The sequence below is a fragment of the Caretta caretta genome, chromosome 8 (assembly GCF_965140235.1).
Source record: "Caretta caretta isolate rCarCar2 chromosome 8, rCarCar1.hap1, whole genome shotgun sequence".
NCBI lineage: Eukaryota > Metazoa > Chordata > Testudines > Cheloniidae > Caretta > Caretta caretta.
The window spans coordinates 37,545,692-37,616,474 of NC_134213.1; the positions used below are offsets into that span (position 1 = coordinate 37,545,692).

The 70,783-nt window shown below is 48.3% G+C and overlaps 2 protein-coding genes across 8 annotated transcripts; one reads left to right on the forward strand and one right to left on the reverse strand.

The window, feature by feature from the left end:
- Positions 1-270: 270 nt before the first annotated feature.
- On the reverse strand, positions 271-16,178 carry LOC125640950 (histidine--tRNA ligase, cytoplasmic). 7 transcript variants are annotated; one of them, XM_075131407.1, is made up of 13 exons: positions 15,672-16,178; positions 14,367-14,456; positions 13,678-13,797; positions 13,203-13,298; positions 12,045-12,170; positions 10,195-10,302; positions 9,855-9,953; positions 9,103-9,196; positions 8,618-8,745; positions 8,294-8,536; positions 6,640-6,756; positions 5,754-5,900; positions 271-1,929 (listed from the first exon to the last, which is right to left on the reverse strand). In XM_075131407.1, exons 1-13 carry the CDS (start codon positions 15,780-15,782, stop codon positions 1,402-1,404), a joined length of 2,007 nt encoding a protein of 668 aa, XP_074987508.1. In that variant the 5' UTR covers positions 15,783-16,178; the 3' UTR covers positions 271-1,401. The 7 variants fall into 7 exon arrangements, with proteins under 7 accessions (XP_074987508.1, XP_074987507.1, XP_074987510.1 ...); XM_075131406.1 differs by having other exon boundaries at positions 8,618-8,748; XM_048860147.2 differs by lacking the exon at positions 271-1,929 and adding an exon at positions 4,238-5,273 and having other exon boundaries at positions 15,672-16,126.
- Positions 16,179-16,303: 125 nt separating this feature from the next.
- Positions 16,304-43,154, forward strand: ZMAT2 (zinc finger matrin-type 2). Its single transcript, XM_048860174.2, has 6 exons — positions 16,304-16,454; positions 28,272-28,365; positions 29,567-29,690; positions 30,855-30,928; positions 39,498-39,643; positions 41,483-43,154. Exons 1-6 carry the CDS (start codon positions 16,437-16,439, stop codon positions 41,624-41,626), a joined length of 600 nt encoding a protein of 199 aa, XP_048716131.1. The 5' UTR covers positions 16,304-16,436; the 3' UTR covers positions 41,627-43,154.
- The last annotated feature ends 27,629 nt before the right edge of the window (positions 43,155-70,783 follow it).

The following is a 70,783-nucleotide window of genomic DNA, read 5'->3' on the forward strand; positions in this document are numbered from 1 at the left end:
GGGCAGTGGAGAGCCCTGCAGCTCCCAGCCATGGCAGGGGAACCCCACTGCTTCCAGTCACTGGCGGTACCTTGCATGCCCCAGCTGCTGCAGGCAGCTCCTAGCCCCTGTGCAGCTACCCCACTTCAGGTGGTGTGGGGATCCACAGATCCCCATTTTGTCAGGTATATGTTTAGGAAAAGTCAGGGACAGGTCACGGCTTCCCGTGAATTTTTCTTTTTTGCCCGTGACCTGTGACTTACTAAAAATATCCATGACAAAATCTTAGCCTTCATAGAATCATAGAATATCAGGGTTGGAAGGGACCTCAGGAGGTCATCTAGTCCAACCCCCTGCTCAAAGCAGGACCAATCCCCAATTAAATCATCCCAGCCAGGGCTTTGTCAAGCCTGACCTTAAAAACTTCTAAGGAAGGAGATTTCACCACCTCCCTAGGTAACGCATTCTAGTGTTTCCACCACCCTCCTAGTGAAAAAGTTTTTCCTAATATCCAACCTAAATCTCCCCCACTGCAACTTGAGACCATTACTCCTCGTTCTGTCATCTGCTACCACAGAGAACAGTCTAGAGCCATCCTCTTTAGAATCCCCTTTCAGGTAGTTGAAAGCAGCTATCAAATCCCCCCTCATTCTTCTCTTCTGCAGACTAAACATCCCCAGTTCCCTCAGCCTCTCCTCATAAGTCATGTGTTCCAGTCCCCTAATCATTTTTGTTGCCCTCCGCTGGACTCTTTCCAATTTTTCCACATCCTTCTTGTAGTGTGGGGCCCAAAACTGGACATAGTACTCCAGATGAGGCCTCACCAGTGTCGAATAGAGGGGAACGGTCACGTCCCTCGATCTGCTGGCAATGCCCCTACTTATACAGCCCAAAATGCCATTGGCCTTCTTCGCATCAAGGGCACACTGTTGACTCACATCCAGCTTCTTGTCCACTGTCACCCCTAGGTCCTTTTCTGCAGAACTGCTGCCGAGCCATTCGGTCCCTAGTGTGTGGTGCATTGGATTCTTCCGTCCTAAGTGCAGGACTCTGCACTTGTCCTTGTTGAACCTCATCAGATTTCTTTTGGCCCAATCCTCCAATTTGTCTAGGTCCCTCTGTATCCTATCCCTACCCTCCAGCGTATCTACCTCTCCTCCCAGTTTAGTGTCATCTGCAAACTTGCTGAGGGTGCAATCCACACCATCCTCCAGATCATTTATGAAGATATTGAACAAAACCGGCCCCAGGACCGACCCTTGGGGCACTCCACTTGATACGGGCTTGCTATTAGACATGGAGCCATTGATCACTACCCGTTGAGCCCAACAATCTAGCCAGCTTTCTATCCACCTTATAGTCCATTCATCCAGCCCATACTTCTTTAACTTGCTGGCAAGAATACTGTGAGAGACAGCTTTGCTAAAGTCTAAAAGCTTTGCTAAAGTCAAGGAACCACACGTCCACTGCTTTCCCTTCATCCACAGAACCAGTTATCTCGTCATAGAAGGCAATTAGATTAGTCAGGCATGACTTGCCCTTGGTGAATGCATGCTGACTGTTCCTGATCACTTTCCCCTCCTCTAAGTGCTTCAGAATTGATTCCTTGAGGACCTGCTCCATGATTTTTCCAGGGACTGAGGTGAGGCTGACTGGCCTGTAGTTCCCAGGATCCTCCTTCTTCCCTTTTTTAAAGATGGGCACTACGTTAGCCTTTTTCCAGTCGTCCAGGACTTCCCCCGATCGCCAAGAGTTTTCAAAGATAATGGCCAATGGCTCTGCAATCACATCCGCCAACTCCTTCAGCACTCTCAGATGCAACGCATCCGGTCCCATGGACTTGTGCTTGTCCAGCTTTTCTAAATAGTCCAAAACGACTTCTTTCTCCACAGAGGGCTGGTCACCTCCTCCCCATGCTGTGCTGCCCAGTGCAGCAGTCTGGGAGCTGACCTTGTTCGTGAAGACAGAGTCAAAAAAAGCATTGAGTACATTAGCTTTTTCCACATCCTCTGTCACTAGGTTGCCTCCCTCATTCAGTAACGGGCCCACACTTTCCTTGACTTTCTTCTTGTTGCTAACATACCTGAAAAAACCCTTCTTGTTACTCTTAACATCTCTTGCTAGTTGCAACTCCAGGTGTGATTTGGCCTTCCTGATTTCACTCCTGCATGCCCGAGCCATATTTTTATACTCATCCCTGGTCATTTGTCCAGTCTTCCACTTCTTGTAAGCTTCTTTTTTGTATTTAAGATAATCAAGGATTTCACGTTAAGCCAAGCTGGTCGCCTGCCATATTTACTATTCTTTCTACACATCGGGATGGTTTGTCCCTGTAGCCTTACTTATTTGTAAGTGGAGCAAGTTTATCTAAGTACTTATATGTACCCTATGCCCCCCGCCCCCGCCAGTGTAGTATCAGAGTCCATAGAAAACCTACTATTGTATTTTTACACTTCGCTTTCAGAGTAGAAATGTGCTTTAAACTTAGCTTTTATGTAGAAAAGTTATATAAAAACTAAAAATTTAACAAATAACTAAGCAGCTTACATTAGTCATGCATTACGAAAGCCTTGTCTGTCTTTATTTGGTTTTCTATACTTGGCTTAGAAAAGCCCATGGCAAAAATATTAGAAAAAGAAGGCAATTTTCTGTAGGAAAACCTCTCATTTAATGAATTTCAATGGAGCAGAGGTATATTCTTATTCCAGACCTCCCCCACTTGTCTCTAGTTATGCGTTTTGGATGCTGCCCCCATGGCCATTTTAGACATTACATACATAAGAGGCATATTTGTGTGCATAATTTTGAAACTTTGGTGCTGAGAAACTGGCTGCCTGGAGCTGGACTCTCTGCGCAAAGCTGACAGCCTCGTTTTTCAGCATTGGGTAGCTAAGCTCCCAGCCTGGGCTGTCAGCATTCCACGCTGCCCCCGACTTAACGACACACACCACTAGCAGAAGGGGGGTAGTGGGGACATGAAAAACAGCAGTAATTACTGTGGTGGCTGTAAGTCGACATAACTTTGGTCAATTTAATTGTGTAGCAGAGTCAAGGCCTTTATTAACCCTCCACTGGGGTTACCAGGCCTTGCTTTCACAGATCAAAACACTGAGCAGAATGCAAGAACAGGAGGACACCCCTGCAGACTGCTGTGTATGTGTAAAACTAGACTTCTCAGGGTCGTCATCACATAGATGGTTAGACAAGAGGTATGAAATGTGTGTGTAGATTTTTTAGTTGCTTTAATCCTTTTCACTGAATGCTTTGTTCCCATAGCTAAATAAACAATACTTTTGGCTTTAAGAAGGCTGTTTTGGGTCATGGAATGAGCTCCTGGTTGTAAGCTCTCAGCAGGAAGAACTGCAGGTATCCAAACCCAGTTGGACATGCAGTGTAAGAACTGCTAGTGCCCATGGCCCAGTTTGAGAGTGGAGAGTCACATGATTCCACCTTGAGAGATGTGCAGGTACAAACCCCGATACTTGAGAAGGGGTGTCCTCAGAGATCAGAGGTGGGACAGAGCCTCAGGGAGCCCTGAGCCATAACAGGCCTTGTCTATGCAATAACTTTGTTTCTGTGATCTAGAGGTGTCAAATTTTACAGTTATACCAGTATAAAACCGATCTGGGCACTCTTTTTTCAGTAGAGTGCCCTTATGTCTCCTGGGAAGGGGGTTAAGATAAAATCACTCTTACAGTGGAATAATAATGTCCACAAGGGGTGGGCGAGATGGAAATTATACTTGTATAGCTGCTAAGACTTTCCCCAGGTAGACAAGCTCCTCAGGGTGAAAGTGCTAAATGGTCTTTTCTCTCCTCCACAAGTGCTTGGAGACCTCTGACTGCTAGAAGCTGGGACTGGATGATGGGATTGCTCACTGAAAAAAAATATTGTTCTGTTCTGCTCACTCCCTCGGAAGCATCTGGCACCAGCCACTGTCACAAGATGGGATACTGGGCTAGACAGACCATTGGTCTGACCCTGTAGGGCCATTCTTAGATAAGGGCCATACATACAAACACCAGAACTTGGAACAGCCCATTATTCCAGTGACTGCTGTGCTCTACAGCTCACCGTTTCACACATTTGAAAATAGTCTTTCCTTTCAAAAAAAACTATTCTACCCTAGCAAGCTGGGGAAGCTACCCTTTATAAGTGACAAAAAGAAAATCCCAGTTGGGAACTCACAAAAGTAGCTACAACTCAGGTGTAGCACATTGCTGACTTCAGCTAGACTTATAAACAGCCGTCAAACAACTTCAGCAACCCACAGTATTTTATTTACATAATTTATCCACGTTTGCATGGAAACCAAAGTCTCAGCTCATCCACAGCCTCATTCACTTTAGACAAAACCACGGGAGAAGAGACTAGATCACTAAAACCTGGATCAATGGGGTCATTTCCTGGGAGGAGGGTTGTAGCTACTGTGCAGCACTATGCCAACAGCCCAGCCACAAAATGGGAATGTCATGTCTAATCTCCTGACGACATGTAGGGATACTGAAGAGCATCCTTGAAGCATAGTTCATGTGTGTCCTGGACAGCAGTGATACTCCCATCCCATTGAGCAGGGAAAGAGAAATTTCCTAGTTCAGCTCCATAACGGGGGGTGGGGGAAGGGAGCCCCACAGATGGGGACTGACCTTCCAGCGATTCAGAGCTGCCCTGCACAGGCGAAGGGCAGATAGATTCTAAGGACAAGTTTCCATGGAGGTTCTGGATATGTGAGGATGCTCACAAGGCTACCCTCAGCAAGCCTGAACATAGCAAATTGCTGAGTCAACTTGCAAAGGCATCTGGGCATTGGGCAGGACCCAGCAAGTGTGAATTCCTTCAAGATAGCGAATTAACTCTGCGCTAAGGCCTAGGTCATTGCAAGAGAATCTGCCTTACTGCAAATGTAGGAGCTCTGCTTTGACCAATGAGCTTGCTACCATAATACAGACACATTAAAACAGACCCACTCTTCATGCTACTTAACCTGAGAGGTGAACAGTTGGTAATCTGCCCTATGCCTTTAAAACCATGTCCACTCCCTACAAATGGAGATGCTGTACCAAGTCATAAGATTGATGGGGCAAGATTAATCTCAGTGCAGCAGGATGTACTTCAGCCCGATCAGCACTACCCAAATCCTCACAGAATCATGGCCTAGCAGCGCATCCCATGGCTGGAAACAATCCACATGGCAGGAAACAGGTCCAGTGAGTCAAGCTGTTGTGCACAGAAGGGCTCTAGGACTCCACCCTTTTTCTGATTTCCTCAGCAAGCTTCTCCCTAGGGATATCGACCTGCACAACAAACAGGAAGGAACTGGTCCCAGCAATAAAACTGTCTCATGGGAAGTGACCTGAGCTCCCAACAATATCAGGATGCCCACTTACCTGTCTTCTGCCATCCCTCAAACCCTCCTCTCTGTGAACTCCCACTGGAAGCGCCACCCCATAAAAGTCCATCCCCTGACCACCAAGGAGAGACTTGTGGAAGGAGTGAGGATTAGGGATTTCCTGTTCCACACCCCTGAGGGACAGGATTAGACTGCTCAGCAGAGAGCTTTAGTGATCTGTAACTCTGAGGAAGGTTCGCTGTGGACTTAGACTAGTTTGTAAAGAGGATTCAATCTGTACTGGAGCCTGGTTAACTCTAGCGATCTGCAAGCTCGCAAAGAGGCCCTAATAGCCAGGGAGAATGTTGTCTAGAACCTTTCAATGGGTTTTGGAGGCAGCCTTTGAACCCCTTAGCCTATCCCCAATATCAAAGGACATCCTCACCTCTTCCCTGCTAGCTATGACTCGTAGCTTGACAATTCCATTCTTCAGCTCCTGCTCTCCTACAATGGCTGCGAGAGGGATTCCCATGTCTTCACAATATTGCAGCTGGTTCAGCAGCTTGGGGTTCTTCTTATACAGCATCTCTGCCTAGAGGGGCAGGCAATGTGGTTGTGTTCAAGAGGTTACATAGAATATGAAGTGACAGACCCTACCCAGTTCTAACTCATTGCTAGGACGGGCTGGAAATTTGCCGATGGTTTTCTGGTGGAGAATGCAGATTAGTTGAAATCTAAACATTTTGTGGAGGTGGTTTGATTTCGACTAAGCTCCAGTGGAACCCAGGCAAGTTTTGAAACTCATCTGCTAGGCAGGTTTTCCTACCAGCTGGCCTGCCTCGTGGGCTACCAGTTCTTCTGCAGCCTACCTAGCAAGCTGACAGGGCCAAGACCCTGAGAGCACCAGCTCCCAAACTCTGAGGCTCCTGGCTCAGCTGGAACTCCCAGTTCCCCTTCAGCCTGCTGGGTGGAATTTCATCTGGAAATGATCAAAATTGTGATTTTTTTGGGATTCTGTTTTTGTGGGTTTTGAAATTTCTGGGTTTTGTTCCAAATTGGAACTAAACCAAATTTTGAAATTCCAAATGCCTCCATGAAACAGAATTACCATTCTCGTCAGAGCTCTAGCCATTAGCACAGAGTCCCCTGGGGCAGATGGTTCCAACAGGCTCAGTACCAGCAGCTGCCTTTCTCCGTCAGAGCGAAACAACGAAGAGGTTGGCAAGTTTGGTCTTGCTGTGCCACCTCTCCCCAGAGACGCTCTCTCTCCCCCCATTCTAAGGGCTGGCTTTGAGAAGCACAACTAGGCCAGTCCAATTGCCAAGTCTTACCTTGATCCCAGAATCCCAGAGTTCAGAGATGAGTTTCAATCTTACATCAAGGAAGTTCTTCTGCGGGGTTGCCACCAGCACCTGCGTCTCAGTCGTCCGGATCTTCTCCTTAGAAACCTGGGAGCAGGAACAGAGTTGTGAATGAAACATATGGAAACATCCTATTGCTCATGAAGACATGCTGCAAGGCACGTGACAGTTGCTCCTCACCCACCCCTTGTACCTATTACTGGAGAATGCTACCATATTCCTAACACAGCCTATATAGGGGAGGATTACATGAAAAACAACAACAAAAACCCACCAAACTGTGTTCAAAGAATGTTATTTTGCAATGTCAAACTTGTGCAACCTTAATTTATCTCCCTTGGGCACATGCATCATGACTCTGGATTTCATTATGTACTATTTTTTCCACAGGATCCCTGCCTCATTCTGAACACACACTGGACTTGTCCTGGGAATGAGGCAGCTGTTCAATAATTTTTTTGAGCCTCACCAGACAATGAGTTGCCTCTGTCTTATTTACCACACATCACCCCAACACTAAACTAAATAAAGAATTACTGATTTCCTCATGGGTTTTTCCGCCATCTATCATAATAGTATGACGTTCACAACCATTAAGTTAATTATCTTCATAATGCCCTGGGAGACAAGTATTTTACAGATGGAAAATGTTAAGGAAAAGTTAGCACATGTGACTCCATTTTGGTTTGGGGCCCACCATTGTTTAAATGCCAGCACATCATACACCAGGAGGAGTGATCCTTAGATACTGAATCCCTGTGAAAATCCTCCTCATCTCCAGCCTACCTTGACTCCCAGTATCTGGTTTTTGTCAATCTCTAACTCCCTGTCTCTTGGCCTTGATGTGAGGCCTCCCATCCTGATAATAAAAGTTACTGATGCATGGCTTTAGGACCATGCTGTGTAATTAACATACTGGTTTAGCACGAGGAATGCACCAAGCAGGGATAGGTGGTAGATAAGAAAAGGGTTTGTTTATTGGCTAAGGTTTCCGATGCACGAGGGCAACATGCTTTGCTAAAAAGTATATAACCTTTGTATAATCTGTATTCAGGGTCCCCTCCTGGCTAGCAGGGGGGCACCACGCTCGAGCGTAATAAACTTGGTGTTTTTTGGGAACTCTGCAGTTGTGGACTTTGTTTATGTGCCTCAGCCTAGATTCGAACTGTGCGTGTCCTACCAGGTTAATTCGTAGCATTTGTGTGCATGTTCTACCAGGTGTAATTTGTAGCATTTGTGTGAGTGTCCTACCGGCCAAAATGAGGATGCCAATTTACAGACAGGGAAATTGACAGAAAAGCAACTTGGTCCAAGCTTCAGCTAAGGAGTGGAAGAGCCCGGAATAGAACTCAAGACCTCCTATGTCCCAGCCCTACCTTAGTGAAAATTCTAATTCAAGGGATATGCCGAGGAAATATGTAGCAGAGGACTCAGGTCTCCTGCATTTCAGTCAACCACAAGCCCATCCTTTCTTTACTACAGTCCCATGCCTCATCCACTACAGATCTTCCAATTTCTGCAACAAACGTGTCAGGTATCCTACAGAAAGTGGCCTCCTTACCTGCACCCCCTGGCTGGTCCCCACAGTGGTGGGCCATTCTGCATACTTCTGAGTGGCACTCACCTCCACTTTCTGCTCCATGATGGAGAAGATCCGCTCGATTCCGATGCTGACTCCCACACAGGGCACCTTCCGCCCCTTGGGATCGAACATCCCCACCAGCCCATCATAGCGGCCACCTCCAGCCACACTGCCCACGCTGACTGGCTCCTCCTTGTGGTCGTTCCGAGGCTGCAGCAGGATGGCCTCGTAGATCACACCAGTGTAATAATCCAGACCCCGTGCCAGGCTCAAGTCGAAGGAGATCTGTGAAACAGGAGGGGAATCCCATTACCAGGCACAACAAATGACCCAGTCAGGCCTGCTCTGTGTTCCTCCATCACTCACCTTATCTGCAATGCCAAACAGGGTCAGGTACTCAAACAGCAGCTTCATGTCTCCCAGCCCCTCCCGGGCCAACTTGTTCTGGGACAGCTTAGTGTCCTGGAGCAGCTGCTCAATCAGACCCAGCCCACCTGCTGAAATGAGACACACCTGAAATATACCAGGGAGGGAGACATTGTGTGGCCAAGCTCCTATGGACTCACTCCACCCAGCCTGGGTTACACCCACCTCCTCACTTCTTCAGCCTTGTGCATCTCTATCTTCCTCCCAGGGGATACCGACCTTGCATCCCACCCGGGACACCCAGGCTGCAAGTCAGCTCGGCCTGGGCAAGAGCAACTAAACAACTGGGGAACCCTGACACGCCCCATGCAGAGACCAAGGAAGCTGGAATAGCTGCTGGGAAGGTGAAGTGACCCACATGGACTCTCAGCTGGCCTGGGTGAGGCTGGACAGGGAACCAGGTCTCACAGCTCCACAGAACTCACCATGCAGTTGAATGTATTCCCCGATACGATCCACAGCCTCGGGTGAGAGACCTTTCTCTCCAACCATCTCGCTCTTCACATCCTCCCATGTTGCCTGGGGTGGAGGAGATGAGAACATTAATCACAGCTTTCCTGGCTGAATCTGCTGCTCCTGGGAATGCAAAACCCCTTCCCCAGCTTTCCCCTCCACACCAATACTACCCCATGGGTTCAGAACACACACTGAGGAAACTGCAGGAAAGGGGAGACCACTGCCTGGCGGCTAATCCAGTTAGGGATCTCCCATTTCTAGCCTTCCCAGAATAATTAACAATAGACTTCACTCTCATTTGGTGCCTTCAGTCTAACCTCTCAAAGCTATTAATGAGTTAGGCCCAGATCCTCAAAAGGTATTTGAGAGTTAGGGGCTTACTTATTTCACTGGAAGTTAGCAGACCTTTGAGGATCTGAGCCCTAATCCCTCCAAATCCCTGGAGAGGCAGGAAGTCTTATCCCCATTTTACAGACGGGAAAGCACAGGCACAGAGAGCGGATGCGACTTGCTCAAGGACAGAATCCAAACTTCTTGGCACTTGGGAGAGCCAAAGAGAATGTCAGCTCTGAAAGTCCTGCTTCAGATACGTGTTTCCATCCTACATATTTGGAGATGGATCACAGTCCTCCCACCAGAGCATGCACAGCTGAGAGCTAGGGCAGTGCTAGACAGCAGTCAGTGTCTGCCAGCCAGGGCAGGGAAATCCGCAGAGCATTACCTTGTTCAGTTTGTCCACAGTAGAGCAAGTGCTATGGAACAGGCTGTCTGGAATGCCACATACTGCAAAAACTCCATGCAAAATGCGCCGGTCATTGACCTGGGGGTGGGAAGCAGAGTCACTCTGAATCGGAACCCAATGGAGCCTCCCAGTAAGATTGAATCACTTCCACTTGGTTTCTATATGGCTCCAGAGGTCTGTGAAGCAGCTGTAGTCAAAATCTGAAGGAAGGGATTTCTCGTACGCAGGGCACACTAGAGTAGGGGATGGGTGGGAGGGCAGGCTCATTCTGGCCTGGGAAGACATGTAACTTTATTAAACCAGTGGGCTATGGTTTTACCTTAATGAGGAAGTCTCCGAGCTGCAACATGCTCAGGATCTCATGCACGATCTTCAGACACTCAGCATCAGGAATCATAGGGTCAAATTGGCCAGCGATGTCAAAGTCCTGGGATACAGGAAGAGGCAGTGGGAATCCAGGCAGTGTAACCCAGCTGGGACACCGCAGAGGCAGTCATAGAATATCAGGTTGGAAGGGACCTCAGGAGGTCATCTAGTCCAATCCTCTGCTCAAAGCAGGACCAATCCCCAACCAAATCATCCCAGCCAGGGCTTTGTCAAGCCTGACCTTAAAAACTTCTAAGGAAGGAGATTCCACCACCTCCCTAGGTAAATCAGGGTCCCCAGACACACAGCTCCCTGTGCTGCACCCCATTCCCTGTACCCAAAGGGGAGCCCAGGCACGTAATGCAGAGGCCTGTACTCTAAACTGTTCAAGGTAACAGAAATCCAACTCAGCCTGTTACAGAAAGCCATTGTTTATGAAAGTTAGCACAAGTTGGAGGCAACCAGATTAAGATAAACTGGACTGTTTAAGTTAAACCACTGTGCTTAGGGAACTGCAAAGCTCCTGGTAAAGAGAGGGATGGAATGGGACATGTCGACTGTAAGTTGTGAGCTTTACCATCATGGTTGCCACCTCCACCATCTCCTGGGATCCACCAGGACACCATTGGGCCTTCATAAACCTGATGCTGAGACAGGGCCTGATCAGACTGGGCCAGAGAGGGAACTGATGACATCATTGTCTCCACCCGGAACGTGAGATTTGCATTCATGCTGTCGCACTCCCTCATATGTCATTTTCCTTCCTCACCTTATTTCTTCTCTCTCCTCTCCCTTTCCTTTTTCTGTCTAAAGAGTCTGATTTAGCCTGCCAAGACAACACCATCTTTTGCAACACTGCTTTGAGCCTGTGACCAAAGAAGCAAGCTAAAAGCAATGCCTTCAACAGCCCAATGCGGGTACAAGTTTGCCAGGACTCTGAGCATACTGGGTCTGATTTTCACCAGCAGTGAGGTTGTAAATGAGAGTCAGCACCCAGGAGAGAAGCAGCATTTTCTACCTTTGCACTTCTGTTTTCTCTCCTTGGGTGTTTGTCTTCTTTTCTCTTAAAGAAACAGGAGTGGACTTCAACAACAGTTCCAGCCCATCTTAACTAACTTTTTCTCTTTTCCCCCAAAAGGACAGTTAGTAACATATTTAATTGAACCTAAAAGTCTGTCAAATAGGGGGTTTCCCCTGTTCAAACTCTTCAGCTAAAGGGAATAAGGCAGTGGCTCTCAAACTTTATTACTGGTGACCGCTTTCATATAACAAGTCGCTGAGTGCGACCCCCCTTATAAATTAAAAACTTACAACTTTTTTATATATTTAACACCATTATAAATGCAGGAGGCAAAGCCGGGTTTGGGGTGGAGGTTGACAGCTTGCGCCCCCCATGTAATAACCTCACGACCCACAGTTTGAGAACCCCTGGAATAAGGGATATTGTTAAGTCTGACTTAATACTTTGCATTTCAAATGCATTAACTGTTTTTCCATCTTTTCCTGTATTTTTAATAAAAGGTTAAAAAGACTGTTATGGTGGTTGTTACAATGGGAGTCACAAAACCTTGGACCACACTTAACTGTTTGATATTGTAACAGTAAAAAGGGTTTCACTGCATCTTATCCATGAGACACTCCCCTTTTCAGCACAACAGGCCCCAGACACACATGGAGCCCTCTTCCTCCCTGTCCCCTTCCCCATGCTTTGTGGGGAGCCAGAACCCAAGACCCCACGCAAGGAACCCTGGGCCCAGAAACAGCTCCTGCTGCATGGAGAACACTCAGGCTCCTGGTACTCACACACTGGTAGAACTCCCTGTAGCGGCCCTTCGTCATGGCCGGATTATCCCGTCTGTAAACTTTGGCAATGTGGTAGCGCTTAATGTTGGTGATTTTGTTCATTGCCAAATAACGAGCAAAGGGCACCTGAGCACAAAGGGTTAAGGATGGAACCTAGAGATAATCTCCTGTGGCCTGGAGAGTTCAGGGCCAGTCATTCAGCCCCATTATCACTCTACAGGCAGCTGCTGGGCCAGTACAACACAACCCCACAGCAAAGCCTATGCTAAAGGTCACCTGCAAACTGTGGCCACCTGTCCTAATGGACAGTAAAATCTCAGTCCCTATGAGTGCACCTTCTTAGTAATCACACCATGTTAACAGCTAGAACAAACAGCCTCATTGGTGGGTCATTTGAACAGATGTTGCAGTCTTTTGCTGCTATGATACAAACTGGGATTACATACATAATATAGTGACAGATTAAGGGCCAGAGATAAGGGAGCAAAAATGCTTTCAGGTGAAATTTTGACAGAGCTGCAGTCAGTAAAGCACGGTCCTGGATGGATAACCCATTTGGCAACAGTAACAAAGGCAACGGCTCTTTCACTGAGAATAGGGAGGTTGTGTGAAGAATCAGAAAGGAGGCTAGCCAAGATGAGCACAGGCAGATGGGGAAGGCAGTAGAGAGAGGAGATTCAGTGTCCAGGGAGTACACTGGATGGAGCAAGCCCATGGGCGGTTTCTATGTACAGACCCTGAGGTCACCCAGGACCTAGTTTTGAGGATGGGGTGATTTAGTCACCATTCTGTGTGTCTAGTGGTGAGTAGTAATTCTTCAGGTGCTGGAGTTGGAAAGGCTGGGACTTGAGCTTATCCTAGAGACGGGAGCTAGGTGGCAGGGATGGAAGTTTGGATGAGGATGAGTTGAGATAGAGGTGTCCATGGGCAATGGCATGGAGGCAGTTACAGGTAGGCTTAGAAACAAGGGAAACACTGGAGAGGAATGGGATGAATGTATACAAAGTGGCATTAGCATGCATGTTCCTCCCCAGTTAGGAGGAGGTGACAGAGACTTCAGTATGTCCTCACCTCCACCCCATGTACTCCTGCCTAAGAAACACCAGCAACCCCTGGATGAGATGGTGCTTCCCAAGGCCCGGGACTCTAGCAGGATACAGTCAGGTCGTAGCGAAGAGACAGCAGCTCTCCACCCTGGTCTTTCAGGTCATAGATGAGCTTTGAGTCCTCCCCGTATTTCCCCGTCAGAGTTTCCTACAGAAAAGCAAGACAACTGTGTCAGGCAAGAGAGGACGAGCTCCAGAAGCAGAAAGCAGGAGCAAGAAGCTCCTAGAAAGAAAGCAGGGAGAATCCTTGAGCCTGATTTTAGAGGTGATCAGTTGGATCTAACTCCGGTCAGATGATCTAACCCCCCCCTCCAGCTTTACCACAGACGCTATTCACAGCTGAGTTCTTAGTCAGGGCAGCTGCCCTTCAGGTCACAATGAAAGCAGCTACTGCCATTTAAAATGCACCCAATAATTACAAGGGGCATAAAGCCACAAACCTATGGATCACATCTGACTCAGGGATCAGTGCCTCCAGCAGCACAACTTCCTCCTCCCAGATGTCACATCACAGACCCTACCCTCACCTTCAGCTCAAACACAGGGGTGTCGATGACCTCAGCCCCATGGCGCTTGAAGCAGCTGATGATGGTGTTGAAGACTTTCTCCCGGATGGCTGTTTGCTTGGGGCTGTAGTCCCTGGTGCCCTGAGAGCCCAAACCAAAGGGAAGTGGGTGAGAAATGTTAAAAGTGAAGAATTATAACCACCAACCTGCAACAGTAAAACCATCCAATATCTAAACTGTTCCCAGCTTCTGCGGCTGCTCAAAGCTCTGAGCCCAAAAGTTTGGCGCTATAACAAAGGTCAGCTAGGCCTAGAATAATGGAAGTTGATGATTCATTAGACCTACTGCTGTTTGAAACACTAGGGAAGTTTTAGTGCACAGGGTCCACATGAACAGTTGGCTTGCTGGAGCATTGTAGATTTATGCCCCCATTTGCTATGCACTAATTCCTCGTTTAGATATGCCCTTAGGCATAAGAGTCAATTGGGAAGAGGCAATAGAATGGGAAATGGAGAAAGAGCCATAGGCTTGAGAGGCTGGAGCTGAGGAAAAACTGTGCACCCTACCACAAAGTGCAGGATAACAAGCAGGAAAGGGGCAGTTTGTTTCAGTGGTGAAAGCACCTAAGTCATATGCCAGTAGAGATGGGGTAACCAGGAGAGGAAGCAACCCATGAGAGACCCAACTCCCTGAAGGAGGTGGGGAGTTACCTTGGGGGTTTTCAGAATGAAGTTTTTTTTCCCCTCATCAGTTCCCAGCTGTGGCTTTGGCTGCTGGAGCTTTACCACACCCTCTGCCACCTGGGGATAGAGAAAAGGCTTTTGATTAACAGAGTAAGACACTGACCCCTGAGTGTCTGTCTGATGTCAATTCAACTGGTGGACCTACAAGGCTTGCAGGAGGTTTCCTTAGTTTCTAACAACTCCACTATAAGGAGGTGGGAGTTACCTTTGGGGTTTTGAGAATGAAGTTCTTTTCCCCTTATCAGTTCCCAATCTGATTTCCTTCCCCAGACCCAAAGAAGAGCTCTCTGTAACTTGAACGCTTGTACCCTCCAACAACTGAGGTTGATCCAATAAAATATATTATCTCACCCACCTTGTGTCTCCAATATCCTGGAACCAACACGGCTACAACAATACTGCAAATAACAGCTCCACTGTAATTCAAGTCCTTGCTTGTCCTAGTTTTTCTTGCATTTGACATTTTAAGTTAGCAGGACAGCCAATGGATTCTTAGCAGCCCCCATTAGAATGCACAGGAATCTGGGAGCCATTGACACCCACTGACTACAGAGTAGAAAATATAGTTAGTTGTTTTAGCTAGATAAACTAGAAGGCTCCCAAATCTGGATTATCATCACTTTCTATCCAGCCTGAATAATCCCTGCCAGAACTCCTGGGGGACTCCAAACTTTGCCCACCAGAGGGCTGCACTGGCAATTTGCCTGGGATCTGCTGCCTTCATCTAACCCAGTCCTTTAATCGGGATCAAGATAGAGCATCACACACTGGAACCTCTAGTCTGTGCACTCAGGTCACACCCTGGTAATAACTGTTGGTGCTCACATAGCACTTAACACCTTGAAAATCAGTTGGACACATTAATTCCCTCGGCATAGAGTTCTGTGGCACTTTATAGACTAACAGACATATTGGAGCATGAGCTTTCGTGGGTGAATACCCAATTCGTCGGATGCCTGTCATTAATTACCTCATTAACATTCACGACACCCCAGGAGATGCTTTCGCCATCAATAAAGATGGCAATAGGAGCGACACGGAGAGCGTGTCCAGCTACCCAGAACCACACAGCGTCAATATCAGAACTTGGGTTAGGGTCCAAGTGCCAGCCCCTGTTTCTCTACAGCTTCGCGGGCTCTGCCAGGCTTAGGCTCCAACCTCCCACGTCTCCTCCCGGGAATCAGAGCCCGCCTGAAAGACAAAGCCTTGTCCGCTGGGAGCGGACGGACTCTCGGGGCTGGAGCAGGACCCGCCACCCGGAGCGAGACTCACCTGGTTTTGGGGGTGGGCAGCAAAGGCCCGCAGGGCGTAGGACGGTGCCAGGTGCTGGCCCCCCAAGGGCACCCGGCAGCCCCCCGCGGCGAGGGGGCGCAGCCAGTTCATGACTCAGGAGGTAGCTGGATCTTGGCTGGAACTCGCCCCGGCCCTGCGCTGGGTGTGGGGAGACCCGAAGCTACGCAGCCGGGAGCGGGGAAACGGGGGCAAGACACGCGTAAGGGGTTGGCGCAGGCACCTCAGCTCCCCGGCCCCAGCGATCTCCGCAGGGCCACAGGCTGACAGGGAGCCCCCGGGGGAGACAAGAGCTGCCCTGGAGCCAGGGACGCTTTTCTGCACGGACACCCTGCCCCGGAGGACTCAGCCTCACTGCCGCCATAGAGTAGAGAGTGACTACGGATAGAAAGTTCATCCTCTCTAACCATAGAGCCTCAGAACCTCTAGTGCGTTTCCGCAGAACTAGAGCGTCCCGGAGCCAACCGGACAGAGCTGTTCCGGGTCAGCACCGGGGAAGACTATCTGAGGAGACTTTCTAGAGAGGCACAAAAATAAGTTCAAAAGTTACTCATGCTCCAAGCACCCAGCCTGCGCAACCTTGAACATCCGCTTCCGCCAGTCACTTGCCGTCTCATCTCAAAGAACGATATTACGCTCTAGCTACCGCGGCCGCCACTCTATGGTACTCGGGAGGACTGGCTCACTTTACGATTCTTGCTGCCAGAGCACGGCCCTTTCTGGTTCCTTATTCACTTCACATTCAACATGGCGTCGGGCAGCGGGGTAGGTGTTAAGAAGGGGGCGCGAGGGGAAGCCCAGGGCTGTTCTCTCTCCCGGCCGGGGCGGAGACCCCCACTCCGAGCCTGGAGGCGCTTGCCGGGATGCTCTGTGCCGCCGCCCGCCTGGGGCCGCTTCCGGGCCCTGGCTCGGGGCTAGGCTCTGTCTTAACTGGCGCTTGCTCACTCCCCTCCCCGTGCGCTCGGGACAGCCTGAACTCGTGGCCGGTCTCTTGAGGCAGGTTCTCGCCCTCCGTCGTGTTTCGGAGCCGCGCTCCCTCTGGCTCAGCCTCTTCTCTGGCTGGAGGGTTGTTCCCCTCTCCGGTCGCGCTGTGCTTTGTCTCTCCCAGCGTCCGCCGCTAGCTTTTGGACAGGATTCGTATTTGGTGGGAGCCTGCTTTAGCTCTTCCCATTCCGTGGCAGGGATGTTAGTTGCAGTGTAGTGTGGGGATTTTGATCTAGTTTTTCCAGATACATTAATTCAGTGGCTCTCAACTGTCTGGACGACTGTACCCCTTTCAGGAGTCTGATTTGTCTTGTGTACACCCAAGTTTCCCCTCACTTAAACTACTTGCTTACAAAATTAGACATACAAATACAAAAGTGTCACAGCTCACTGTTACTGAAAAATAGCTGACTTTCTCATTTTTACCATAGAGTTATAAAAAGAATCAATTGGATTATAAATTTGTACTTACATTTCAGTTTATAGTATATCGAGCAGCATAAACAAGCTATTTTCTGTATGCAATTTTAGTTTGTACTGACTTTGCTAGTGCTTTTTATGTGGCCTATTGTAAAACTAGGCAAATATCTAAATGAGTTGATGTACCCCCTTGTTGAGAACCACTGCATTAATTAGTGTTCTGGGTTTTGATGTAGTGTCCTCATCACTGTTTGTTTCAGTTATTCTGGGAGAAGTTTCCTCCATTGGTTGGAGGTTAATATTGGGAGATCTGGGACTGCTGTTAATCCATTCATAAGTGCTTATTCAGATTTAGATTTTGCTCCTTCACTATTTTGCAGTAGGATTGTTGCTGTTTTGGCTGAGATGGAGCTAGGAGTGCAGTGGTTGGGTTTTTTTGGATATGCTAATGAGGGTGAGGTTCATCTCACTTTTGGTCTGTGACTCCTATTCTGCTGTACATATAGAATTTTGTTTGCAGGACGGTAGGTGGAAGGTTTCTATTTAGGCTAGGTCACCACTACAGACTGTAGTCACTGTAAGGTTTCGCGTGTAGCTGCTCTATGCTGACAGGAGACAGCTCTCCCATCTGCTTAATTAAGCCACCCCCAATGAGTGATGGGAGAGAGCCTCTCCTGCCAACATAGCACTGTCTACGCTGGTGTTTTTGTTGGTGAAACTTACGTCAGTCGGTTGGGTGTGTTTTTTCACACTCCTGATGGACAAAAGTTTTACCGACTAAAGTGCTAGTCTAGACATAGCCTTGGGGCTTGTGCCATTATGTATGCTTTTTCTGACAAAGTTGGACCCCAGACTTGCTCCCTTAATCAGTAGTAGAATGGGAGGCGAGTGTATCTGTCTAGTGGTTTCTTTGTGGCATAGTAGATCCTGCAGGGGTTTCTCTAATTCTTTTATAACTAGTTTGAAATCCCCTCAACCACTTATTATGTGACTTAAGTATATGTAATTTAAGACGTCTTAAATTGCTGTTTTATTATAAATACTTTATTTGTTTTGTGGCTTTTCCTGAAAGATCATAACTCTTATTTTATCAATGTTAAACTTTTATGTTAATATGTTGAGATCATAGACTCATGGAAGGTTAGGGTTGGAAGAGATCTCAGGAGGTCATCTAGTCCAACCCCCTGCTTGAAGCAGGCCAACACCAAGTTTCTTTCCCTGACCAGGAAACAAATCCCTACTGTGGCAGTGAGAGTGCCAAATCCTAAGCACTAGACTACCAGATATGTTTCTAGGAGGTGTAAATGCTTCTGCAGATCTATGTGGATGACAGCATGCTTAGATCATTCATGTGCATGAGTGTAGGTTTTATCAGTTGTTTAGTGGGAGTCTGGGTTTTGAGAATTGCTGTAGTAGACACCTGACAGGTTATAGTCTATGTAGAAGATGGTAGTGCTGAGGGGCAGAGGGACAGATTTGTGGTAACTGCTTCCTTCTTCCAACTTGAACTTACAAAAAGATACCTAGGGAGAATTCACCATTCTCTTCCCCCTCCTCTCAGAAACAAAATGAAACAAAAACCTGACCTGAGCAGAAGACAGACACTGTTCTCTGTCCCACTTGAAACCCTGCTCTTCTGAGCCACAAGTAGAAGGGGGTGGAGTTCCCCCATAAAAATGCACTTGGGCAAATATATTTATTATCCCCTGTAGAAGAGACTTTATTTTCACTAAACTTCAAGCAAAGAAGCTTGGAGATATCTTATCCCCAAGCCCAGAGATAGACTTATGCTTTCTGAAAACCCCTCAGTGCTGGGGAACCTTTCCCTGCATATTCAGGGAGAGCTCTTAGATTCTGAGCTACTTGAGGGGCTTTTGGGGGACATGAGTCTCTCTCTCTCTCTGCACTTGGGGATAGGATTTCCAAATCTCTCATGTTGCTGCTGTCTTCCCTTGTTCCAGCCCTGTGTTTCTCTGGCCTCTTTTTTTTTTTTTTTTCCTTTTAGCCCCTCTGTCCTCTGATCTGTGAAAAAAGTGACAGCTTCCAGATTGGCTTTTGTGTTACTGTGTATACAGTAACGATTTTTGTTGTTCATTGCCCATCTGCTAAGTGGAGAAGCCTCACTCCCCTAGACCATATTCTTCCTGGTGCCTCAAACTGCTACCAGTTCTTTTATCCCAACACTCAGTTTAAGGGCTTGTCTACACTGGCAACTTACAGTGCTGCAACTTTCTCGTTCAGGGGTGTGAAAAAACACCCCTCTGAGTGCAGCAAGTTTCAGTGCTGTAAAGCACCAGTGTAGACAGTGCACCAGTGCTGGGAGCTACATCCCTTGTGGAAAGAAAAGGAGTACTAGAGACTCTCTAAGGTGCCACAAGTACTCCTTTTGTGGCACCTTAGAGTCTCTAGTACTCCTTTTCTTTTTGCGAATACAGACTAACACGACTGCTACTCTGAAACCCCTTGTGGAGGTAGTTTTTTTTAGAGCGCTGGGAGACCTCTCTCTCAGCACTCTGCCGCGACCACACAAGCCATGTTAAAGCACTGCTGTGGCAGCGCTTTAGCGTTGCCAATGTAGACTAGCCGTACGTTGCTGAATCCATGCTATGTGGTTGTGAGGAGGCCATTCTGACTGCATAAAAACCCCTCAGGGCTTCATGTTGAAACTGAATGAAAGGAGCATTGGGGTCACATGGATAAGGTTGAGATAAAAGTTAAGGCATTCATTAAAACCACTTGCTAACTAGAGATCAAGACTGTTGTTTTAACAAACAAAGGTAATGCCAAAGAATCAGCTGTTAGCACCACCGGGGCGCGTATATATTTTTTTCTGCTTCCTTGGCGAAGCTTTCCATTGCTTTGAGTCACATAGTGGAAAAAATGAGCAAAACAACTGGAATATTCAAGGGGCAGAATGGTCTAATGGTTGGTGCGGGAGACAGTCAGGCCCTGAATTCTATTCCTGGCCATAGGAGGATGTGATGGTCATTCGTTAGAGCAGGACTAGAATCAGGACTCTTGGGTTTCGTTTTCAGCTTTGTCTCTGTTTTGCTAGGTCACATTCACAGCCATTCAACTTGTCTGTGCCCTACAATTAACATGGGGCCTCGGGTACTTTTCAGTCCTTAGCAGATGTCATCTACAGGGGAAATATCATCTGTAACCTATAAGCAATTGTTAATATAAAGATTTAGGGGCTTGCGGCAACCTCCATCCCCTGTTAGATCAATCTGAAAAAGTTCCTTTAGAATCACTAGGTAAGCCCTTGTTACAGGTCATTCAGAAGTTGGATCTAATTCATTTCACTGTGTCTGGCCTGGGGATGCTGGTAAAATATCTTCAAAAGACTACATACTTTTTATTATAAAAAGAGAGTGAAGCAGCAACGAGGTTGCCTTCTCTTAAGGCTTCAACTGACTTTGATTCGTGATAATACTGTTTTTATGTGGAAGAATCTAGAGTCTGGAAAATACCCCAAAACATAATATTTTGCACTTTGTGAATTTCCCTTTTTTTCTTACATGGGGAGGCTGCTAATAATCTTAGTTCTGACATGTTTTACAATGCTTAAGAAGCTCTGGGAATAAATGAGAAAAGTTTTCTACCCCTTTCCAAGACATTTTTATTCCTATCACTGGATGTTCATTCCATTTTAAGGATTGCCAGGAGGGGGAAGTTTTGAATGATTGTATTGTTGCTATAATTTCAAATGTTTGTTATTTTTTATTTTTTTAATCATGATTGGAGTCTTCATTTGGTTAAGTAAGGAAAAGGTGTCATGTATTGAGGGTATATAGTGTTTCTTTTTGTTCCCCAGCTGCGAGCAGAGAAACCACTATTCACATAAATGTTTTTCTTTTTATCAGAGTGAAATTAAAAGCATGCATGCAAAATAAAATTAGAGAACAACATATATTTGATCCTAATCATCTGTTGAAGTTGTGGGGGTACACTTTTCTACAAAATGAAGTGTCTAAGCATTTACGAACCTCTTCCTTAGTCAGTGTTCCTAACTTATAACCATCTGGGTGTTGGGTCTGGTAAAGAACCTCATCTTTTGGAGCAAATGGAATATATAACTGCACACACAGAGAGTAGATACATGAGATGGAATACTTACTGATTAGAATATCCTATGTTGGCAAATATAATAGCATATTAAAATTAATTGGCTACTTAAAATGAAATTGTCTCACTCTTGGCTATAATCCTGCATGTGTTTCCTGCCAAAAATACAGTGAACTTGAGTTAAGATTGCATCGTCTACCAATACAAATTGTAAAAAGCAAGAAAATAAGCAGTTGTGATTTTTAAAGCTCCATCTACACTTTGCTTATCTGTTCACCATCTCAACTTGAACTGTCTCCACTCTTATCCTGAGCTGCAATTCTTTCTCTTTTCCACTTTACCCCCAACCTTATATCAATAACAGGCTGGGCTATAGTGAAAGGGAGCATGAAATGGTAGCATTCATGATTCTAAAGAATTGTAGGAGGGAAAACAGCAGAATAAAGATAATGGATTTCAAGAAGGCAGACTTTAGCAAACTCAGGAAGTTGGTAGGTAAGATCCCATGGGAAGCAAGTCTAAGGGGAAAAACAGTCTGAGAGAGTTGGTAGTTTTTCAGAGGTGACATTAAGGGCACAAGAGCAACTATCCCACTGCGCAGGAAAGATAGGAACTATGGCAAGAGACCATGCTTGCTTGACCAGGAAATCTTCAATGATCTGAAACTCAAAAAAAAAAAAAAAAAAAAAAAAAAAATCTAAACAAACTACACAAGCATGCAGGGCTGTGTTCCTTGTAAGCTGTGTGGTTGGGTGGTCGCCCAGAAGAGATTCAAGTGCCGCGCAGTTGATTAGCAGAGCCATGCACATCCAGCCAGCAATGTGTTCAGGTGCCCCTCCCCCTCCCCCCGCTTCTTTTCAGCCATGTTGCTCCTGCAGCTGCTCCCAGTACCCTTCTGCTGGCTGTGCAGAGTGGAGAAAGGAGGGTGCTAATGTCAGGGTGTCCCCCAGCCCCTGTACCGTATCTCCACAGAGCAGGGTGGAGGGGACAGGGCTCAAGGTGAGTGAGTGCCTTAAAGAGAGAGTCCATGGTCTCTCAGACTTCCCCAGCAGCCAGCACACAGACTCTCTCTGTCTCTCACGTGCACACACACTCTGTCTATTCCCCTGCACATGTACCCCATCTCTGCAGAGCTGGGGAAGGGGGCCATGGTTCAGGAGGAGGAGAGCTTTCAGTGAGTGCCTTAAAGAGACAGCAGATGGGCATCTCTCAGAAACTTCCCTAGCAGCTGTATCTCTCTCTGTGTCACACATCTCCCAACTCTGTTGTTGTTTTTACTTCTTGGTACTTCCTGTAATGCACATATATTCTCTCTCATCCGATGAAGTGAGCTGTAGCTCATGAAAGTTTATGCTCAAATAAATTTGTTAGTCTCTAAGGTGCCATAAGTACTCCTTTTCTTTTTGCATATATTCTCTGTAATATTATTCTTTCAAAATGTGTTTTAGTTTTTTGACTGGTCTATGCATTTCATAATTTTTATTTCTGGCTGGAGTAATTATCCCTATTGGTAACTTTTTAAAAATATATATTATATCTAGGTTTTTTGTTTCTACTGGTAGCGCACATTCACACATTACCTTGGTGCACGTAACAAAATTTATTCCACACATGGGTGGAAAAAATTAGAGGGATCATTGATGTAAGGACAAAATTAGAAAGGCCAAGGCACAAAATGAGTTTAAACTAGCTAAAGTCACAAAGGGTAACAAGAAAACATTCTACAAATACATTAGAAGCAAGAGGAAGATCAAGGACTGGTTAGGCCTGTTCCTCAGTGAGGGGGGAAAAGATAATATCAGAAAATCTGGAAATAGTAGAAGTGCTAACTGATTTTTTTGTTTGTTTTTCACCAAAAAGGTTAGTCATGATTGGACGTCTAACATAGTGAATGCCAGTGAAAATGAGGTAGGATTTGAGGCCAAAATAGGGAAAGAACAAGTTAAAAATTACTTAGATAAGTTAGATGTCTTCAAGTGGCAGGGCCTGATGAAATACATCCAAGAGCAATGTTTCTCAGATGTGGCCATCAGGGGCTTTTCTTGCTGCCACAGCCTTCTGGGCTGTGATGGGTGGGTGGGGCTCCCCTTCCCTGTTGCTTCTGGATGCATTGCCTTGATGTTGGTTGCTGGGGCTACCAGCAGGGATTGGGTCCTGCCCCCCTCTGGAGTCACCTGGGGCACAATGCTGGAGGACCAGGCAGCCAGTGAGTTCCCCGCATTCTCAGGGGTGGTGGGGCTCAGGCTTTGGGCTTCAGCCCTCGGGTGGCAGGCTCTGGACATGGGGCTTCAGGCTTCGGCTTCGGGCTCCTGCCCTGGGCTCTGGCTGCGTGATGACAGGCCCCAGACTCTGGCCACACGGCTTTGGGCTCCATCCCTGGACCCTATCCTCCAGCCACAAGGCTTCAGGCTCTTGCAGCAGGGCTTCAAGTTCCAGCCCCCTGCTACCTCCCCCAACCCCCATCTCCCCTGGTTCCCCCTGCCTTCCCAGGGCTTAATTTGTCCCCAAGCTTGCCAGGGCTGAGTAGGACTGCTGTGAAAAGTGATACTTGTATATTTGTTAATATCACTTCACAACAGACTTACTAGCTAGCAATAAATATCTACACATCCAAATCATTGTAATTTGTTCATATTTATTTGGTTTTCCTAAAGCTAATTAGTATTTTATGGAAAAAGTGTGAGTGCGGCCACCAGCAAGAGTTGGTGGCCGTATTCTGAGGCCACCAAAATATTTGTCCTGAGAACTCCTGTTAGAATACTCAAGGAGCTGACTGAGGAGATGTCTGAACCATTAGCGATTATCTTCAAAAACTCATGGAAGACTGGAGAGATTCCAGAGGACTGGAAGAGGGCAAATATAGAGCCAATCTTAAAAAAAGGGGGAATAAGGACAATGCAGGGAATTACAGACCAGTCAGCTTAACTTTAGTACCCAGAAAGTTAATGGAGCAAATAATCAAGCAATCAATTTGCAAACACCTAGAATATAATGAGGTGATAAGTAACAATCAACATGGATTTGTCGAGACCAAATTGTGTCAAACCAACCTAATAGCTTTCTTTGACAGGGTAACAAGCCTTATGGATAGGGAGAAGTGGTAGATGTGGTATATCTTGACTTTAGTAAGGCTTTTGATACGGTCTCACATGACCTTCTCATAAATAAACTAGGGATATACAGCCTAATGGAGCTACTCTAGGATGGGTGCATAACTGATTGGAAAACCATTCCCAGAGAGTAGTTATCAGTGGTTCACAGTCAAGCTGGAAGGACATAGCAAGTGGGGTCCCGCAGGGATCAGTTCTGGATCCGGTTCTGTTCAACATCTTCATCAGTGATTTAGATAATGGCATAGAGAGTACACTTAGAACATTTGCGAACGATACCAAGCTGGGAGGGGTCACAAGTGCTTTGGAGGATAGAATTACTATTCAAAATGATCTGGACAAACTAGAGAAATGGTTTGAAGTAAATAGGCAGAGCCCTGTACGGACACAAATTTATGTCCGTGGAACCACAGGGCTCTCCCAGGTACCGCAGCGGCGAAAGGAGCAGAATATGGGGCCGCCGCTCCCAGGAGCCAGCGCCCCCTGCCGACAGTTCCTCCTGCATGGCTGTACCATCCCCCGCCCTGCCCCTGTTCCTTCCACGTAGCTGTCTGTATCTCCTGTCTGGGGATGTGCACGCTGTTTGAACACAGGAGCGCGACCAGGGACAGCTACCGGTGAGCCTGGTTCCAGCCCCAGTGGGTGGGGTTGGGGTCAGTACAGCCATGCCAGCGGAACTGCCGGTGCGGGGCGCTGGCTCTTGGGAGCAGCAGCCCCATGTTCTGCTCCTTTCGCTGCCATGTTTCCTGGGATAGCCCTGCGGTTCCATGGATACCGATTTATATCCATGGGTATACATTTGTATCTGCGCAGCACTCTATAAATACGATGAAATTCAGTAAGGACAAATGCAAAGTATTTCACTTAGGAAGGAACAATCATTTGCATGCATACAAAATGGGAAATGACTCCCTAAGAGAAGGTATTGTGGAAAGGGATCTGGGAGTTATAGTGAATCATAAGCTAAATATGATTCAACAGTGTAACACTGTTGCAAATAAAGCAAACATTCTGGGATGTATTGGCAGGAGTGTTGTAAGTAAGACATGAGAAGTAATTCTTCTGCTCTACTTTGCGCAGATAAGGTCTCAGCTGGAGTATTGTGTCCAGTTCTGGGCGCCACATTTCAGGAAAGATGTGGACAAATTGGAGAGAGTCCAGAGGAGAACAACAAAAATGATTAAAGGTCTGGAAAACATGACCTATGAGGGAAGACTGAAGAAATTGGGTTTGTTTAGTGTGGAGAGAGGGAAACAGGATAACAGTTTTCAGGTACATAAAAGGTTGTTACAAGAAGGAGAGAGAAAAATTGTTGTTTAACCTCTGAGGACAGGGCAAGAAGCAATGGGCTTAAATTGCAGCAAGGGAGGTTTAGGTTGGACATTAGGAAAAATCTTGATAACTGTCACGATAGTTAAGCGCTGGAACAAATTGCCTAAGGAAGTTGTGGAACCTCCATCATTTGAGGTTTTTAAGAGCAGGTTAGATAAACAACTGTCGGGAATGGTCTAGTTATTACATAGTTCTGCCTTGAGTGCAGGGGACTGAACTAGATGACCTCAAGATCTCTTCCAGTCCTACACTTCTATGATTTTATGGTAGGAGAGGGAGATTAGCTACTTGAGATGCCTCAGGCATGGGGAAAGCACCACTCCAGTTGGCTGCTGCCTTTAGTGAACCGTCTGTGGTTTGCTAGAGGGACATATATGATCAGATCAGTCTGAATGGGGCTCTTCTTTGTGTTTTAACAATTGTGGATAGGGCATAGGTGGGGGAGAGGCTCAGAGACTGGCAGAAAGGCTGAGCAGAACAGTTATCTGAAAAATAATTGTGGCAACGTGGAGACTGAATTGAATCACAAGTGCATATCTTGTCACAACCTTAATTTTGGCATCACCACTGATGCCTAGATAAAATTTGCACATCATGTGTGCAGAGGTCATATCCATGTGATGAATTATTTTCCATAATTAATCCTGTATCCTTGAACATTTGACAGTGTCACTGCCCATCTTCCCTGGCACTCACTTGAGCGTTCTTAGTTTTTGATCAAAAGACATTTAAAAAAAAAAAATTCTGTTCCAGAAATGTGTTTTCTCTTCCTGTTCCCCTCCTCTCCCCCATTTGTCAGAGACGCTGGAATAGGAGAGTTATGGTTTTGGACCTGAGACAGCTTTTCTGCAAATAAAAAAAGTAATGATTTTAAAGTCTGATATGTGACTAGGGCCCTACCAAATTCAAGGTCCATTTTGATCAATTTCATAGTCATGGGATTTTAAAAATAGTAAATTTCATGATTTCAGCTATTTAAATCTGAAATGTCACTGTGTTGTAATTGTAGGGGTCCTGACCCCAAAAGGAGCTGTGTGTGTGTGTGGGTCACAGGTTATTGTAGTGGGGGTTGCAGTACTGCTACCCTTACTTCTGTGTTGCTGCTGGTGATGGTACTGTCTTCAGAGCCGGAGAGCAGCGGCTGCTGGCTGGGAACCCAGCTCTGAAGGCAGAGCCACCGCCACCAGCAGCAGCGCAGAAATAAAGATGGCATGGTATGGTATTGCCACCTTTACTTTTGCACTGTAGCCTGCAGAGCTGGGCCCTCAGTCTGCAGCCGCCACTCTCTGGCTGCCTAGCTCTGAAGGCAGCAGCGCAGAAGTAAAGGTGGCATGGAATGGTGTTGCCACCCTGACTTCTGTGCTGCTGCTGGTGGGGTGCTGCCTTCAGAGCTGGGTCCCTGGCCAATAGCCGCTGCTCTCTGGTCACCCAGCTTTGAAGGCAGAACAGAAGCAAGTGTGGCAATACCATGACCCCTCTAAAATAACCTTGCAACCCCTCTGCAACTCCCTTGTGGGTCAGGACCCCCAATTTGAGAAACATTGGTCTCCCCCGTGAAATCTGCATAGCATAGGGTAAAAGCACCCAAAGACCAGATTTCAAGGTCCATGACATGTTTTTCATGGCCATGAATTTGGTAGTGCCCTAGTGATGACCTTGCAGGGCTGGAATCAAGAGCCTTATCCCGTTGGAAAGGGGAGGTCCCTAATTTCCCATTGAAACCCAACACTCACTTCTAGTCGTGGAAGGACCAGGGATACAACTGTAAATGTGAAATGTTTATGCATAGAAGATCTATTCTAGGTTATTCTTAAGAGGCCATAGCTCACCAGAAATATGTGCAGTTGGTCTCCTGGTATTTTTGGAATCTGGCCTTTGCAATTGCAGGGATACAAAAATTTCAGTGCCCAATTAATTTTTTTTTTTAAGTGCTTAGTTTTTCTACAACTTGTATTCTGTGTATGCCATACTTAGTTGGAATATTCTGTATAAGTCACTTTGGCTTTGTTTCTTGTGAATAGGGCGTCCATCTCATAATCATGTTGATTAAACCTCTGTACCACACCATCATGTACTCTATGTGTACAGGTATAGACATATGTGCACACACACCTTTGTATGCATTTATCTCTCAAGAAGAAAAGGAGCCACAAGTACTCCTTTTCTTTTTGCGAATACAGACTAACACGGCTGTTACTCTGAAACTTATCTCTCAAGAGTATCTCAATCTTAGGTTTATCAGCATGATCTTTTGTGGATTCAGATTTAATTGACTTTGGTGAGAGCGATGTCACTTTTTCTGTATTATTGGGCTTTGTCACTTGGTGTTTATAAATATTTGTTTCCATAATTTTTAAAACCCCCTTATTTGTCTCATAAATGGAAAATGGGGATTATTATCTCAAGAGCTCCCTAAGCTTTCATTTTTGCAGAGCCATGAAATCCTCTGCTAAAAGGTGCTGTACGACTGCAAAGCGTTATTTTCCTACACCAGCCCGCCTGCTCCTGGCTGTGGGTAAAGAGGAAGTCATTGGAGTGTGCACTTTTAGTGCACTTACTTGTTGCCATGGCCCAACAAGCCACACAATTCCAGCTTTGTCCAGGATCAGTCTTTTCTTGCTGCTAGTGGAGTTGTGCAGTGTAGCCTCACATTTTGTTTCCCTTGCAGACTAAAAACCTGGATTTCCGTCGGAAGTGGGATAAAGATGAATATGAGAAACTTGCAGAGAAACGGCTCACGGAAGAGAGAGAGAAGAAAGATGGTGAGTAGTGCACTGACTCCAGGCAGACTGTTTTTCTTGCAGCAGGGGTGTTCAAACTTTTTGGCCCAAAGACCACATCTGGGTATGGAAATTGTATGGCGGGCCATGAATGCTCACAAACTTGGGGGTTGGGGTGCAGGTGGAGTGAAGGCTCCGGAAGGGGGTGCGGGCTCTGTGGTGGGTCCAGAAATGAGTTCAGTGTGTGGGAAGGGGCTCCGGGCTGGGATGCGGGTCTGGGGATGAAGGAGTGAGGGGGTACAGGAGGGTGGGACCAAGGGGTTCGGAGGGCAGGAGGGGGATCAGGGCGTTGGGGCGCGGGAGGGGGTCGGCATTCAGGCTCTGGGTGGTGCTTATCTCAAGCAGCTCCCAGAAGCAGTGGCATGTCCCCTCTCCGGCTCCTACACAGAAGCGTGGCCAGGCAGTTCTGCATGCTGCTCCATCCGCAGGCACTGCCCCGGCAGCTCCCATTGCCGTGGTTCCTGGGCAATGGGAACTGCGGGGCTGGTGCTGGGGGAGGCAGTGTGCAGAGCCCCTTGGTTGCCCCTACGTGTTAGAGCTGGAGGGGGGACATGCTGCTGCTTCCAGGAGCTCTGTGGAGCCACGGTATGCATGGAGCAGGGCAAGACCCCTCTCCCTGACTGGAGACCCAGAGCGGGGCAAGTCCTGGACCCTACTCCCTGGCAGGTGCTCAAGGGCCAGATTAAAATGTCTGAAGGGCTGCAGTGTGCCCACCTGTGTCTTACAGTGACTCATCCAGCCCCTTTGAGTGTGAGAGGGAAATCAGCTGGAAGCAAATAACAGGAATTCAGGGCCAGTTTGTCCTCTGTTCCTTTTCCTTTGTTTGTCATAGAATATGTTTTTGAAGGGAAGAAAAAAAAAAAAGGCCAGGAACCTTATTCCTTTCCTGTTCTATTCCATATAGAGATGGAGGAATGATCAACATCTGGAAATGGGAAGAGCTCAGATTGTGGCCCAACTGGTTGACTGGGAATTCTTTAGCAATCTTATTAATTATAAACTATCACTTACTCTAATGTTCCCTACAATGCAGGGAAGAATTACTCTTTTAAAAATGGAATCCCAGCATGAACCAGATGGCCCAATGGTTCTCTATGGCCTTCTCCACTGTGAGCAACTTGTGATCCATTGTTTTAGGTTCCCAAACCTTTCTGAAGAAGTTCTGTTGTGTGTTTGTTTTTAGGCAAACCAGTTCAGCCTGTCAAGAGGGAACTTCTGCGGCACCGAGACTATAAAGTGGATCTGGAATCCAAGCTGGGGAAAACCATTGTCATCACCAAAACTACCCCTCAGTCAGAGATGGGAGGGTAAAGCACCTTTATTTTTTTTCCAGGCTCTCATGCGTTCAGATGTTAACAAAGAAAAAGTCTCAGGATAGTCTTACGTGCAACTAGGGTCATGGCAAAGCAAGGAACCCTTATAGAGTGCCAGTTTTTGTACGTTCTCAGCAGCACAGGAGGAAGACTTTTTAGTTACAGCAACTTCGACCAGCGTCTATATTGTGTTAAATCTGGAAATTAACTTTCTGGAATTATGGCCAGAAGTGCAGCAGTACAAGCTTCTTCCTCCCTTACCACTCCACATCAGTGTTTCTCAGCCACACTCTGGGAACAACCTCTAGGCAATCTATAGCCTGGTCAGTTCTTGGCTAAGACTGGCAATAAGAGGCAAGTTGCATATTAAGATGCTTTGTGATCTAGATACTTCTCCACTAGAAATGGGGCTGAGAGCTGTTTGCGTTACAGAAATCCCCAAAGGTCTCTGCTGTAGTCAGGACTCTTGGTTACTATTGACAGGCGTTATAAGCTAGTGAAAGTCTCCTTAACCCATCCCCAGTATTCTGAGCCATCAAGTCTCTGGAACAAGGAGCTTTAAAGATCGCCTAGAGTAGTAATAAGCATTTCAGTAGCCTGTTGTCAGAGGAAGGTAGCAAAAGGTACCAAGAGAAATGTATGGATGGGAGAGAAGGGGTTTCCTGTTAGAAAGGGGCTGACTGAAAGCAAAAATAAGCCATCATACAGCTACAAAGATGGGTCAGTTTCTCTTCCAGCTCTTCTCTCACCCCACCTCCCCAAATGTGGGAAGTAGGACGTGGGAGCAATTCCTTCAGACTTTATAGGGTGGTGATTCTACTAGCTCACATTGTTTCTTGGACTCTCTATGATGTAGATAACTTCCCTTTCACCTGGGGGAGGAGCTATTATCCCAGAATCAGGCTTATCAGAGTCCAGACAATACAGTTCAATGCTCCTGTGTAATGCTGGACTCCTACTTACCATATTTCTGAATGCTTAGCTTACTATCTAGCATTCTAGATTTCTTTCGGTGCAGTATTTGGAATCTAGGGCTGCTGTCTGGAATTGAACCAGGTCCAGGTGAACTTCTCTCTTTAATTGGCGTGAAAGGAAAATTCTTGCAGGATGAATTTTGTTTTGTGCTTTGGAGCTGATCCCTTCTCTCTTTCTCCCCAGATATTACTGTAATGTATGTGACTGTGTGGTGAAAGACTCCATCAACTTTTTGGATCATATCAATGGCAAAAAGCGTAAGGATAATGTATTTTCTCTATGCCATGTTGTGTGATCACTAAAATATTGTTACAAGCTTTTCCCCTACCAAATTTACTTCATTCTGTGTGGCCAGGGCCTACAGTGTCAAGTGTTGGCACATGTGGAAATAAATGCTTTTGATATTAGGATTTACTCAACATTTGCTGGTGAGGGCCATGGAAATGCTGACCTGTTATCTCCTAACAACTTCTCCATGGTGCTGGAGGCCACTGGTGTGAAATGAGCTCAGGAGAAATTGCAAGAGTTATGTCCTTCATTGGATTGGGAGTGAGAAAATGCTTCAGAATTTCTGTTGTTCGAGAACCCCATTGTCAGCAAGCTGTGCAGTTCCTCAGGGAACTTTAAAAGTGGATGATAAATACCATTGGAGCGTCAATGTTGGAAGGAGATTCCTAAGGAAGGAATAGGGATATGTCCCCTCATGTCTAGATCCCTCTGTTAGACGGAAGTGGTGTGAGCATAATGAATTCCTGAGCTCTGTTACCAACTCTGACCCGGTCTCCCTCCTTGGCTCTGAACAACCTCTGTGTCTGTTTCCTCATCTGTAAAACATGGATCAAATACACAGGGGTGTTGTGGGGATTAACTACTTTGTTTATAAAGAATTATTGAATTGCCTTGTAGAGCTATACTGTGCAAGCCATGTACCGGGCTCCTGTTGATAGCAACACAACCATTCAGGAGATGCTTGTGCCGAGATGGGATCAAAAGGTTCCATGACATGACGTATAAAAAGCTACCCCGCATCCTCTGGTCCAACTCTCATTTCCTTTTTCTATTTGTGTGATCATTCATGGAAGTAGGAACTCCTATTCTCTCAACTTTATCTTCTGGTTAGTTTAAATTTCACATTGGCTTAGCTTTCCTATTTTATAATTAGGTATAGCTGTAGTGTTGAATTTTTAAAATAAATTTGTAGTGACTGAGCAATTCTGTTGGTCTTGACTCTGTTGGAATTGCAGCTGACCCAGAATGAGAGGCTGGATTCACAAAGTATGTTTCTTGCTGAGTAAAATATCTGCTGTAGATCAACCTATTAGTGAGTAGAGTGCTTAGGAGAGAAGTACTGTCCCAGCAGGTGTTCATCCTGTGTGGGTTTGTCCCCCGTAAAGCATGATGGGAGTGGAGAAGGAGGTCTTCCTGATGGAGGAGGATTTGACTCCATGCCCCTACTCTTCAAAGCTGATTAATTTGTCAGTGTCTAAGTCCTCAGGTTGGAGCCTGTGTTCTCTGCCTTTGAGGTCAGCATTGTCCAGACGTTAATCAGAGGCCATCATCATCAAGGCAGGCACAGATATCGTTTTATTCAAGGAAACAGGGGAGAGAGTTGGGATCCATCACCTCAGGTCAGAAGTGAAGAAGGAAGGCAAGACAGATTTCTCCATTTGTTGCTATGGGAAAAAAAGTGGTGGAAAAGGAGATCTCAACATCCTAGTCCAAAGTGATCAGTCAAAGAGTTCTCAATCTAAGTAGTCCTCAGTCCTGAGTGTAGTAGGAAGAGAGCCTGAGATATAAACCCTTGTATCAGAGGCCGGGTATGAGGCCTGAGCTAAAGCAGTGGGCAGGCTTTGCTGATATAAAGCAAAGGTAGCAAAAGTCAGGCTGTGAGAAAACACCAGGCTCTGCCTGCTTGCAGGTTCACAGAGCCCAGCAAGAAGGGGGTGGGTATTGCAGAAACACACATGCCTAAGCACTGCTAGGCACAGAGCACTCCCGCAAACACTTCCCAGAAGAATGGTACCAGAATATCCCGATATTAAGGATGGTGTAAAAACATTGCCCATGGATAACAGGAACACAGTGTCCCCTCCTGAAAGATAAGGTCAGGATGACAGTGTGATGAATTGAGATGTTTTGATCGAACCACCATGTACAAGGGGATGGGTGATAACTAGCACGTCAGGGGGCAATAACTAACTATGTCAGAGGGCAGTACATAACTTGTTTGTATCAGGGTATAAAGCGAGTGTCTTGGTCCAGCTGAGGGGGAAATGGAAAAGTCCGTCCATTCACTGAGCTCCGTCCGTTGTCGTGGGCATACATGTCTTAGTATCCTCGTAGAGTCTGCCAGGTGCTGTTACTGTGTTTTGTCGACAATATACCTGGCCTGGTGCTTTTGTACCTTAATGGATCTCGTGGACATTGGATGGTTCACTCGAGGTCTGCTGTGCCAGCTGTCTGCGCAGAGCTGGGGCAGCACACGGAGAACACACACACACGGCCGAACATCTAACACTGAGAACCCATCTGTTCTGAGGAAGTTACCAGGGGTGATTTCATCAGTTCTTAAAGGTTTTGACAACTCGTTCTTCTGTGGGGGGTGACCACTGGGATTTAGTTTCCCAGTCTACACTAGTCAAGTCTTTACACCACCTAAAGGCAGAAATTTTAGAGGACATGGAGGACATACTGTCCTCTCAGTGGAGGAGCTGTTCATCTGACTTTGGAGCTGGAATGTGGATCTATAGCTCATAAGGGATTAGTATAATTTGACTCTGCTATGGTGCATAGGCACACAGAAAGATCTGATCAGTCCAAGTTAACAGAAACATACTTTGGTATTGTTCCAGGAACTGACTATAAACAGTGCCACTTTCACTAGTAGGTCCCTTCCTCATATGCTGCTTTTATGTCTGGTGCAGTGTCATACAAGAGTGACACAAACCACCATTTTAGGATGCTGTGGCAGTTGGAGGCAGCCACTGTTGCATTCATCATAAATATGGTCTGTGCTGTAACTGGCTTCAGCATCCTCTGAGTATTCGAAAGAAAGTCCTTAGAGAGAGTTTCTGTTTCTAATTCCCATATTACTTTAATATCCCCATCTCCTAGAAAGAAGGAATTGGTTAAAAACTGAGGAAGGAGGAATAAGAGGAGGAAATAGAGGATTGTTGTCTTCACTGTCTGTGGAAGCTATGGTCCTTTCTTCTGTGTCACCACCCGAAGATTCCAAGGCCTTTCTAGAGATCATAGTCTAGATGCCCAGGGCTCTGGACCTTCCCCTCTTTCTAGCCCAAAATGAAAAGTCTCCGAATTTTTGATACGTTCTTGGGTGTGCACAGAGCAAAAAAAGGTTTCTGACCCAATATTAAAGGTCTTTTGGATATGGCTAGGAAGTTGTGGGCTCATCTGGCCACAGTACCAGCAATAGTAAAGGAAATGAATTGGTCAAATTCAATGATATTTGTGGAGTACTTCAATGATACAGTGGTGGGGGCCATATAAAAATGTAGATAGATCTTCAGTCTTCCTGTTCTAAAGACCCAAATATCAATTATCTATTTTTGTTTCATTGTGGATCTCTCATGCGTTTGAAAAGGAAGATAGTGGGAGTGTAAGTCCGTTATGTCCCACTTTCATAGAGACCACTTTTTCCTCAAAGCCATTGTTCCTCAAAGCCATTGTTCCTCTATCAAAGAGCAGGTTTCATGGCATCTATAAAAGCCCCAAATAGTTTCTTTCCTCATCTGTTCCCCTTACAATACTTTTTGGGGATAGACTGCTTCATGTTTCCTTTTCCATTTCAGTCAGACACATGGGTGCTAGAAATGATGGGAAATGGCAGTTGTTTTGTATTTTCTCTCTCTTTTTAGGGGTCTTTCTCACAAGAAGGTGCTGTGGGGAAAAATTACTTCCCTTTTAAAGATTGGTACTATGGGAACAGTGTCTGTTGAGTTCAAAGGCAAAGGCTTCTATTCCCTGTACTTGTATTTTTCTTAAGTCCTTAAAAAAAAAAAGTGCCTTTGTCTTATCTCTATTCTAAAAAGCTAAACAAATACATTAAGAATTAAGTCTTACATAGCTTCTCTGTCAAATATTCCTTCCATTATTTCACAGCACAGGTTTAATGTGCTCAGACATTTATTTTTGTATTTTTATAAGAGAAAGACCCAGGAAACTTCCAAAGTTCCAGTTCAGCAACAAGCATTTCCAATACAAGGTATTGGCATTTTGCATTTTCCAAAGCCTCAGGGTATTTATCTGTGGTGGCTCCTCACTTAAGAAGACAAAGTTTTCAAGTGTGTCTGCTCTTAGGATAATTTTGGCTTAGCCGGCCAATTGGCAGAGTGGCTCAAGATCTCTTGCAATCTGCCTGTTTCAGAGGCTGATCAAATGCAGAGAAAGTGCTGTTGGAGCCTAGTCAAAGTCTGACTTTCACAAAGCAACTCTGGATTTCTCAAAGGGACTGGCATTGTTGCTGCTTGATACATTTGAAGAGTTAGAGACAGTGCAGGTAGTCACAGAGCAACTAGTGCACCAGCCAGATTTTACCTCATGGTGCTGAGTGTCATGGTGCCATGAATGCTCTTAACTCCCTGAGCAAGATTATGAATGACACCTCTCCAAAACGGGTTACATTCTGGACACAGTCCAAACTTACACAGTTTGAACGGGATTCTCTGTTTAATTAGAGGCTCGTTCAACACCGCTCTTTCGCTCTGATGTTACTTTCTAGTCTTCTGCAATGAGTGGTTTCAAAGACAATCTTTGAAGGAAAAATTGACATTATTCACGCACTAACTTATATTAATAGAATGTGTTACCTCCGCAGATCCTCGCTAACCTTGCCTCCTCCTCTCTTCCTCAGAGACATTCCTTTTGGGATGTTCTAAGTCAAAGAGGAGCAGAGTACAGATTCTGGGTGCAGTCCTTGTATACAGTTGGGTTCTGGAACCTTTTTGTCCTATATAAGCACAGGCATCCTGGATGAATCACAACTTGAGAACCTCTGAATTCATGAACCACTGTGGGGTCATCAAAGTATTTGAATTGTCTATGGATCTGCTTCCTTACTATTGATGAAGGATGTGAATTGAAATGAGGCAATTCCACTGTTCTAGAAAGTTTAAATTGTGCATGCATCAGTTGTGAACATTTTCACCCCATGAGTTTACAATAGCAACTATATATAGTTAAGACTTTGTTGTATTGCATAATAACAAATCTGAGTTTTGTGATTCTTTTTCCGTTGTACACAAAAGGTAAACTAATGGAATGGGACTGTGTAGTCTGGGATAATCTTTGGACCAGTTGCCCAATTCTGGGGAGCTAAAGGGGCATGGGAGAAAATCATAGGAGAATACTGTGGGAAGAGACGAACATAGGAAATCAGAGGGAAGAGAGAATGTTGGAAGTTTTGAGTATGGAAAAATGAACAATGCAAAAAATTTTCAAAATAAACCTATTGAAGTGAAAAGCAAGAAAAATCAGGGAAAAAAAGAGATTTTTAAGAGTGTTGAGGGTAAACCACTGTAGTTTGTTGAAATGTATTTAAATATGGCTCTGTTAGGAGAACAGGCCTGTATTTGACACACATTGCGGGTCAGGTGGTGAGAGATGAATCTACATTTCAATAGAATTTGGAAGTAGAAATCCTGGGACACATTTATTTCCTCACTGCATGATCTTCACTTATTATTAACCTCTATCCTTTTTGTAAGATCCTGGGGGAGTTGCTGATAGGGAAGGGAGGTGGTGTGCAAGGGTATCTCTCTTTTTATAAAAACTCATTCACAGAATGAAGTTTGAGAATGCTGGATGCAAAGTGAAACTGCCTAGTATCTCTGGACCACTCTGAAGCTGGTTTCAGACATGTAGCAATCTTGTGCCTGAGCTTTGTACTGCTCCTTAACTGCTGATGGCATTGGTGGTTCCAAAGCAATCTGCTGCCCTAAGGCATGTCCCAGACAGGCAGCAGACTATCTGGCAGTGTGGTGGCAGGACGCCAAGAATGCATGGTGAATTGGCCAGGCATAAGTGCTTTGGAAACACTGCCACATGGAAACTTGTTCATAATCAACTCCACTTGTTATAGAGAGCGTTGAATTACCCTAATCAGTTTCTATGAATCTGTTATTTATAATTATTTATCTTGGTGTTTCATTGGAGGATGGGCAGCTCTTTAATCTCGCTGCCTGCATTTTACCAATGACTAGAAATTCCCTGCTTAACACTTTTCAGAGTAACAGCCATGTTAGTCTGTATTGAAGTGAGCTGTGGCTCATGAAAGCTTATGCTCAAATAAATTGGTTAGTCTCTAAGGTGCCACAAGTACTCCTTTTCTTTCTGCTTAACACTGAGCTTCTACAAAATGCCACTGATTTTTTTTTCTTTTTGCTCTGTCATCACTGAAGAGGTCTGCTGCTATGGCAGAACTTGATTCTGATAAGTAGTGTCTCCCACATCAGCACTCTACATCTCTCCAGTCACTTGCACCTTTTGTGGACAGGACAGAGTTGGATTTCCATTCTCAACTCCCGACATTTCAAAATATCTGGGATGGGATAGGGGCTACCATCGTGGCACCTTTAAAGGAACAAGTCAACTTGTCACACTTTTGTGTGTAAATATTTTGTTTCCTATTATTATGAGTACTGACTAAGATTATTGTCACTGAAAAAATGAGACATGGGCCTTTCTCTCCCAACCCTCCTTTTTTAGTTTACATGTGAAACTGCTTCTTTACCAAGTGCTGTCAAAAGCACAGTTTCCCTTGTGTAGTCATGCAGTTTCCCCCGTTTCATTCATAGATTCCAAGGCTGGAAGGGACCATTGTGATCATTATGTCTGACCACCTGTATAACACAGGCCAGAGAACTTCCCAAAAATAATTTCTAGAGCAAAGCTTTTAGGAAAAAACATCCAATCTTGATTTTAAAATGGTGATGGAGAATCTACCACAACCCTTGGTAAATTGTTTCAATGGTTAATTACCATCGCTGTCAAAAAAATTACACTTTATTTCCAGACTGAATTTGTCTAGCTTCAACTTCCAACCATTGGATTGTGCTATATCTTTCTCTGCTTATACTGAAGAGTCCATTAGTAAATATTTGTTCCCCTTGTAGTTACTTAAAGACTGTAATCAAATCACCCGTTAACTTTCTTTTTCTTAAGCTAAATAGATTGAGCTCTTTGATTATCACTATAGAGCAGGTTTTTAATCCTTTATCATGACTCTTCTCTGAACCCTGTCCAATTTATCAACATCCTTCTTGAATTGTGGGCACCAGAACTGCACACAATATTCCAGCAGCGGTCACACCAGTGTCAGATACAGAAATAAAACTTGGTAAGGCAACTCCCATCTTTTCATGTGCTGTATATTTATACCTGCTTACTGTATTTTTCACTCCATGCATCTGATGAAGTGGGTTATAGCCCACAAAAGCTTTATGCCCAAATAAATTTTAGTCTCTAAGGTGCTGTAAGGACTCCTCGTTGTTTTTAGAGCTAAAATAACCTCTCTGCTCCCACTTGAGAATTCCCTTTTTATGCATCCCGGGATCACATTAGCTCTTTTGGCCATGGTGTCATTGGGAGCTCACGTTCAGCTGATTATCCACCATTACCCCCAAATCTTTCACTCATTGCTTCCCAGCATAAAGTCCTCCATCCTGTAAGTATGGCCTCTGTTCCTCGCTGTATACAATTTACATTTAGCTGTATTAAAATGCATATTGTTTGCTTGCGCCCAGTTTACCACGCAATCCCAATTGCTCTGAGTCAGTGACCTGTCCTTTTCATTTATTTACTACTCCCCCAGTTTTTGTGTCATCTGCAGACTTTATCAATGATGGTGTGGTGTTCTTCCTGTTTGTGTGGCTCTTTCACACAGACATGGAAGAGAGAGAAACAATAAAAAATAGATACAGGTGATTGTAAATCCACACACACTGGTTTGGGGGCTCAGGCGCAGGTGTGGATCTTAAATATACATTTTAATTTTGACTAGGTTTTAGAGCAGCGGTCCGCAAACTGTGGGGCGCGCCCCCCGTAGGGGGATGTGGAGAAACATTCAGGGTGCAGCGGAGCCTGGGTCAGCCCCCCCCTTCCCCCCCCCCGGGGTTGGGAAGGAAGTGCCACCCAGCCCCACTCCCAGCTGAGGTCTAGCTGCAGCACCAGCCCTGTTCCTGACTGCAGCCCCTGGCCCTGGTTCCCAACTGTAGCTCCAGGTGCGGGGGGCAGGACTTGGACAAAAAAATGTGGGGAGCCACTGTTTTAGATTGTGGAAATATCCCTTTAAAACTCATCACCTGTCAGACACTGCAAACTGCACAGAATGTGGAAACCAGGGGCTAAAATGGAGACCGGAGCTCTAATTTGCTGTCTAGTAGCACAGAGCTCTACCAGCAAATCACTTCTGGGGCATTTTTCCCTAATTGATCTTTCAGAGGTTGCACTTGTGAAGCATTGGCAGTGAGCACATTGTGGGCTGGATTTACTGTTGCCCTGTTAGTGCGAAGTGGGTATAAAGTGCTACTAATCAGAATGGCAGCATTTTACATCTGCTTTGCACTTGAGTAAATGACTACACAAAGTACAGGGCAACAGTTAATTGGGCTCTATGGTGGCACTCAAAATGGGCTGGGGAACACTGGTGCAAGGGGATGTATGGGGGTGGAATGGGAATTGGAGGAGGTTAAAATGACACTGTGTGTTGAAACTTCTAATTTTGGGTCCTGGAATAGGCTGTCTGCGGATATTTAATGGGCACTGAAGTAGAAGTAACATGGCTGCTCTGTCCATTCCTGTCCCCTCCAGATCAAAGGAATCTGGGCATGTCCATGAGGGTGGAGCGCTCCACACTAGATCAAGTGAAAAAACGCTTTGAAGTGAACAAGAAGAAAATGGAGGAGAAGCAAAAGGACTATGACTTTGAGGAGAGGATGAAGGAGCTCAGAGAAGAGGTGAGGCAATGGCAGCATTTCAACAATTTAGCATGACCTGAAAGAATCATAGAATCATAGAATATAAGGGTTGGAAGGGACCCCAGAAGGTCATCTAGTCCAACCCCCTGCTCGAAGCAGGACCAATTCCCAGAAGTGACATCTTCATTGAAGGAAGCCACCATGTGTCTAACTATCAAACAAAAATGTGCAAAGAATGTTGGCAGCAGGTGCTCCCAGTACACCAGGATCTCTGCGGGGTTAAAAGAAGGTCTTCTCTTCTTCTCTCTTCCCCCAAAAAAGTCCTTTATCTGAATTGTCAGAGTAGTTGTTTTCATACAAAACTGTCATCTTCATGTTTTCAACCATAGTGACACTGATCAGAATATATAACATTCAATATATAACTCCCATAACCTGCATGTGGTCCCAGGGCTCAGAAACTGGTAATTAAAGCTGACTTTTCATATATTTCCTTATATATTTCCATACTGCCATGGCTTCTGGTGCTGAGGAAGGAGAGGAACTTCTCCTATGTTTACCGCATCTATGCCACCCCCATGGGTGCCAGAGCTTTAAGAAGCTTGAAATGTGCACACAGGAACTCTGTTAAAATCAAATGCCCCATGTTACTTCCTTCCCTCTTGAACATGTTTTTAAATGGCAAAAGCAAAGCCCTAGAATGAAGATTTGCCTCAGATTTCATTTCAAAATAACCAGGAAAGTTCTTCTGGGAGTTGAAAAGCATCTTGTACGTGCCTGAGCTCTTTGATGCTTTTATTTCCTATGAATGGTCATTACAAAAAAAAGCTCCTGGTACATAAGGCTCCCCTGCCACCTTGGTTTCCAGATTCTCTGAGCTTTATTCTACAGCAGGGGTTATCCACAGGGCCACCAACGGAATCCTAAAACATGGCCTCCAACTGTATTGGCTTGGTTGGGACAAAGCTCGTCAACTGCAGGTTTTGTTGCTGATGAACCCAAGGAATTTTTATTAATCTATTTAGGGAAATACAAATGCAGAGACATATTAGGGGTGCAGGAAACTCCTTAGGATGAAAAACTGATGGAAGTCTATATATTCTAAAAAATAAGCAGCTTATTGCTGTCACATACTACTGAGTATGGCTGTTTTAGACTAAATCCCCTGTGTTGGAGTTACAAAGCGATAGACATGCAGGTGGTGATGGAAAACACTGAGAGACCTTGAGCTCCAGCACCAACAGGAACTGCTGCTGAGTTGGGGGCTGAAGTCACACTTCTGCATACCCCCAGCACAAATCTGGCGCCGTTCCAGGGCCTGCGATCTTTGTAGAATGCTCTAATCAGAATGTTTCAATGAAAAACCCTTTTAAGCCACCCTTTATTCCCCCGAGCCACTCAGAACTCAGCTTATGTTCCACTGAGCAGCTCTCACTCTGCTGCATCAAAAGCCGTCAGACAGTGACATTGTCTGTAGCTGTCATTCAGCACCACAGTTGTTGGAACAGGGCATCAGTACAAGATAAATGTCTCCTGTTTTAAAAACAACTCTCCTTTTGCCTTGTTGAATTTCCGATTAAGTCTTTGGCATTTGTTTAACAGGGGAAGCTGAGAATCTCACAAAACTATTGCAGTATAATCCTCTTAGGTGTAATTTACCTGTTAGGATCACCGGACCATGGCCTTTCCCTGTGGGAAGCCACTCTCCTCCAAGTCCACCATTTTCCTTCCATCCATTGTCTGTCCTTCAGACTGAAAAGAATCCTGTCTCCCTATGTTGGTGATAGAAATTAGACTGACTGATAAGTGTCCAGATCTTAAAGGGTTTGTGGTATAAGAAAGTTAGAATCACACTGCATTTCTTTCCTTGTATTGCAGGAGGAAAAGGCCAAAGCCTATAAGAAGGAAAAACAGAGAGAGAAGAAGAGGAGGGCAGAGGAAGACTTGACATTTGAAGAGGATGATGAAATGGCAGCTGTGATGGGTTTCTCTGGCTTTGGCTCTACCAAGAAGACTCACTGATCAGTTCTGGACTTTTCTCTTTCTTTATAAAGATTGTTTATACCCCCAGGACTCTGGAAAACTCTTCAAAGACTTGACGGAGAATTTGTATGTAATTCTCCCCCTAGACGTTGGCTGGAGGAGTTGGGAAGCAATTTCACGTTCAACTTGTGCTGCAGAACAAGCTCTGTCCCCAGTCATTAGTGCCCCACTGCCTGCAGAGATACCATAACCTTAGCCTAGCTGGCAAACCTCTAAATTCCAAATACAGACCTTTCAATTAGCATCTTCTCCACAAACTCCCCCTGTCCCATCCTGCAGTAAATTCTGTGGAGTTCTCCTGGTTTCTGTCTTTGATTCTTTTCATCTTTTGTGAGGAGTCTGCAAGCTGAATGTTTCTTTTGGAAACCCCATTGGCCTTTAGCCACCTCATTCTTTGTACTAGTCCTGGCTGCTTGTCACTTTGTGTTCTGTGGCCTTGTGTGTGTGCCGGGAAACATCCTGTTGGGTACCTTTTAGTGTTAAACTAATAAAATTCTGTACAGATGGTATGGTTCAGGAATTGCTCGTCCATCTGAGAAATGAGTATACTTTTTGTTTGCTTAAAATACAGATAATTCTTTAATATTTTTTAGAATGTGTAACTAAAGGAATTACACTGTAATGAGTGTTTAAATATGGATTATATAGGTTGAATTTTTATTTCTTTTGTTGAGAAGAGCTTGAGGTTTTTTGGACACTGGGTTTGCTGAAACTTCTTTTTGTATTTTATCTGCAATGGGCTCTATTTTTATTTTCACTGTTTTCCTTGTGTTCAGTGGTGTAATCAGAATTTCTTTAGCTTAGGTAACGAATACCTTTCTGGGACTTACCTAGGATAGAGCTAAAGGGAAAACAGCAGAGAAATATGTGGAATTTGCCTAAAATAAATATTTTTTTTTTTTTTGTTGCTGGAAACTATCAGATTGTTTTGTAGGGAATCTTGTTTTTATTCTTTTTAAGTAAGGACTTGAGAACAGAACAGTAATGGCTTTCAAAGCGTGTGTGTGTGTTTGATATGTGGGTTTTGTTTTGGGTGGGGGTGGGCGGGGGCGTTGGCGGGGGTGGAATCTTTGGGTCTCCTATGCATGTTGGTAGGAAATCCCAGATTGGAGTTTCTTGCCTCAGCTGCAATTAATGGACTCTAGTATTTAATGGCCGTTGTAGTATGTCCCTAAATATTTCTGATCTTATTTGGAGCTTTTTCTTTCCCATCTTGCATCTGGTTGGGGACCTGCTTTCTGAGCAACTTCCGATCTCCTATTCCCCAAATCCTTTTCATTGCTCCTTTTATTTACTTCAGTCCAACCCTCTGTGACTCAGCTGCTTTTTCAGGTTAGGAGGATTTACATCTCGTGTCGCTGATTTTCATAGTGCCATCCTTTTTATATTGATGGAATCATTGTTCTTTTCGCTCTCTGTACCTTTGTGAAGTCTCAGACTCAAGGAAGGGCTGCAGTGTATTTAGCTTTCTCTTTCTAATACACACAGAATAAATCCTGTAATGTTTTTCTGCTGTTTTTAATTCCTTAATTTTAGACTGCTGACAGCTTCATTGCCTCAGATATTTCCACTTCAATTCAGATTATAATCCCCATTGAAGATGCTATTGAAATGATATACAGCCAGTAGCATTGCCAGCTGAGATACAACTGTCCTTGGTGATTTGACCCTTGAAACCCAAAAATCCTTTTACTGTGGCTCAGGAATGTCCTCAGTGCACAAAGTGGAAAAATGAATTTCATTCCAGCCACGTACCTGTCCCTGTTCAAACCAAAGCCTCAAACTACATTTAAATGAGCAAGAGAAAGGAAGCTTGTGATTGTACCCACAGTGCCTATTGGGTGGGGGAGAAGGGATTACACTGCCATGGAGCTGTTTCATGCACATTAAAAGTTTAGGATGTTTTAGATGAGATTTTTTACATCAGCCATTTTACCCTGGGTAATGGCTTTGCAGCAGGCTAAGGCCCTTCAATCTTTTGCTCAGACACATTTGCAAACCACTCATGACTGCAGACTGAACTAATTAAGTTTGGTTTGTGCTGATGAAAAGCAGCATGGTCCAGTGGACCATGGATAGAAGTGGGCACCAGGGCAGACCTCCTGTGTCCCTGGTGCTGGCTCTGTTCTTGATTTGCTGCATGACCTTGAGAAAAGTAACTTCACAGGTAGGTGCCTCCATTTCCCTTTATGTAAAATGAGCACGTGCTGCTATGGGGATTAACTAATTAATGTCTGCATAGTGATTATGTTGTAGATTCCCTGTCCCCAAGACACACAGCCCTCGCTCCTTGGAGCAGGCAAAGAGGGTGGCGTAATCTCTGAAGGAATAGTTGGCAGTGCAATGGGGCAGGGTTGTGGCCATTCTCCGGTTAGTCCAATTAAAGACGTTACGTCACCCAGCTTGTCTCAGGTTAGCACAAGACAACTGAGGTCTAGGTGAGTTCTTGACTCAGTTTGGTAGCACTTGCAGATGTGGCCAGTAAAGGATTACCAGGCCAGGGATGTTACTTTAGTGGGAGAGCTGACCCCCAGTGTCACCGTACCTGGCTATCTTTGGGTGTGTGCATCGTATTTCACTAGCAGGGATGGATACAGCTCTGTCTCCCAGCTGCCCTGGAGAAGGGGGGAATCCCTTGGCAGAATAGTGGGGGGTGGGGAGGAGCTGTTTTTCATTTGCATGATTTCTTCCCCCTTCTGCATTAAAAGCCTTTTACCTAAACCCAAGCCTGAGGCCATCTCCCTCTGCTGGGCCTAAGCTTCCGCCTACACATGCCAGTATCTCTGCCTGCTTCCTCAGTCCCAGTGCTGGGGCTATGCTCTCAGGGGGAAGGCTCTTTGTCTTGGTTACTTGCTGGGAGCGGTGGAGTGTGCAGTGGCAGAGATACAGGCTTGTGCTGGATTCCCAGCAGCAGGAGCTGCCTCCAGCCAAGGATGAAAAGCCAGTTTCATGGGAGGAAATAATATTTAGCAAAAAAAAAAAAAAGATAATCCCCTGCACTGAGCATTAACCCTCTGCTCCCCTGCCTGCCTGGCACTGAGCATTAACCCTTCATTTCCCTCCCTCCAATCCCCCAGCACAGAGCATTAAGCTCCTCTCTCTCCACCCCCCACCCCTGATGAGTATTAAACCAAGACCCTGTTGGGGTGATATTCCTGGGGTGGGGGGAGGGAGAGGCACAGCCTTCCTACAAGGCAGGAAATGCTTTCTCCAGGGTTTAGATCTAGCACAGGACTGGACATGCTCCTTCCCCAGATAGCCATGCACAATGCCTGCTTGCCTCTTGCAATGCTGAGGGTGGTGGCTGCTCCCCACTCTTCCCCAAGCCTTTATGCCACACCAATCACCCCAAGAAAGCTGGAAGGCATGGAGCTGGGGGGGAGGCCCCCTGCCATCACTGCCCACCCTACTCCCAGAGCTTGGGGTGCCTTTCCATGGAACTCTCACACTAGCTTGGACTTGGACATGGGTGGGGGTGGGGTTCACAGCCGCATCTCCTGCCCTCTTCACTGCACCCCACCCCATATTTGCATGTATTTTACCTGGAGCAGGCTGGGTGCTTCTCTTCACCAGCTGCTATAGCTTCCCCAGGCACTTCTTGCTTCCCGGCTGGCTCTAGTTCAGCCATTACTTTGTAAATGCTCTGGCTGAGCAAACTCTGCTTGGATTTCAAGTCCTGTGGGCACTGCCCTGGCTTTCACCTCCCAGGAGACCATTGGGAGCCTGGAGTCAGAGTAGCCACCTCAGAGGAGCTGGTCAGGGCCAGGGATTGACCCTGGGAGCATGAGAAAGAGTGGAATTTGCATCTGTAGAGTAACACTGTAGCTGGGTTAGTTCCAAGATATTAGAGAGACAAGGTGGGCAGGTGAGCCAGACCTGAAGAGCTCTGCATAAACTCAAAAGCTTGTCTCACCAACAGAATTTGGGCCAATAAAGGATATTCCCTCACTCACCTTGTCTCAGCTCTATAGTAAAATACGCAATGGGTGTGGCTGGAGCCCTGGCCAAAGCGGAACTGCACTGAAGGGAAGGGTGCTGTGTTAGGCAGGGAAAATGACCAATTACCCCCCTTTCAAATACCCCCTCAATCTATTGTGATTTGTGCCAGCCCCAGTCCTGTAGCCCTTGCTCAGGTAGAGCTGTCTCTAGCTTTGCCTGAGAAAGGACTCAGGGCTTCAGGATGTGGCCAGCTGTAGGGGATTCTCGTACTGCTTAATGCAATGAAATATTTATAGGAGCACTTGGAAAAAAGCATAGGCTTTTATGTCAGCCTATGAAAAAAACCTCAGCTTTCACTATCTCTCCAGTTCATCTAAGCCATCTATCCCAGCGCTTATTCTGGCCTCATAACCATGATAGCTGAGTGCCTTACAGAATTACATAGATCTACCCTGTGGCCTTATCACTGCTGATGTTCTCCACACTCTCCTCCCCACGAGAGGGCAGAGTGGATATCATTTTTAATATTGCTGCTGTGAGAAAGCTCAGGTGATGAGAAACCCTACAAAACTCTTGACAAGGGTGAGAGAGCTGCTGTGCTGCACTGGCTGCTTATTACACTAATCGAAACGGCCTCGCTGTTACCTTGTGCTTCCACATCTGTTTGTTGTAACCAACTTGTGTGTCTAATGTTTTATAGGCAGACTGTAATCTCTTTGGGGTAGGGACTTTCTTTGTCTTATATGTGTGCACGGCACCTAGTACATATAGGGCCCTGATTAGGCCCCATGGGTGCTGCTACAATACAAATAATGATAATAATGTATGTGTTTTGCCCTGTAGGAGGTGCGAGTTGTGGTCATTGTGACTTCTTGGGCAAGGGAATTCCATAAGCTGGAACCGTGACCCAGCTTTGCAAAGGTATTTAGGTGCCAGAGGTGGTGCTTGCCCATTGGGGTCCTAAGCAGGAATATTTTTTGTCCCCTCTACACAAATTAAAAAAGAGAATAGGGGGCCCTCTTGAGCTGCTCATGGCCCTAAACATATACTTAGTCTGCTTATACCTAGTGCTGGCTTGGTTAGATACCTAGCTCCTCTGGGAGTTAGGTGCCTTTGTGGATCTGGGCCCATGTTGCTCGATGGCTTCTAACCTCTCTTGCCTTTGATCAAAGTCACTAAAACCCCATTGCCCTTGGCATGAGCCTGAAGAATACCCAGATGAATACACCTCAAGCTTTACTTGGCAATTTTGGTATTAAAAGACAAGATTTTAGTATTTCACACCCGTTTAACACCTACTGACTCAGTGTTTAACTACTTGGTATTAGCTACATTCCTTCCCAATTAGACAGAACATATGCTAATCCTGTCCCAATTAAGTAACAGCTATTCACTATCAGCTTTCATGGGAGACATCCTGGTAAAACAGCCATCCTGATTTATTTTGTCCCAGTAATGTTGCATATAGAGTCTACCTGCCATACTAAAGCACTTTGGAAGTTACATATATTCAGCAATATGGAATTGCAGCAGTGTCTGGGGGAGAGGGATGGAAAGGGTAGCAGATAACTATCTGGTAAGACACTGCGCAACAGTAGGGCAGGGACCAGTGGGCAGATTCTTATGCTTACTAAATACCCCTTGTGTGCTGTGTGTAGACATTAAAGAGTCTATGATGTATGTCTCTATCCAGGACTCAGACTCAGGCTTGAGCCCAACCTCCCCTTCTGTCTACACACAATTCTATCTGACTTGAGCCTAGCCCCCTGGAGCGAGCAGGAATGGAGGGTTTGAGCCCAGGTACTCAGGTCCAAACTCCATTGTTTTGCGGTGTGAACACAGCTCGAGCCTGGGCACCCCCAGACTTGGGTTGTGAGAGTCCACTAAAGCTATACCACAATCCCATGGGACAGTGTCTTTAGTTCTTTCTAACCCAAGACTGGCCAATTAACTCTCAGGAAATGGAAGCCTCAGCCCTGGTTCACGTAGAGCTGCTCAGTGTTTAATCCTTCCATTTTATCTGGCTGCTGAGCGGCAAGGAGAGTGAACTTTAGCTATGATCACTGACGCTAAGAAGTCCTTTGCCAAGTATGCTGCTAGCTGGTCAAAGGAGCTGTGATGTTATCGGATTAAAATATGACCATGTAGATCATTGTTGCTACCACTGTTCTATAATTGCAACAAATCTTGTACAAAGGTTGTCAGGTAAGATGTCCCTGGAAAGGGTATGACTTGCTGAATATGATTATGCTATTTGTATGCATGTATCATTTTTGTATTTGAAGTTATGACTGTTGGCTTTATACCTGTATTCAAAATGTTTGCTCCTGGATAGCACCCACAAGGTAGTTAGCCAGCTCATCTTGGAGGGACTATTCAAATTGAGTGGCCCATCAAAAGAACATTTAACTCACAATGGAAGATTCCCATCTACCCTGAATGGACTTTCCTGTGAAAGTGCTGTTTGAGGTATAGGTAATGACTTCTACTATGACTAAGGGCAAGATGCAGATGTAGAGCACTGTGAGTTTAAACCAGCCCTCGGCGAGCGCAGTAGGGAAAGTGCTGCAGTGTGTCCACACTGTCAGATTCAAGTGCACTGGCATGGCCACATTAGCAGCTCTTGCAATGGCCACAGAGAGCAGTGCATTGTGATAGCTATCCCAGCATGCAAGTGGCTGCACCGTGCTTTTCAAATGGGGGGAGGGGTGGAGTGTGACAGGAAGTGTGTTGTGTGTATGGGGGGGGAGAGAGCATGTCAGCATGCTGTGTTGTAAGTTCAGACAGCAACACACCCCTCTCCCCCCACCTCTTGAGCAACATTTCACACTAATGGTTGCTTTGTCCCGGAGCAGATAAGCATGTCGGCTTTCAGAAATGGAGCTTCGAAAGGGCATATCCACATTCCTGCAGCCGATTCCAAATGATGACAAGAGTGGCCACTTGACTTCAGGGGATTATGGGACCGATCACAGAGGCCGATCACAGCGCAGTAATGTAACACCTCATTCACACTGACGCTGGGGCGTTTCAGCAAAGATGCACCAAGTGTTATGCTTCTCGTGGAGGTGGATTACCAGGAGCGCTTCAGCTGCAGAGTCCAGGCGCTCTAAGTGCCTTGCCAGTGTGGACAGGTTGTGAGTTAGGGCATCCAGGGCTGCTTCAATGTGCTCTAACTCTCAAGTGTAGCCATGCCCTAAGTGTAATCATGCATGGACATGTGACTTGCCCATGTGACTCCAAACACCATCTTGTCACCTAGCTGGGCTGAGGGCTTTGTTTGAAACAACAGTTTTCCCTCCACATAGCAAAAGCTATAAAAGGCCCTGGAAACGCCTCCATTTTGCCTCTTTCCTACTCTAGCCTTTTTCCAGCTCAAACCTCTGGACTATGGATTTATACTAATGGGAGCATTCTAACCAATGGACTGAGGACCTTCCAATGATTTGGAAGCAACCAGAGACTTGACTTAAGCCAGCAGTTTATTCCATCCCTGCTACAATCCTGAATCAAGAACTTTGAGGTTACTGTATGCATTTGATTCCTTTAACCAACTTTAACTCTCACCTTTCTTTTTTTCTTTTTATAAATAAACCTTTAGATTTTGGAAACTAAAGGATTGGCAACCGTGTGATTATTGGGTAAGATCTGAGTTACATATTGACCTGGGTAAGTAGGTGGTTTTTTTGGGATCAAAAGTACCTTTTGTTTGATAAGACTAGTTTTAAAGAACCACTCATCTGTAAGTCTAGTGTTTTGGTGGTGATACAAGGACTGGACTACCTGAGGAAACTGCTTTTCTGACTTCTTGTTAGCCAGTGGGGTGAGACAGAACTTTACTTTTGTTGCTGGTTTGGTATATCTTATGGGGGAATACACCCCAAAACTGGTGGTTATCTGCCCTATTTCTCAACAGTTTGTCCTGAATTTGGTATTCTCAGTTGTGACCCACTGAGGCACAGTTACAGGAGCAGTCGGATTTTGGTTAATCTCCAGTGTGAGGTGAGCAAACAGTTCAATTTTAGCCTGGGCAGCAGGTAATGGAGGCTGGGTGTGGGTAAGCCTCCCCAAACCTCAGCTAATACTTCCCGCTGCAGCCCCAGGGCCAGGTCGTGGAAGGACTCCGAGCTCCTCTGGGTGGCCCAGGCTCAGGGCTCATCCCTGGCTGGGGCTTGGGGCTCCTTTGGACTGCTCTGGGGGCTGGCCCAGGCGTGGGGCTGCTCTGGGCACTGGTGGGCCAGCCAGGGTTCAGGGATGCTCTGGGCACCAACCACATTTCCAGGCTGCACCAGTGGGCCAGCCAGCAAGATCAGGGAGGGGCACGCCTTGGGCAGAAGAGGCAGGGCAGGAGGGCTAGCCTCCTTGAATGGGGGTGCATGTGCTGCCCATGAATTTTAGTGAGAGTTTAATGAAATAGCCAGGAAGCTGGAAGCGTTGGGGATTCATTGGAGCAGTGACCAGTACGGGAGCACTTTAATCAGCTCGGGAATGACTGCTGGAAAGCCAGGCATGAGAACTGCACCTCTGGGAAGTTGCCATCATCCTACGCCTTTTACGAGGCATTTGACCAGGTGCTGGGTACTGCACCGAGCCACTAGCAGTTCACGGTAGCCTGGTCAGCCAGGATGGCAACCTTCACAGCCCTGAATACAGTGTAGGAAAGCCAGCAAATGCCACATGAGGTTGCCAAAGTGATTCTTGTGCTCAAACCCATCCCCAAGGACAGAGGCACTGACTTTCCACTTTCCCCAGGGGTGCTCGACCCCTGCTCCTCCCCAGACCCTGCCCCCATTTCACCCCTTCCCCCAAGGCCCCACCCCGCCCTGACTCTCCCCACTCCTCCTCCTCCCTCTACCCCCCAGCACCTCCTGCACACTGCTGAACAGCTGATTATGGCAGATGGGAAGTGCTGGGAGGGAGGGGGAGCCACTGATTGGTGGGACCTGCCAGCAGGCAGGAGGCACTCGTGGGAGGGGGAGGAGCTGATCAGTGGGGCTGCCAGTGGGTGCTGAGTACCCACTATTTTTTTCTTGTGGGTGCACCAGGCCCAGAGCACCCATGGAGTTGGCACCTATGCCCAAGGAGGCTTTGACTCTGGAACACATTCTGGGTCCCTATTCAGAGGAGCTTTTTGAACCCCCCTGGAGTAACAGCCTGCCACAGAACTGGCAGCAGAAACCGAAAAGGCAGAAATAGCCCTTCAGCCTGGTAAGTTTCTGGTTCCATGTTTGTTGTTACTGATGTAGGGATGAGAGGATTTCTGGTTTATGACTCAATGCAAAATGTACAACAAGCTGTGGGCAGCAACAGGTATCTGCTAGTGGCGGATCACACATCAGTGCCTTGGTGTCACTCCCCTTCCCCTATATGAAGTGCATTTGGGCCCCCGGAGCACGAGCTTAACAAGGAAACCTAGCAAAGTGGACCATGCCGGTAAAGGTGAATGGGATAGAAATGCTGGGGCTCATGGACTCAGGGTATGCCCAGACTCTCATGTGGAGCTCTGTGATTCTCAACTGGGGGCAGCATCTTGTTACAGCATGTGCATGGAGACATTAAGTTGTATCCCCGCATTTAAGTGATTTTAGTAGTGGTGGAGCATACAAACCCCCTGATGGTTGGCCTAGCCCCACCGTTCGCCTGTCACATTATTATCAACCTAGACTAGAACTATTTTGTGGAGTTGTTTAACCCTCTCCAGAGATCAGGCCTCCTAGCCTCCACCCACAAGCCTGCCTGAGCCAGTGAACTTGCAGGGGTTGGGGAGATTGCTGATCCTGGGGAGGGAACATTCAGCTAATCAAAGTGACCCTGCAAGACAAGGCCCCATCCCAACCTTACGGGAAGGCTATTCCATTACTTGAGTCTGAGATTCTGACCCAGTTGTCCAACTTCGAAGAACAACAACAGGCAGACGACACTCTGAGCAAAGCATGCACCCATGTGGCAGCAGTAAATGGGGAAACCATCAAACTCCATTAAGAGGCATTGTCCCCACGCTTAGAAATTCAGGGTGACTGCCTATATCACATTGAGAAGGACCGGCAAACCGAAGAAGTTTGGAGACAGATTCTGGTGCCCTGACCCTGTCAGAGGGAGGTTATGTGGGTGGCTTATGCCATACCCTTTTTGGGACACCTCAGGTGGGAGAAGATGTTAGTCCAAATTCTAACCTAGTTTTTTCTGGCCCAGACTCTACAAAGATGTTCTGTATTTTTGTGCCTCATGCCCAGAGTGACAGCTCACAGCCCCATAGCCAACAGAGAAAGCTCCCTTGATTCCCCTCCTGCTAGTAGGCACACCCTTTGAGCAGATTGGAATGGACATACTTGGCCCACTGGAGAAGAGCACCATAGGCTACATAAGTTCTTTTTAGTTATAGTGGAGTATGCAACCAGGTATTCTGAAGATGTACCATTACACTCTATGAATGCCAAAGTGGTTGCTGCTGAACTTAAAAAAAAAATCTTCATTTGGGTTGGGGTGCTGCGGGAAATCTTAATGGATCAGGGAACAAACTTAGATGGACATCGTACCAAAAGGACTGAAGGTAAAAAATCCATTACAATCTACATACCACACAGACTATGCTGACAGCTTGTGCCACATGCTCTCAAAGAAACTGCGGAATCACCTGATCAAGATCCTCTACAGCAAACAGGGAAAGATTAAGAATGAGCTCTCAACAATGGATACTCTCATAAAAAACCAACCTTCCACACAAACTTCTTCGTGGCTGGACTTTCCTAAAACTAGACAAGCCATTTACAACGCACACTTTGCTTCTCTACAAAAGAAAAAGGACACTAAACTTTCTAAACTACTACATGCTACAAGGGGCCACAGCAATGGTTCCCTCAACCCACCTAGCAATATTGTTAACCTATCCAACTATACTCTCAGCCCAGCAGAAGCAGCTGTTCTATCTCGGGGCCTCTCCTTCTGCCCCTCCACCCCCACGAACATGATACAGTTCTGTGGTGACCTAGAATCCTATTTTCGACGTCTCCGACTCAAGGAATATTTCCAAAATACCTCTGAACAACATACTAATCCACAGAGGTCTCCCTACCAACACTACAGAAAGAGGGATTCTAGGTGGACTCCTCCTGAAGGTCGAAACAGCAGACTGGACTTCTACATAGAGTGCTTCCCCCGACGTGCACGGGCTGAAATTGTGGAAAAGCAGCATCACTTGCCCCATAACCTCAGCCATGCGGAACGCAATGCCATCCACAGCCTCAGAAACAACTCTGACATCATAATCAAAAAGGCTGACAAAGGAGGTGCTGTTGTCATCATGAATAGGTTGGAATATGAACAAGAGGCTGCTCGGCAGCTCTCCAACACGAGTTTCTACAAGCCATTACCCTATGATCCCACTGAGAGTTACCAAAAGCAACTACAGCATTTGCTCAAGAAACTTCCTGAAAAAGCACAAGATCAAATCCGCACAGACACACCCCTGGAACCCCGACCTGGGATATTCTATCTACTACCCAAGATCCATAAACCTGGAAATCCTGGGCGCCCCATCATCTCAGGCATTGGCACCCTGACAGCAGGATTGTCTGGCTATGTAGACTCCCTCCTCAGGCCCTACGCTACCAGCACTCCCAGCTACCTTCGAGACACCACTGACTTCTTGAGGAAACTTCAATCCATCGGTGATCTTCCTGATAACACCATCCTGGCCACTATGGATGTAGAAGCCCTCTACACCAACATTCCACACAAAGATGGACTACAAGCTGTCAAGAACACTATCCCCGATAATGTCACGGCTAACCTGGTGGCTGAACTTTGTGACTTTGTCCTTACCCATAACTATTTTACATTTGGGGACAATGTATACCTTCAGATCAGCGGCACTGCTATGGGTACCCGCATGGCCCCACAGTATGCCAACATTTTTATGGCTGATTTAGAACAACGCTTCCTCAGCTCTCGTCCCCTAAAGCCCCTACTCTACTTGCGCTATATTGATGACATCTTCATCATCTGGACCCATGGAAAAGAAGCCCTTGAGGAATTCCACCATGATTTCAACAATTTCCATCCCACCATCAACGTCAGCCTGGTCCAGTCCACACAAGAGATCCACTTCCTGGACACTACAGTGCTAATAAACAATGGTCACATAAACACCACCCTATACCGGAAACCTACTGACCGCTATTCCTACCTGCATGCCTCCAGCTTTCACCCTGACCACACCACACGATCCATCGTCTACAGCCAAGCTCTGCGATACAACCGCATCTGCTCCAACCCCTCAGACAGAGACAAACACCTACAAGATCTCTGTCAAGCTTTCTTACAACTACAATACCCACCTGCGGAAGTAAAGAAACAGATTTATAGAGCCAGAAGAGTTCCCAGAAGTCACCTACTACAGGACAGGCCTAACAAAGAAAATAACAGAACGCCACTAGCGGTCACCTTCAGCCCCCAACTAAAACCCCTCCAACGCATTATTAAGTATCTACAACCTATCCTAAAGGATGACCCAACACTCTCACAAATCTTGGGAGACAGGCCAGTCCTTGCCTACAGACAGCCCTGCAACCTGAAGCAAATACTCACCAACAACCACATACCACACAACAGAACCACTAACCCAGGAACTTATCCTTGCAACAAAGCCCGTTGCCAACTGTGCCCACATATCTATTCAGGGGACACCATCACAGGGCCTAATAACATCAGCCACACTATCAGAGGCTCGTTCACCTGCACATCCACCAATGTGATATATGCCATCATGTGCCAGCAATGCCCCTCTGCCATTTACATTGGTCAAACTGGACAGTCTCTACGTAAAAGAATAAATGAACACAAATCAGATGTCAAGAATTATAACATTCATAAACCAGTCGGAGAACACTTCAATCTCTCTGGTCACGCAATCACAGACATGAAGGTCGCTATCTTAAAACAAAAAAACTTCAAATCCAGACTCCAGCGAGAAACTGCTGAATTGGAATTCATTTGCAAATTGGATACTATTAATTTAGGCTTAAATAGAGACTGGGAGTGGCTAAGTCATTATGCAAGGTAGCCTATTTCCCCTTGTTTTTTCCTACCTCCCCCCCCCCCCAGATGTTCTGGTTTAACTTGGATTTAAACTTGGAGAGTGGTCAGTTTGGATGAGCTTTTACCAGCAGGAGAGTGAGTTTGTGTGTGTATGGGGGTGGGGGGGTGAGAAAACCTGGATTGGTGCTGGAAATGGCCCACCTTGATTATCATGCACATTGTAGGGAGAGTGGTCACTTTGGATGAGCTATTACCAGCAGGATAGTGAGTTTGTGTGTGTGGTTTTTGGGAGGGAGGTGAGGGGGTGAGAGAACCTGGATTTGTGCAGGAAATGGCCCAACTTGATTATCATGCACATTGTGTAGAGAGTTGTCACTTTGGATGGGCTATCACCAGCAGGAGAGTGAATTTGTGTGGGGGGGTGGAGGGTGAGAAAACCTGGATTTGTGCTGGAAATGGCCCAACTTGATGATCACTTTAGATAAGCTATTACCAGCAGGACAGTGGGGTGGGAGGAGGTATTGTTTCATATTCTCTGTGTGTATATAAAGTCTGCTGCAGTTTCCACGGTATGCATCCGATGAAGTGAGCTGTAGCTCACGAAAGCTCATGCTCAAATAAATTGGTTAGTCTCTAAGGTGCCACAAGTACTCCTTTTCTTTTTGCGAATACAGACTAACACGGCTGTTACTCTGAAAACTGTCTGAGATGATACAGCAACTTTCCTAATTATTGAAAACCAAGGTCCTCAGAATGTCTGGCCACCATCCCCAAATAGACAACTTGGTGGAATGGTTCAACAGACAAAAGGGTGTTGGCAGATCCAGCTCACACCAGAATCCCAGGAAAAAACAGCTTTTTCCACCCCCTTCGTGCTCTTCCAGTTCTGAACAATGCCCTTTAGACTACATGGGGCACCAGCCATGTTCCAACAACTAACGGACCGGGTCCTCCAACCGCATAGCCATTATGCCACCACATACCTAGATGTTGTTATAATCTATAGTTGAAACTGGCAAGACCACCTAGAACATGTGACAGCCATATTACAGTCCCTCAAGGAAGCCGGCCTGACAGCGAACCCTAATAACTTTAACTTTGGCAAAGATGAGACCACCTATCTCAGGTACACTTTGGGAAAAGACACAGTGCGACCCTTGATCAATAAGGTCCAGGCCTTCCAGACATACCCCACACCTTCCTCGAAGAAACAAGTACACCGGTTTTTAGGACTAGCTGGGTACAGCCATCGATTTATTCTGGGGTTCTCAACCATTGCGGCCCCTCTTACCAATCTTCTCAAAAGTCTATCAGAGGATCCAGTGGACCAAGGCTTGTTCCCTAGGGAGAGAACCCACTCTGTGATTGAGAAAGAGGCGTTGGCAGTGCAAGGGGCTATGGACTCCCTCCGCTACCACCTTCTAGTCACAAGCCATCCTACGGAGGTGCATAGACATGTGCCATGAAGGATACTAATCCCTGAATTCTGAGGTGGTACCTCTCCCTCCAGCCCTTCTCTTTCTGCATCCAACACCGGGCAGGAAGAACCCACATGAATGCTGACTTCCTTTCACAAGATGGAGGAGAGCAGATGGGGGGACTGAGGAGTCAAACTCCAAATGGGTTCATAAAATGTGGGGATGTGTGATGAGGCAGAGAAACTGCCCACAAGCATGCCAGGGGTAAGGAGAGCCTTTGGGCCCAGCTAGCCCCACCCTGTTATGCCTGCTTTCAATGCCAGGCTTGGAGAGGGGAGAAAAGGAGACAGTCCGGCTCAGTTCAGGGCTTACTGGCAAAGAGGCAGGAGCTAGCTGCCTCCCTGCCAGAGGGGAAGGGTCACTAGCCTGCCAGCCAAGGCAGTCACCAGGGAGTAAGTACCTTCTCCCCAGCCAAGGGAGACTGTGGAGGAGATCTAGAGCCTTTGGCAACTGAGGTAACTGCGTGACTGAAGCACAGAGACATTGCAGGTTTGGCCTCACCAAACATATAGCTGCTCCACCCATAGGAGCCTGGGACTGGGGCAGGGTATCGCCCAAGATCCATGAGGGGATGCTCTGGGGAGGGCCCCCTGTTCAGGGATTGACTCACACAGGGCCCTGGGCTGGGATCCAGTGGAGAGAGAGGGCCCAGGTCACCCTACCCCACTGCCTGAAAGGCTGAGGCACCTTGACCAGGAAAATGCAGGGCCTGAGGTTGGGTGCTCCAACCACTAGGACCCCTGGCCCTCCAAACACTCTGCTATACACCTCTTGGGGCAAACTAGTATTTTACAGTTGTTAATGCTTCTCTCCTATCTGACAATTTACAGTTGCAGAGCAAACTTGTAAATATTATCTGAAAGATGGGATACAGATGTTATAAGTGAGATTAATGCATGCAGCAACTCACAAGTGTTCCATAAAGTCTAAACACATTTTTAGAACTAATATCTATTTTAATAATACTAACATGCAGGTGAGTGTGAGTGGTTCCAGCTATGTATGTCAGGGTTCAGTTGGGACCTAGGGGCCTTAGCATGAGCTAGTATCTGGTCTGCCAGCGTCACAGAAGCACTAATACAATAATACACTGTTTGATGTCTGCTTTTATGCCCTTCAATCCTCTGTTGATCCTTCCACCTCGGCTGCATGGGCCCACTCCAGCAGGTCCCGACGATGCAGAACTGTCACAGACCACTCCAGCGGAAGTGTTTCTGTGGTGAACTTATGGTCAACATTCTGGCATGGGCCACTCAGCAGGTGCAGTTCCAGAGGGAGAAGGATTCACAGCTAGTGGAAAGGCACAGCCAGGCTGCAGAGTGAAAGGAGAGAATTTCAGCGTGCAAGGAGAGGTTTCTAGTTCAGTTTCTGGAGCAGGAACGTCAGCTGAGGGAGTAATATAGACTCAAGCAGAGAGACCTGTTTGAGAGCTGCTTATACTTATGGCTGCCAGAGTGCAGACTCCTGCTGTACCTGTGCCACATCCGGAGTTCGCTGCACAGTACCATGTGCTGCAGACCGGAAACACTTGAGACAATTCCATGGTCGGGCCTATACAATTGGGATTTAACAGCAGTGGGACAGGGCAAATCTACCCCATGCAGTGCTCCCCCAATGCAGGCCCCTTCCTCCTTGCATTTGTCCATCCCCATGTTGACCCCCTTTTCCCTGCAGTTTTCCACTCCAATGCAAACTTCCACTTCTGTGAATACCTCCACCCAACTACAGAGGTGCCAAGTAAGTACTAAACATGGAAGGAAGGAAGGAAAAGGAGAATGGGGTACCAGGGGACACACAGCAGTAGGGGGTTTAGTTGTTGGCACTGGTTTCACTGTTCATCGTTTGATTTATGCACTTTGTTTTATTCCTGGTTTGCTGTTGGTTTATTACTGGTGGTTTAGTTTGCTAATGGCTGCTGGCCTGCCTGGCAATGGTTTAATTTTTTTTTTCTAATTCATGTTCAAAAATAAAGGTAATAAAATTTATACAATGTGTATTGCAAATAGTAAAGGTAAACGTGATGGAAACCAGTAAGCGGTATTGTGACAAAGTTCCTCCTCTACCTTATTGGGTCTCGCGCTTATTGGCAGATTTGCTCGCCTTGGAGCTTCACAGCAGCCCTCAGTTTGGCCATTTTCGTGAACCCACGGTCCAGGTCAACTCCTCCTGTGTCTGACCAGGAGTTGGGAGGTTTGGGGGGAACCCGGGTCTGCCCTCTACTCCAGGTTCCAGCCCAGGGCCCTGTGGAATGCAGCTGTCTGGAGTGCCTCCTGGAACAGCTGTGCGACAGCTACAACTCCCTGGGCTACTTTCCCATGACCTCCTCCCAACACCATCATCCTCACCATAGGACCTTCCTCCTGGTGTCTGATAATGCTTATACACCTCAGTCCTCCAACAGTCCGCGTTCTCACTCTCAGCTCCTTACAAACTGAAGTGAGCTCCTTTTTAAACCCAGGTGCCCTGATTAGCCTGCCTTAATTGATTCTAGCAGCTTAATTGTGGTTGGCTGCAGGTGTTCTAATCAGCCTGTCTGTCTTAATTGTCTCCAGAAGGTTCCTGATTGTTCTGGAACCTTCCCTGTTGGGAAACTTAACGTCTTTTGCTTGCTCCTCAGCTATCTGCTTTCTATTCTTTCCTAAAGCCCCTGGCCCGGATTTTTCTTACTTTTTGCACCTGCCTTAGTCCCCCCCGACTGGGCCAGACGCTTTTTTTGTTTTCTTTTGATCTTTTTTTTTTTTTTTCCCCGTTTACATGCTGTCGGCCCTCAGTTCGCCGCCAGCACCCGCCCCCCCCACGCCTGCTTTCGGGCGCAGCTATTTGCCTCAGCTGAGCCCCCGGAAGAGGGGGGGGAAGATTGCCGATTTTGCTGTCCGGAGGGGGGAGTGGAAACCCCCAGACCCAGCCGTTTCGCTAGCAGCTCGGACTTTACAACATTCTCAGCATGCCGGAAGCCTTGGAACACAGCCAACACAGCTGGAGAAGAAGATTTCAGAAGACAGGAGAAATAATCCAGGACAGCTATAAATCTTCGTGAAGGGGGCCGTAAAACTGAGTAATTTTCTGAATTATACTCTCGTGGGGGGGAGTTTGACTGTGGTTACTTGCGTTTGTGGCGGCACAGGGGGTGTGGCGCGGAGACCGCCACCCCCGATCCATCGGTGCCCCCAACTCCCCCACCCTTACTACAACTGTTACGGCCCCCCCGCCGTCCGTCCCTGCTGGCAACCTGCCATCTCCCTTTGGATCCAGCTGTTCGCTTTGAACTTTGCCTTTCGGACCGGACATAACAGCCGACCAACTGAGACTCTTTGGACAAACGTGTGTGGGTCTGCGCTCCCCCCCCCCACCCCCGGATTGCTTATCCCACAGCTTGCCCCTATTACTGGACCCCGATTTTGTTTCCCCCCCCCTCCCAGTCCAACCCCCTCGTCATTCCCCCCCTCCCCGCCCGCAGCCTAGCGGAAGGAGGGGCTACTCCGCTTCTCCCCTCCCCCCTCCTCCTTCCGGTGTCTCCCTGTCTCTCCCTGCTCACAATGGTGGGGAACGAGAGGGGCGAGACTGCTTCAACAAAATTAGCTGTCCCTTCCCCACCACCGCCCCTGCCCGACCTCCAAGGTCCCCCCCCACCACTATTGTCAAGATACTTGCCACCCCCCCTGCTGGGGCACTGGTAGCAGGAGGCACCAGGGTGATTGCTGCTGCTGCTGCACCCACCGCCCACCCAGATTCTAGGAAACCCCCCCCGGTTCGCCGGAAGGGCCAGGGCGGGTGGAAAGGAAAGGGCCCTGCTAAAACCACTGAGCCCTCCATGGCAGGGGCTGCCCCCACCGCTGTGGCCTCGTTATCAACCGTGGCGCCCCTCCCTGCATTTCCCTCCACCAGCTCTGCGATTGTCCCTCCTCCGGCCCCCAGGACGTATGCCCGGGGGGCAGCGGGCTCCCCCCTGCCTGCTGCCTCGTCATCTCGCCCCCCCCCCCGCCTCCACCACCATCACCAGCGGCCGAGGCCCTTTCCCCGCCTTGACCAGGAAGCACGGCGTCCGTTGCCTCCTGGTGCCCGCCTTGCCCCACGTGGAGACATACGTGCAGGCGTTGGCGAAGGTGGTAGGACTCACGGCTATTGTGGCGGCCTCCAAGATGTATGGGAAGGTCGTTTTCTTCTTAGCCTCAAAGGATGCCGCCCAGGAAGCGGTAGAGAGGGGCCTGACGGTGGGGGGGGTGTTTGTCCCCCTAGAACCGTTAGAAGACCTGGGCGTTCGCCTCGTCCTTACCTCCGTTCCTCCCTTCTTACCCAATGCTGCCCTGTTACCCGCTCTTTCCACCCTGGGGAAACTTGTCTCTGTCATCAGCCCTCTCCCGTTGGGCTGCAAGGACCCCACCCTCCGTCACATTTTTTCGTTCCGCCGGCAAGTGCAGCTTCTACCACCGGCAGGGGCGCGTGACCAAGAGGCGCTCGAGGGGTCCTTTCTAGTCCCCTACCAGGGAGCCCGCTATCGGGTCTTTTATTCTACCGGAGAGGCCCGGTGCTACCTCTGCCGTTCAGCGGGGCATGTCTGCAGAGACTGCCCTTTGGCCCGGGGGGGAGGGGCACCTGAAACCCCCGAGACCCGGCAGGACATCGGCCCCGTCGCTGCTGACGCCCCTGGCTGCCCAGCACCTGAAACCAACCCTCCTCCTACTCGACCCATCGCTGCTCCCGTCCGGGCCCAAGAGATACCTTCCCTACAACGCCCGGGCGAGCAAGGGAGTTCCACCCTTGCTAGTACCAACCCAACAGAGCCCATGGAGGAGGGAGTGGCACGGATATTATCGGGTATAGGAGAGGGCCCTCCCCAAGGAGAAGCCCCCGCCCCTCCCCAAGGAGAAGCCCCCGCCCCTCATGTTGCCTCACCGCTACCTCCCCGAACCCCTAAACCATTGCCTCCGCCCCCCGACACGACCCCTGCTAACCAGCCCCCAGATGACGCTATAGAGGGCTGGACCCTAGTCCAGGGGAAGCGAGGCAAGCGGAAGGCTCGAGCTCCGCTGCATCCACCCGACGCGGAAGCCCCCCGGAAGACCAGGAAAGGAGGCACTGCTATCGAGCCTCCCGCCACGGCCACGAGCGAGATCCATCCGCTGGTGTCGGGAGGGGAAGACGGACTGGCATTGGAGGGCAGAATCCCCCCTCCACGGGAGACCCTCCCCTCCGAGACTTCTGAGGACGCCCCTTCTGCCTGGACGCTACCCGAACCCCCCGCGGACCCCGAGGCGACCGTTGAGGCGGGCCCTAGAGGAGAGGCCCCCGGGGTGGCAGGAGTTGGCCTCTCCCCCGTGTATGCGGAGATTGAGGCCCTAGATTTGACCCCGGTCACCCAGGGAGGGGATGATCTGCTGCCGGCTGGCCTCGAGCTGGGCAGCCTTACCCCAGCCTCCCTTTCCCCATGCTTCCTCCCCCTAATTGCCTTCCTGGGTGAGCACCCTGCAGAAGGTGGTCCCCCACCTGATGCCATGGCTGCGAAGACCACCATGGAGCCAGCACCTAGCATTATTGGGAGCCCCCTCCCTTACCCCTTAACCCTTGACTCTGCTCAGGAGGCACTTTCCTTTAGCTGCTTGCCTCCTGCACCCCAGAGCCTTATCCCTGCCCCTGCTGCCACCCCTGCCCCTGCCCAAGGTCCCTCCTCCTGCAATGTTAATGCCGCCCCTGGGGTTATTTCCTTTCCGCCTTTTGCAGATTACCCCCAGGGAGCAGTCTTTGCACTTTCTAGCCGCGACCCATTAGGAGTGGCAATTTTTCCCCTGCCATCCCCCTCCACCCCAAGGCGTGAAATGAATTTAATAACCCCAGCCTGTCAGACGCCCCGTCGGTGGTCTGCACCCTGTCTACCTGCCTTAGCGGACCACGAGGCTGTATTAAGAGGCCCATCAGGGAATACCTCGGGAATTGTAACCCCACCCCCCCATGAGCTGCGGCATGCGCTACGGAAGTTCCTAGAACACACCCGTGGCGCCCGCGATAGGGCACAGCTGGCTCTTCAGCTATGGGGGGACTTTGATCAAATCCTCCAGGCCACAAGGGCCCTTATAAAGGATGGCAGGGGGCAAGGAAGGCGCGGTGCTGCGGCCTACGAGCGAGCCCGCAGCTTCCGACGCGATCTACTCACCCACGGGATGGGTCATGGGTTGCTGTGCAACCCGCCAGGGGCCCTGAACACCCCCGCCAATACGAGGCCCCCACCCCCGCAGCCCTCTGCATGACGCCTCTTATTCTTGCGACCCTGAATACCAGGGGCTGTAGGATGGCTCTCCGCAGGTCCCAGGTGCTCTCTTACCTTCGGGAAGGGAGGTACTCTGTAGTTTTCCTGCAGGAGACCCATACGGACCCGGCCGCCGAGGACAGGTGGTGGCTGGAGTGGGGGGACGGGGTATACTTTAGCCACTTCGCGACCTGGCAAGCTGGAGTGGCGACCCTGTTCTCCCCCAACCTACGGCCTGAGGTGCTGGGGGTCAACGAGGCCGTGCCGGGCCACCTGCTGCACCTTCGAGTCCGTATGGAAGGGCTCGTGGTTAATCTTGTTAACATCTATGCCCCGCAAATGAGCTCCAGGCGGCCACAATTTTATCAGCAGGTGTCCGACTTTCTCGGCACCCTGGATTCGCACGAGTGCCTGGTCCTGGGAGGGGACTTTAACACCACCCTCGAGGAACGGGACCGCTCAGGGGCCGAACCGAGTCCAGCCGCTGCGAATATTCTCCAAGGGATAGTTGACCATCACTCCCTAGTGGACGTCTGGCGTGACCATCACCCAGATGACACCTCCACGTTCACCTTTGTCCGGGTGGAGGCCCATCGGTCACACCACTCTCGGTTGGACCGTATTTACTTATCCCATTTCCATCTTTCACAGGCCCACTCCTCCGCCATTCGGCCGGCCCCATTCTCCGATAATCATTTAGTTACTGTAACGGTCTCCCTCCGTGCAGAGAGACCGGGGCCGGCCTATTGGCACTTTAATAACAGCCTGTTGGAGGACGAGAGCTTGGTGACGTCCTTCCGGGAGTTTTGGCTGGCCTGGCGAGAGCAGTGGCGTGCCTTTCCCTCGGTGCGGCGATGGTGGGATCTCGGGAAGGTGCGCGCCAAGCTCTTCTGCCGTGACTACACTCGGGGCACCAGCCGACGGCGAAATGCGGCGATAGAGCAGTTGGAACAGGAGGTCTTAGAGATGGAGAGGCGCCTGGCCGCCGATCCCGAGGACCCGTCCCTCTGCGGAGCGTGCCGGGAGAAGCGGGAGGAGCTCCGGGCCCTTGAGGACCACCGGGCCGGAGGTGCCTTCGTTCGGTCCCGCATCCGCCTCCTTCGGGAGATGGACCGCGGCTCCCGCTTCTTCTATGCCCTGGAGAAAACGAGGGGGGCCAAGAAACACGTCACCTGCCTTCTTGCGGAAGACGGCACCCCCCTCATGGATCCGGAGGAGATGTGTGGGAGGGCCCGTGACTTCTACACAAGCCTTTTCTCCCCGGACCCGACCGATCCTGACGCTTGCGAGGTGCTCTGGGAGGAACTCCCCACGGTCAGCGTGGGCGACCGAGACCGACTAGAGCTGCCTCTCACCCTGGCCGAGTTCTCGGAAGCCCTCCATCGCATGCCCACCAATAAATCTCCAGGCATGGACGAGCTGACCGTGGAGTTTTACCGCGCGTTCTGGGACATTCTCGGCCCAGACCTAGTCACCGTCTGGGCTGAGTCCTTGCAGAGCGGGGTCCTCCCTCTGTCGTGCAGGTGAGCGGTGCTCGCTTTGCTGCCGAAGAAGGGGGACCTCCGCGATCTATGAAATTGGCGTCCCGTCTCACTCCTTAGCACGGATTACAAAATCGTAGCGAAAGCAATCTCGCTGCGGCTAGGTTCCGTGATGGCGGACGTGGTCCACCCAGACCAGACCTATACTGTCCCAGGTCGCAGCATTTTTGACAACCTCTTTCTAGTCCGAGACCTTTTGGAACTCGGGCGGAGAGATGGTCTATCGTTCGCCCTCCTGTCTCTTGATCAGGAGAAGGCGTTCGATAGAGTAGACCATGGGTACCTCCTGAGCACTCTGCAGGCGTTTGGATTTGGACCTCAGTTTGTGAGTTTTCTCCGGGTGCTGTATGCCTCCGCGGAGTGTTTGGTTAGGCTCAGCTGGACCCTGACTGAACCGGTCAGCTTCGGGCGAGGAGTGCGGCAGGGGTGCCCCCTCTCGGGCCAGTTGTACGCTCTGGCGATCGAGCCTTTCCTCTGTCTCCTCTGCAGGAGGATGACAGGGTTGGTGCTGCGGGAGCCGGAGCTGCGGCTGGTCCTGTCGGTGTACGCCGATGACGTACTCCTTGTGGTCCAGGACCCGGGCGACTTGGCGCGAGTGGAGGCATGCCAAGCCATCTATTCGGCAGCCTCCTCCGCCTGAGTCAACTGGGTCAAGAGCTCTGGCTTGGCGGTGGGGGACTGGCGGCAGGTAAGCTCCCTCCCACCCGCACTTCAGACCATCCGGTGGAGTGCGGGTCCACTGCTCTATCTCGGCGTTTACCTTTCCGCCACGCATCCTTCCCCGCCGGAGAACTGGCAAAATTTAGAGGGCGGGGTGATAGAGCGGATCCGGAGATGGACGAGGCTACTCCGATGTCTCTCCCTCCGAGGGAGACCACTGGTGCTTAACCAACTAGTCCTGTCCACGCTCTGGTACCGGCTCAACACCCTGGCCCCGGCCCCGGGTTTCCTGACCCACCTCCGGAGAAAGAAAAGGAGTACTTGTGGCACCTTAGAGACTAACCAATTTATTTGAGCATGAGCTTTCGTGAGCTACAGCTCACTTCATCAGATGTATACCGTGGAAACTGCAGCAGACTTTATATACACACAGAGAATATGAAACAATACCTCCTCCCACCCCACTGTCCTGCTGGTAATAGCTTATCTAAAGTGATCAACAGGTGGGCCATTTCCAGCACAAATCCAGGTTTTCTCACCCTCCACCCCCCCACACAAATTCACTCTCCTGCTGGTGCTAGCCCATCCAAAGTGACAACTCTTTACATAATCAAGTCGGGCTATTTCCTGCATAGATCCAGGTTTTCTCACATCCCCCCCACCCCCATACACACACAAACTCACTCTCCTGCTGGTAATAGCTCATCTAAACTGACCACTCTCCAAGTTTAAATCCAAGTTAAACCAGAACATCTGGGGGGGGGGAGGAAAAAACAAGAGGAAACAGGCTACCTTGCATAATGACTTAGCCACTCCCAGTCTCTATTTAAGCCTAAATTAATAGTATCCAATTTGCAAATGAATTCCAATACAGCAGTTTCTCGCTGGAGTCTGGATTTGAAGTTTTTTTGTTTTAAGATAGCGACCTTCATGTCTGTGATTGCGTGACCAGAGAGATTGAAGTGTTCTCCGACTGGTTTATGAATGTTATAATTCTTGACATCTGATTTGTGTCCATTTATTCTTTTACGTAGAGACTGTCCAGTTTGACCAATGTAAATGGCAGAGGGGCATTGCTGGCACATGATGGCATATATCACATTGGTGGATGTGCAGGTGAACGAGCCTCTGATAGTGTGGCTGATGTTATTAGGCCCTGTGATGATGTCCCCTGAATAGATATGTGGGCACAATTGGCAACGGGCTTTGTTCCAAGGATAAGTTCCTGGGTTAGTGGTTCTGTTGTGTGGTATGTGGTTGTTGGTGAGTATTTGCTTCAGGTTGCGGGGCTGTCTGTAGGCAAGGACTGGCCTGTCTCCCAAGACTTGTGAGAGTGTTGGGTCATCCTTTAGGATAGGTTGTAGATCCTTAATAATGCGTTGGAGGGGTTTTAGTTGGGGGCTGAAGGTGACCGCTAGTGGCGTTCTGTTATTTTCTTTGTTAGGCCTGTCCTGTAGTAGGTAACTTCTGGGAACTCTTCTGGCTCTATAAATCTGTTTCTTTACTTCTGCAGGTGGGTATTGTAGTTGTAAGAAAGCTTGACAGAGATCTTGTAGGTGTTTGTCTCTGTCTGAGGGGTTGGAGCAAATGCGGTTGTATCGCAGAGCTTGGCTGTAGACGATGGATCGTGTGGTGTGGTCAGGGTGAAAGCTGGAGGCATGCAGGTAGGAATAGCGGTCAGTAGGTTTCCGGTATAGGGTGGTGTTTATGTGACCATTGTTTATTAGCACTGTAGTGTCCAGGAAGTGGATCTCTTGTGTGGACTGGACCAGGCTGAGGTTGATGGTGGGATGGAAATTGTTGAAATCATGGTGGAATTCCTCAAGGGCTTCTTTTCCATGGGTCCAGATGATGAAGATGTCATCAATATAGCGCAAGTAGAGTAGGGGCTTTAGGGGACGAGAGCTGAGGAAGCGTTGTTCTAAATCAGCCATAAAAATGTTGGCATACTGTGGGGCCATGCGGGTACCCATAGCAGTGCCGCTGATCTGAAGGTATACATTGTCCCCAAATGTAAAATAGTTATGGGTAAGGACAAAGTCACAAAGTTCAGCCACCAGGTTAGCCGGGACATTATCGGGGATAGTGTTCTTGATGGCTTGTAGTCCATCTTTGTGTGGAATGTTGGTGTAGAGGGCTTCTATATCCATAGTAGCCAGGATGGTGTTATCAGGAAGATCACCGATGGATTGAAGTTTCCTCAGGAAGTCAGTGGTGTCTCGAAGGTAGCTGGGAGTGCTGGTAGCGTAGAGCCTGAGGAGGGAGTCTACATAGCCAGAGTTCTTCTGGTCAGGAATGCACTGGGCCACTGTTGGAGTTCATCTACCCCTAAAGGAAGGAGGGTAGGGCCTGAAGTGTCTGTACACTCAGGTCTGCGTTTTCCGTCTCCAGGCCCTGCAGAGGCTCTTTTATAGTGCACGTAGTTCGGCGTGGAGCATACTGGCGCACGCCTTCCTGCGCCGTTTCCAAGGGCTTCGACATGACCGGCAGCTTTTTTATCTTTCTCCAAGGGGTTTTCCGCAAGACCTCTCCGGGCTGCCGGTCTTCTACCAGGACCTCCTCCGGACCTGGAAACTGTTTCTAACAACCAGGTCCGTGGCGGCCACCGTGGGAGCAGATCTCCTCATGGAGCCCCTGCTACACAACCCCCAGCTCCGTGTGCAGATGGCGGAGTCCCGCTCGGTGCGCCAGAGGTTGGTCCTGGCGGAAGTCACGAGGGTCGGAGACCTCCTGGACTACGACCGGAGAGACTGGCTGGATCCCCTGACGCTCGCTCGGCGCATGGGGCTCTCCAGCCTCCGTACCCCCCGGCGCGTACTTCAGGAGGTGAAGGCCGCCTTGACCCCCGCTGCTCGGGCTTATGTTAGCCGAGCCTTGTGCGAGGGCACACCCCGCCCATCCTTTACCCCAGGCCCACCGGACCTTTCCATCGGGCCCCCACCCCGTAGATCCCAACAAACCCCTCACCCTTTCACTGCAAGCCGGCTGCACAAACTGCAGCCGGTTAGTTTTCAAATTGCACCACGGAAATATTTATATACACTTACGCTTCACACCCTTCATGCCCACACCCTCGTGTCCCGCCCCAATACAAAGTGGCGGGACCTCCTGCCACCTTTGGAGGGTGAGCAACCTCGGTGGGCCAGCCTGTATTCCACCTTGGTCCCGAGGCCCGTCGGGGACATCAGTTGGCGGCTCCTTCACGGAGCTGTGAGCACGGGCGTGTTTCTGACACGGTTTACCCCCATCCCGGACACTTGCCCTTTCTGTAATGTGAGGGAAACCCTGGCGCACGTATATTTAGAGTTTGCCAGATTGCAGCCCCTTTTCTGGCTCCTCACAAATATTCTATTACGCTTCTGGCTTCATTTCTCCCCTCACCTTTTTATCTATACACTTCCCATCCGTGGCCCCACAAAGTCGTGGGATCTTCTGGTCAATCTCCTCCTAGCCTTGGCTAAAACAGCCATTTATAAAACCAGAGAGAGGAGGTTGGCCCATGAAACGTCCTGCGACTGTGGGGCCTTTTTCCGATCCTCAATACATTCACGTATCCGGGCGGAGTTCCTCTGGGCGGCGTCCACCGACTCCCTTGACGCTTTCGAGGAGCGGTGGGCACTGTCCGGGGTTCTCTGCTCGGTGACCCTGTCCGGTTCCCTCCGTCTGACCCTTTGATTGAGGGGAAGAGCGAGAGACGCCAGCCCCAGCCATTGCCGCTGTGGATACCATCATTCCTGTCATCTAGGAGGGGTCCTATAATACATGGATGTCTACCCCCCCCCACCCCTAAACCGCCCACCCCGCAGCCGTGCCCATCTTACTGGGCACTCTCAGGAGAGGGAGGATCGGTGACACTGGGCGCGGCACTGGGTAACTCGAGGGGGTGGAAGACCACGAGTGTCGAGGAAGCCCCCCCGCTCTAGGCCACCAGGTAACTCAGGAGGGTGGAAGACCATGAGTGTCGAGGAAGCCCCCCCGCTCTGGGCCCAGGCTAGCCTGAACACTTCTCCCTTCTGAAAGCTGCTGTGTTATACCTTCTGATTGCGTTGTTTTCTTGCATAGTTGTTTTGTTTCCTTTGGTAATTTTGTAAGTGTTACCAATAAACTTCTTTTCTGTTTCAAAAAAAAAACAACAAAAGCCGTCCCTGTTGGGAAACGGGACGTCCCTCACTTGCTCCTTAGCTATTTGCTTTCTATTCTTTCCTAAAGCCCCCTGGCCTGGATTTTTCTTACTTTTTGAGCCTGCCTTAGTTCTCCCCCACGACTGGGCCAGACGCTTTTTTGTTTCGCTTTATCTTTTTGCCGTTTTCTGCTGCCGTTGAGTGCTGGTCAGCTGCCAACTTGCTGCCAGCACCCCCTCATGCCTGCTCCCGGGCGCAGCTATTTGCCTCAGCTGAAACCCCCGGAGGAGAGGGGGAAGACTGCCGACCCGCTATCCGGAGGGGGGAGTGGAAGCCCCCAGACCCAGCCGTTTTGCTGTCAGCTTATTTCTGCAATTTTTCTCGGCCTGCTGAAAGCCTTGGAACACAGCCAACACAGCTGGAGAAGAAGAAGATAGCAGACAGAAGAAATCACCCAGGGAAGCTACAAATCATCTTGGAGGGGGCCGTAAGACTGAGTAATTTTTTGAATTATACTCTAGTGGGGGGAGTTTGACTGTGGCTTAATTGCGTTTGTGGCGGCACAGGGGGTGTAGCATGGAGCTGCCCCCGATCCATCGGTGCCCCCCCCAACATTATTACAACTGTCACAGCCCCCCCCGCCGTCTGTCCCTGCTAGCAACCTGCCATCTGCCTTCGGATCCAGCTGTTTGCTTTGAACTTTGCCTTTCGGACCGGACATAACAGCTGACCAAACAAGACTCTTTGGACAAACGTGCGTGGGTCCACACCCCCCCCCCCGGACTGTTTATCCCACAGCTTGCCCCAATCACCGGACCCCGATTCCTGCTTTTCCCCCCCTTCCAGTCCAACCCATTTGGTAACACCCCCCCCCCGCCCCCCGCCTGCAGCCCAGCAGAGAGGAGCGGTTAATCTGCTTTCCCCTCCCCCCTCCTCCTTCCGGTGTCTCCCCGTCTCTCCCTGCTCACAATGGCGGGGAATGAGAGGGGCGAGGCCCCTTTACCAATATCAGTTGTTCCTCCCCCCCTACCCAACCCCCGAGACCCCCCACCACCACCACTGTCAAAATACTGCCACCGCCCCCCCTGGGGCACCAGCAGCAGGAGGCACTGGGGCAACTACTGCCACTGCTACGTCCATCACCCCCCCAGATTCTGGGAACGCCCCCTCAGCTGGCCGAAAAGGCCAGGGCAGGAAGAAAGGAAAGGGCCCCGCTAAAACCACCAGGCCCCCCATGGCAGGGGCTGCCCCCACTGCTGTGGCCCCGTCATCGACTGTGGCATCCCCCCCTGCTGGTCCCTCCACCAGCTCTGCGAACATCCCTCCCCCGGCCCCCAGGACATATGCCCGGGCGATGGCAGGCTCCCCCCGCCTCGTCATCACGCCCACCCACTGCCCCCGCTACCATCTGAGAAAGACGTGGTAGCACCAGAAGGTAGTGTCTCCCCTCCGTGGGAGACCCTCCCCTCCGAGACCCTCGAGGAAGCCCCTTCTGTCCTGACACTACCCGAAGCCCCTGTGAACCCCGAGGCAACCGTTGTGGCGGGTGCCAGTGGGGAGAACCCCGGGGTGACAAAAAGTGTCCTCTCCTCCATGTTTGAAGAGATCGAGGCCCTAGATCTGACCCTGTTCACCCAGGTGGAGGACAACCTTTTGCCAGCAAACCTCGATTTGGGCGACCTCACTCCACCCCTCTTTTCCCCATGCTCCCTCCCCCTAACTGCTGTTTCTGATCCCACCTCTGAGGAGCCCCTGGACTCCTCCATCAACCCGGCCGCTGATGGCACCCCGCTGACGACCACCGAGGCTGCTCAGGTGACAGCCGGTGCCACACGGCCGGGGCACGAGCCACGAGGGGCACCCCCCGTTGGTGCGGAGCAATTGATTTCCTTCCCGGGCGGGGGCCCAACAGAAGATAATCCACCTCCTAATGCTGTGGCCGCTAAATCCACCACAGAGTGTGTGCCCAGTGTCACAGAGAGCTCCCTCCCCACCCCCTTAACCCTTGAGCCTGATCGGGAGGCACCACCATCCATCTGCTTGCCTCCTAAAACCCAGAACCTCGCCTCTGCCCCTGCCCCTGCCCCTGCCCCTACCCAGTCTACCCCCTGCAATGTTAT

Coding starts and splice junctions, on each gene's coding strand:
- LOC125640950 (XM_075131406.1), bottom strand. CDS start 15,782: ATGAACTGGCTGCGCCCCCTCGCCGCGGGGGGCTGCCGGGTGCCCTTG. Junction 10,303..12,044: donor ACAGGGAGTTCTACCAGTGT/GTGAGTACCAGG, acceptor CCTGTATCCCAG/GACTTTGACATCGCTGGCCA. Junction 5,901..6,639: donor TCTGGGATTCTGGGATCAAG/GTAAGACTTGGC, acceptor CTGCCCCTCTAG/GCAGAGATGCTGTATAAGAA.
- ZMAT2 (XM_048860174.2), top strand. Junction 28,366..29,566: donor AGAGAGAGAGAAGAAAGATG/GTGAGTAGTGCA, acceptor GTTTGTTTTTAG/GCAAACCAGTTCAGCCTGTC. Junction 39,644..41,482: donor TGAAGGAGCTCAGAGAAGAG/GTGAGGCAATGG, acceptor CTTGTATTGCAG/GAGGAAAAGGCCAAAGCCTA.